The following is a 60,948-nucleotide window of genomic DNA, read 5'->3' as shown; positions in this document are numbered from 1 at the left end:
CATATTAATTAAATTAATATGAATCCCTTGTAACATTCATTCATTTACAACCAAACATGTTCATTATGTTTGATCACATCAAACCATTCCACTAAATAACTTATAAATACCATCCATGCTTATGTCAAGAATTAACATTCGGGCATTCAACATCTGTAAGCACCCCCGCCCGAATATCCCCAACCACCCGGACTACCCCGAACGGGAGCGCTTACGGGAGGAGAAAAAGAATGAACCACAAGATAAAAAATACCCTGACATGCATACACAAAAATAAGGACAGTGGAAGCGAAGCTAAACACATGCATGCACTACGGGTACCCCGCTAACACAGCGGTCACATGATAAATAAATGAACACAAACTCCTGTGCCGACATACACGAGACTCGAGGAAAGACCTGGCACAATACAAAATAATAGAGTAAATCCTACTCAGACATCAAAGTTGATAGGGACTAACGGGACTGCCTGTACACCATACTGACTCTGCCGCTAGAAGCTGACTCCCTTGCCTTTGACTCACGCTGCCACTACCTGGAATGATGGAAAAAAAAAGTGAGTCGAGAGACTCAAGAAGCATAAGAAAAGAAAGGTTGAAGGCTGCATAGAACTAGTAAACTTCCCCCAGAACACCAACCCCCAAGTACACACAAGCCATGAGATGCTACAACACAATAGTATAGCATAATAAAAGCACATACTGGTCCTTGGGGCCCACACAAGACACACGACACCCAAGTCCCATACCAACCTGCCGTTGCCCGGAAAGGCAACAAGTATCTCCAACAAACCTGCGCGCGCTGTCCCGGGCCGGTGCTCCCGTCACTCGTGTGTCCGTGTCGGTACTCTTGATACCCGAGCCATAGGTTCCCTCGGAAAGGTCCTCCCGTCCGAGAACTAATAACTACCAGTAACCATGCAATGCACATAGAAATGCAATGGCGTAATGAGCATCAACGTGATACACTGGCGCCCATACATCCAGGCATCAGGCCATGCTCCGCCTACATAGTAAACCACATGTGATGCATATGCCCGTGCTGGATGCAACCTAACCAAGCTAGAATGTTCGTGTCCAAGCATACTCAATAAATGAATATTCCAACATGCAACCCGTACCCATGTGCATATCAAATCATGAACAGTAAAATAATGAATTTAATCATGCAGTAAATCATATACTGGCAGAGCTAGTCAGTAGTGCCCGGCACCGGTTAACAGCCAGTGACTAGGAGTGTCCACCCGACCGTCCACATCAGGTCCGTACAATAGTCTATCCCAACGTCACCAACAACCGACCCCTGCCCCACTACTTGATAGCTCTAACCGAACCATAAATAAATCTGAGAAAAATCGTAAATAAACCCTCACGTCTAGGAACCTAGTCCCCAAGCTGGGTTTAGCATCATTCCGAAAGGAATGAGGGCGATACAAACCCCCGTAAGCACTCAACAAATAAAACTCTGGAAGTCTCGGATTTAATTTAAATTAAGACAAATGAATAATAACTCAATAAATAAATGCTAGCACCGAATTAGAGTAAGGGAGGAGACAAAATACGAGAAACCACAGAGTCTTTCACGGGAATTAAAGAACACGAGAAAAGGATTAGGAGCTTGCCATTTATTAGCAGATTCCCACCTCCTGGCTCAGCCGCTGGACAAATTAATAAATTTTACTAATGAAACTAAGTTTCGATTTAAAACCCATACGCGTATCTCCGATAACCTAACTAAGTCGGTATAAAATCAAAACTATTATGAGTATATGAGGTCACTAAAATTTAGAAAGTAAAGAGAGCTTGCCTTATTTTGCAGATTTCTGGCCTTAAACGCTCGCGCATTGCAAAATAATATTAACACTAAAATAAACCAAAATACAGCCTAAAAATACGATTTAATCCGTAGAAAATATTTAGTACACGCTAACTAACTTACCTCGCTCTTTGGATCTTCAATTGCAAGGAATAAAATTAATTTTTGAATTTTTTTCTTCTAATTTTCCCTTTCTTCGCCGCTGTCTCGCACCATTTCTCTTCTCCCGAGCTCTCTGTTCTGCTCCCAATTTAACTCAAGTTTAGCTTCAATTTGAAGCATAAATAGTAGCCAAAATTGGCAGAAAAGAGGGCCAATTTGGCCTTAAAATTCGTGCAAAATTAGAGGGGCAGGGAAGCAGCCGTGTGGCAGTCATCAGCACCGCCTTCACCCTCCAAAACGGCACCGTTTTGGTGCCCCCTTTGTTGGAAAATCCCAACGCCGAAAGCAGTCACGTGCCTCTTCCAATTCCCTTTCAATTGACTTTTGTCTCATTCTTCCCAACACAACATTTGACCTTCACAAGCTAGGGACACACGCACACACATGATATATTTTAAATTAATATAATGTGACCTTAGCATAAATCTCCATTAACTTTAAGTTAATAATTATTATTAATATACTATACCATTACATATATACATATCACCATTCACGACAACTTCTCTAATGTTATTAATATTATTTTCTTTATTAATTATAAACACTTAATGGTGATTTAATTCCTATTCAAAAATATAATAGATTTAATATTCTGCCAAACTATTTTATTTTAATCTTTTCCTAAATACTTCCCAATTAAATAATTATTTTCTAAAAATAACATAAATAAACTTTTCCTGAAATCTCCAAACACCCAAATAAATTAATATTTCCTTTTAACCCAAAAATATATAATAATCACCACAATTACAATAATTAATAGTGATTAACCACTACCAAATAATTTAATTAGCTACTCTTAATTCCCTATTTCCTCAAAACAACATAAACATTTATTTTTCCTTAATTCCTCAAATATTTCGTAATGACTTCAAACACCAAATTAATAATCATTATTTATTTCTCAATTTCTGGGATATTACAACACCCCTCGCTTAACATGCACATGTCATTATCTAACGAATAGACAGCACAACCAATAACATTTAGCATGTATCAGCATGTTGTAAGTAGAATAGTAAAAAATGGTTGATCGGTTACATGAAAATGTTGACCAGTTTTGTGCTGTATAAAATTGTCGACCATTTGCTTGAGAATTGTCGACTAGTTATGCTCTTTAAAAGATAAATTGTCGACTGTTTGAATACAAGTCGACAGTCTTGGGCTTTGTAATAAAAACAGTCGACTCTTCTTTGCAAATCAACAAAATTTTAATCATCTTCACACAACCAATTGCTTGAAACTTTGCAAAACTTGACTCATACACACTCGTATATGCATGAAATACCAAGCTAAGGCTTTGATACCACTATCAAAATTATCATATGGTATTGCGAGTGTATTTAAAAATTTTCACGTATTAGATATACACAGTGGAAGCATTATTTTACACTAACCATATGCAACTTGGGTATTAATTCAATACGATATTACTTCCTAAGTAATACAATAAACAACTACCTGAAAACCCGATGTCATGTGGGTGTAGAAACTATTTCTATAATGAGACCGAATCCTTCTTAGACTGTAGAAGGCCTAGTTTGTCCACACGTAGCAAGCCTTCTGGTATCAACTTGTTTCTATCATCCCGTGCTAACCAAAGGGCACTAAGTTACTTGCACCCATCTGTCACTTTTGGACTTTCCAGAATTTTCCAACTCAACAATTGGGCTCTTAACAACTAGTAGCAGAAAAAACAGAAGTAGAGAAGTTATAGAGTAGGCCAAGATGAAGAAGTTAACATCTGCACAACTCCAAAATCTCCTATTTTTTCTTGAGTTTAGCCTCTTACGGAAGCTCCCAACAACCTCCACATGCCATCTAAAGGATAGCCACCAATTTGAGCTAAGGCAACAGAAGCGGTCGACTATTTCATCCAAGCTATTAACTGTTTCCCAACTCTTTGGGAGAATAGTTGACTGGCTCCTCAATCTATTGACCGTTTATAGAAGCAGCCGACAATTTCTATCTGCATGCTTTATGCATATTAAGTTATAATCAGTTCATTAGCATTTAATAAATCACGTCATTAACTTTTATTGACATATGCTAAACCATCATTAACTATTAATGACCCGAGAATATAATAAGTGCATAGTTCTGATACCGGATGCTATACTATATGGTGTATGACTTTCTAGGTTTACTGCCTAATAGCAATTAAAAAACGTCAAACGCTATTAATGCCAGCCAAATACCTCAACCCATCTTGAGAATCTCTCCATATTCTCGAGATGTTCTGAAAGGCCCTGGGTAGCGCCTAATAACGACCCATAACAATATAATAGACAATAAAATCTAACTTTAAGTGAACTTATTATAGTTATCGATAACCGTGTAATACAATGCTTTCATCACCTAACGTCTAGACTGAGTGAGAGTCATTGTATCATAAACTCACAACTTAGTAACTATGTCTTTGATCTTATTAGTGTAACTAGAAAACACTTCAAGAGACACTTTCCTGATTAATCGTACTACCTTGGCCAATAACTTTCCCATCACTTAAATAGTAGACCACATAAGACGTTCACCCCAACTTAATGAGGGTGACAGATCCTATCCATAAGCACCTACTTCCATGCACCAGCAATACGAGACCACATAAATGAACCTCCCATCTCACAATTGAATGGTTTGGTGCAACGGTAAATCCCGCACACAAATATACAAGATAATTGTGTCACTTCAAGCCAAAGAATCAGTTATACAACTGCAACTAGATGACAAGATCATTATCGGCTATATCATGTGATCAGTCATTAGTGTCACATTCAGTGCGTTGTTCTCTAATAACCACCCATGAGTTTACTATTACCATCACATATTTTACGATATGTGACTCACCGTTCTTAACCATTAGTATCTTATACTAATCAAGGTAGTAAATTACGTGTTAGTCTATAATTGATTAATTATAGAGTCCCTTTCTAAATAATCTAAAGACCATGAATATTTAAAAAATCTTGTTATCAAAAAATCTTATCACATATTCTTAATACTTTAAGAATAAGAATCTCACACAAAAAATTCAGAGAGTCATTCATACAACAAACTAGAGAGTAATGAATGATGAAAAACTTGCCTTTAGTAATATATTCAAAGATACATCAAATGTATATTATACACATGCTAGACATCATCTAAATCTAGCATTAGAGCATATCACTAATAACATGTCTTGTTGACGTTGTCTTTTTTTAATAGACACTTCTATTTTCTACGTGTATATCTTACGTGACATAAATAACAACTATATTTTTTAATAGTTGAGATATAGAATATTGACGTTCCATATTTTTTAATTGTTGAAGGAGTGCAACAAACTAGTCATCCTATTTAAATACTACCAACTGCTCATGTCCATGTGGCGTGTCATTTGTATAAATGGATTGATCCATACATGCGCTAATATTCCATCACAATAAGGACTTAAAACAACACTTTTTAATAGTTGAGATACAAAATGTTGATATTTTGTACATTAGAAATTAAACGTCATATTTTTTAATTATTAGGGGAGTGTTGTATGTATTAATTTTTTTATTATTATTTCTGACTTATACCTATCCAATCTTGGAATTTATGCTAGTCGCGAACCCACTAAAATCCAACTCATGACACCATTGTACACTTGAACCAGTTTTTCTTAGGCCCACTGTATTGGGTAGCCTAGGCCTGAATAAAAGGACTCTTAGATACATATAAATAAATTATAGGGATAATTATAAAAACATATCTAAACTTTGTTATAATACAATTTTAATTGAGTTTTTTTTATTAATTTTACAGAAACATACATGCACTGTTTTTAACCAACACAAATCTATTTAAGGTCTAAATTTTATCAAAAAAGTTCTGCAGAAAGAGTCGATATGTTTTCCAAGTGTTAATAAAAGTTTTAATAAAATTGCAAGTCCAAAAAAATAATCATTTAAAGGGTTTTACATATTAAAAAAAATCAATTATGAATGATAATTTTAAATACCTAAAACCTCTTAAATGAATTTTTTTAGACTTGCAATTTCAGGAACACTTTTATCTATTTTTGAAAAGCCTATTGACTACTTTTGCAAAAACTTTTTATAAAAATTTAGACCTTAGATATGCTTCTATTAGATTAAAAATGGTTTTAGGTATGAAACTGTAAAGTTAACAAAAAAATTTAATGAAAAGTATATATTGTAGCAAACATGATGTATATTTTTATAATTATCTCTAAATTATATTATTTCATTTTCAGCCTTATTCCAAGATGATGGCTAAGATGTGGCTTAAGTGAGGCCAACTACTAATTTGGGCTTGATTTATTAGTTAATAGGAGGAACTGTGGGCTAAGGAGAAATGACACGTTATATACGGACTAGCCCAAAGTTTAATTAGACCAGTTGATCGGGCAAGGCTTGGTTACTAATGGCACATCGTAGTAGGGTTTTGTTCATTTCGTCTTACATTGACAATAAAAGGATATCTCCCAACTGTAACCCAATAAATAAATAAAATAATTTGTAATGCAATTTATGCTCTCTACTTATAGAACTCAATCTGCTTACAAATTTGCTGGTCACGAAAATTAAAATTAAAATTTTCACGTTCCCAACATGCATATAAAAATCAATAAGCTGCCCGCATGGGCAGTCCAGTTAGTCAAGAAGGGGGTACAAAGTGCCTTTTGTGGTGAATCTTGGACCAAGACCGAAGATCGAGTCTCGTAAGCGACAATGTGGAGTACATCTCTCCAAAATGAGGAGGGACTTTTTGTGCACGGTGAGCTTGAATCTAGCCACTGCATCCAGTTGGGTCACCATGATTAACTTCTCCCACGTTCTGTCAGGCCGGGTATGAGAAGCTCCCGAGGTGAGCAATTACATCTTTTTGAACCAAAAATCAATAGGCTAAGTTCTTTGGGTAATGGAATCAACCTTGGTGTGGGGTTGCGGACCATTTATTAATCAAACTGATACTGCCCCATTAATAATTCTAGCAGTGGATTAGACCTTCTCTTTAATCATAACCACATAATGAACAAAGTTTAGAGTTTTATGGGAAAAATATTGCAAGAAATTTGGTATTATTAGAATTTAGAATGGTAAACCACAGTAGGGATTTGATATTTTAATTTTATTTGTTTAAGAGAGAGACCTCTAGTGGCTTTACACATGGCTTTTGCAAAAGATAAGGATTGAATAGTAACGTGGAACATATACATAAGCAACGTACGGATAATGTTAAGATTATAAAGAAGTCACTAATAAACAAATCAAAGGTTGCTTTCAAAGAGATTTAATAGACCACCCTCAAGTTTCTCTAGTTAATGTGAATGTGCATATTGAAAGCATGATGTGTGATGTCATTAATTAATTGTCAAATTAGTTATGTGTACACATTGATAACATCCCTTTCTAAGGTTTTAATTTAATAGGCAAGAACTAGCATGGAAGGTGGCTGATGCTTTATTTGGGAGATTTAATAATGGAATATAATAAAGTAAAATAAATAGAACGTAAAATATTTTTTAAATATATTAAACAACAAATGACTATGATACTTTTTAATGAAAAATAGTATTTGTTAGGTTGAAGATAAATTAAAATTTTTAAAATTCAAAAAAATAAAAGTAATTTTTCCATCTATTTTCATTCTATTTTATTATAATTATTATCCCTTTCAAACGAGAAAAACCATCTTTTGTTCACTTTTGTTTTATCCCCTCTCACAATCACTTATATTGTTTCTTTTTCTTATTCACATAAACACTAGAATAAGGATAAACAAGTGCGTGCATAATTGAGGGTGGTGTAATGGGAATTTACAGCATTGGAGGGATGATTAATGGTCACGCTAAAAGAGGCATGAAAAGCTTTGTTTTGTGGACAGTGATTGGTTCCCCAAACCCAGGTGACTCTGTCAGTTTTTCAGTGATTTATTAAATGTTAATTGTTAAATATTAAAAGTTAAAATATTTACTAAAACACCTTAAAATATACTAAACCCCAGTGGTGGGTTCCCCAAATTTTGTCCTTATTTTGAAGGCTTGGACACATTTCCTTCCCAACTTGGGTTGTTGAGCAAAACCCTAGGCGGCTTACGGAACTTGATAACAAGGGTTTCAAACGAGGGGCCAAATTTGGAGGACTGCACTAAAAATAACTTTGATCGTGGTATTTCAGTCAAAGATTTCCTCCCTCCTCATTTATAATTCATGTCTTGCTCTTCATCTAGCAGACATGGTTAGCATACTCAAGCAAGTGTGTAACACTCTAAATTAACAAAATCCAGTGAAATATTTCTATAACTCAATTAAGAACAGTGATTTTGAGTCCCACCACTCTGTCCAACCGAACAAGGAGACTAAGTAAAATATCCAATAGTTTGATATTAAAACTGTTATGTATAAAATAAATAAAAGCAGAGTGAGTGCCGAAAAAATCGAGTCAAGAAAGCGCCCCATGGCCCCCCGAGAGAGCGCCACGTGGCACCCCAAGAGAGCGCCACGTGGCAGCCCCTGGGTGGCCAAAGAAGGCCACACAGGGGGAACCACCCCCGAGTGAGGTCACTCGGGGGTGGCAGGCGCGGCCCCCATGGGCAGCCGCGTGCACTGCCAGGCAGCACGCGGCTGCCTGGTGGGGGCCGCGCCCCTGTGCCAGGGGGGAGCGCCCCCTCCCCCGAGTGGACGTCACTCGGGGGAACAGTACCCCCGAGTGACCCCACTCGGGGGAAGGCAACCGCGCGCACGGCTGCTCGCGCGCGGTTGCCCGCGCAAGGCCGCGCGCGCGGCTGTTCCCGCGCAGCCACGCGCACAAGGCCTCGCGCGCAGCTAGCCGCGCGCGCGGCTGGCAGCATATGGCTGCCCGCGTAAGGCCGCGACCGCGCGCCCGGCTGCCAACACGCGGCCGCCCGTGCACGGCCCCTCACGCTCTTTTTTCCATGCCAACAGATACCCCCGAGTGAGGGTCACCCAGGGATCCACACTCGCCTCCGCGGGCCTCCCATTCTTACTCAACCGCCTCCAAGAAAGTCGGCCTAAGGCTATTCCCGCGAAACCCGGTCAAAGCCCCTCCGAGATTCTTGCCACAAAACTCGGAGTAAGCGACACATGGATGCCCATCTTGTTGCTATAAATAGGAGGTCACTTTCTCTCATTCGGTATGCAATCTCTGGCTCTCGCATTTACTCTCTTACTTTCAAATACTTAATTTCTACGGTGATCTAACTTAAGCATCGGAGGGTCCGCGCGGGGATTTTCGCCCGCGCTCCTAACCGATTCTTTCTCTAATAGGTCATCCATTGCTCGGAAACACCTCCGGAGACTCATCCATCGCTCAGAAACGCCCTACGAGACTCACCCATCGCTGCCACATTACCCCGGGAGACTCATCCATCGCTCAGATAAGCCATACGAGGGTCATCCATCGGTGGTTTCCCATTTTATAAATTTTATTATTGTAATCGTGTAACAACAAAAACCAAACGAGCAAGAGCAACCAAGAAAGAGCAAATTGAATATTTCACCCGGAGTCCCAACTTGGTTGGACTCTGAATCATTATTCCTCAAATAATGGCCTAATGGTACTACTACTTCGGTATCCAATGGTCACTGCAATATAAGGATATATTTACCATAGAATATTATGCAATATATTCATGCGAAATAGTTCCTTCTCACATAAATAGTCACACAACTAATTAACAATTTGAATAGATACTCATATATAATTAGTTTATGTGTAGCAATACATAAATAAAATATGCAAAGTTTCCGTGGCAACCTCTTATAAGCAAGGTGATATTTAACTGCACACAGTAATATATCAAAGCATCTCAATTGTTCAGATATCGCGTTCGATATCCCTCAGTGGTTTCATCTCTTCTGTGGTTTAGTTTTGTTTCCATTTCGAATGCTTATGTAGTAGATTGTCTTATTGTTGGGCAATATTTGTAATACAGTCTTACAATATAGTAATATTCTATAGATTTAACACACACAAAAAAAAAAAAAAAATAGAAAACTTCAACAAAGATGTAGAGAAATCCATTGTCCCCTTCACTGTTACTGTCAATAAGTGCCGAATTAAGTTGATTCAGCACTTGCCTTGCATGATAATGTAAACTGCATACGATAATGACATTTCATTACCAAGTTCATGCATGTTTTTCTTTACTGTCCCAGCATTCATCTGATATACATTATTGGCATATATATTATCCGTGTTGCATTTAGAATGTTAATTTCATTGTTGGTTCATTTCTGTAGGTAATTTTAATTTATGATGTGAGCAAAGCAGTGCTAGTCAAGCAGTTTAAACAAGTAGTTGAACTGCTCATCTCTTTACAGTTTGGTGAGCTAGAATATGGAGGTGTTTTCAATGGAGCTTTTGGCCTATGCACCTTAAAACTGTTTGCCTAACATTAGATTCCAAGTTTAGAGGTACTAGGGGAACTCAGTTGACAAAAATTGAGGTAATTTTTTAGGACATGTTGCCTCAGGAGTAACATACTGACTCTCTTCTCTTGGGAAGAAATAAAAAATTCGTGGAGGAATTCATATGCTTATATGGAAGAAAACTAAGGGGCAAAAAAAAAAAAAAAAGATCTTTTATAAGAAAAAACTTCACCTGAAGTACATGACAATTTCATAAAATCATCGTGTAAGACACAAGTATAACCCCAAACACCAAGGACAAAAAAGTAGCAATTAGAATTTTCTTTTGTCTTTCTTTAGGTGTGAAAATGTTAAAAAAAAATGCAAGAAAATCTTTTCTTAGCATTCAGACTCTCAGAAAACAAATACCCCATAGGTGGTAGTTGTTGTAGCATTCTGGAGGAGAGGTTCACGGTTTTCTATTATATTCACAAAAGAGGTTTGTAGGTTCCACCTTGAGATATATAAATATACATATATGTATATATATTGTATGTGCTAACTCATGAGATAGATATAAAATAATTGTTTAAGGAATCCCCACAAGATCCAAATAACTCCCCATTCTGATAGGTCATGTGTTCATATTTGGAAGACAAAATGAAGGAATAGAAGCTCTGAGAAGAAGAATGGAATAGAAAGTGGCTTTTTTAGATCCAAGGATGCCCAAGATCAATGATATTTATCTCAAGATTATCAGGAGAATCTCTAGACTGAAAATCGTTTTTTTAAATCTATTTATGGGGAAATGGTTTTCTGCCTGGTTAACAAAAAACAATTCAACAAATATTACTATATTAAAGGATATAAAACGACTATATATCAAGAGAAGATTGCTTTGTCAGTTTGTCTTTATTAGAAGAAAATACAAGGAGAAGCATACATGAGGAGAATGGGAAGTGTGAAATCATTTTGATTTGAACGTGTCCATAATGAAATGAGATTGTAGTCTCTTGAGATCATAAATTTGGATTTAAGCAAATCCAAATGGGCTAGTACGGGGAAGTGATCTTCATTTGAAGTCCATAGTTTTGGCTCAAGTTCTTTGTTAGCTGGTTTTAAGAGAGTGCATAGCTTAGCTTCTCATCAAGTTATAAACACACCCTCCATTACAAATACCCAGGAAGAGCGGCTTAGGCTTCGGAGGCAGACCCCTCTTCAGGAGGCATATGATGGCTCCCAACCAAGTGGTGATGCTGTCAGCTACTCTTGTACTCAATATCGAACTACTTCAAAACTTAAGTTGTTCCACTGTAGCATTATCAAATCTTAAGGTTTTCACCAGTGGATCTGGTTTGGTTTCCCGAGAGGCTTCTCTTTAGGTACAAAGCTGTTTCAGTTTTGACCAGTATATGTGATCATTTCAGTTCAAATAATCAATTCAATCTCGCGCCTTGAAGTTTCTCGCTAGATTTTTGTTCCTGGGAGAAATCGAAGAAAAGCATGGATGAGAAGTTTGAGATGGATGATGTCATGTTGCCGGGGTTTAGATTTCATCCCACAGATGAGGAGCTTGTTGGGTTCTACCTGAAGAGGAAGATTCAGCAGCGACCTCTGCCCATTGAGCTGATTAAGCAAGCTGATATCTACAAATATGATCCTTGGGACCTTCCAAGTAAGTGAATCCATCTCTTATCCATGGTTTCTGTAAAGTCTGCGGTCTGAAAAGACAATTTGATTTCTTTCTTGTTCTTCATGATGTTTTCAAATTTGTTTTCCAGTATTTGACGTCTGACTTCATATTCGGGTTGCAGAATGGGAAATTTTTTCTTCTCTTCCTTACATCTATTTTATCCACGGAGAAACATAGTAATTTTCATGTTCATTATTGTATAAGATGACGAATATGCTAAAACCCTAGTTGGGGGATTCAGTATCATGTTCTCAAAGTGCTTGCAAGCAAGCACTACACATTCAAAACATTATATTCACTTCCATCTCCCATACTAAAACTGCTCTATATGATTTTAAAGAATCCTTCTGAAACTGTTATCCATGACTCAGCTACGTCCTAACTCCTACGTTCTGGATAAATGATCATCACTAATACAGTACTTTTCTTCCTCTAAAATTTTCACTAGAGCTGGCATGTACAGGGGAGAAAGAGTGGTACTTTTACTGCCCAAGGGACCGTAAATACAAGAATAGTGCACGGCCAAACCGGGTCACAGGAGCTGGTTTTTGGAAGGCCACTGGAACGGATAGGCCAATATACTCCTCTGATGGCAGCAAGTGCATTGGGCTGAAGAAATCCCTAGTGTTCTACAGGGGCAGAGCTTCCAGAGGAATCAAAACTGATTGGATGATGCACGAATTCCGACTACCTTCTATACCAGAGACAGCATCAACAAAGAAGATTATTGATAAAAACCTTCCACCGAATGTAAGCCTACATAATCCTCTGTTTCTAGTTGTTCTTCGCTTCTGCGTTGGACCTCTACTATCTAGATTACAAATTAAACTACATTTTCCTCCTCCTATCCACAGGATTCATGGGCAATTTGTAGGATCTTCAAGAAAACTAACTCCATGGCACAAAGAAACCTTTCTCATTCTTGGTTATCTCCATTAGTTGAATCTCCAGGCTTAGAAATATTCACCCAAGCTGCACATTCTATTGGTTTCAGTCCTGAGACGATCTCCTGTGCAACAGAAACTGGATCAACTATCCAGCTATGCAACAACAATGACATGCATCAGGTCTCTACTGCTAATTTCTCTTCTCTAGATTTCCTCTCATACAAAACCATGAATCCAACAGTAGGAAAATCATCTCCTTTTCCTATTCCAAGTGGAGATATTCCATCAGGCTTTATGTTTTCTCCTTTTGAAATGTCCGGAGCCTCTCTCAAGAATTCAGTTGATGTTGCTTCCATGCTGTTGAATCTGTCCCCTGCCGTAACTGGGGATATTAGAAACACATCTGGTGGTACTGACTTTGAAGGGCCAGAACAACAGCTCAACAGCTTTTCCATCAGTTCACCACAGTGTATGCAAGGAAGCTTAGGCTCTGGAGAGGATGACATGGGCATGAAGAAAAATCCAAGTGCAATCCATCATAATAATCAAGGTGGAAGCATTCGATCAATTGGATTTCCTTCCAGTTTGCCCTCAAATCTTACTGATGCATGGAAGCCCAACTTACCATGGGATTCACCCCCCTATCCTAGTGAGATGTCTACTACTTATTCCACCAAAACATGTGATGCTTGATTGAATGCCAAGACAGGGTAAGTAGTCTACATCTCACTGTGGATTGAGTATAGTGGCTCATGCCAGAAACATATTTTCCTTGCAGTCTTACTGTACAGGTTTTCTATATTTTAAGCAACAAACACTTCGGTTAAAGTTTTTGCCGCATCTCTTCTGTACTTGGTTCTTCTTGTATTTCTTCATTGGTATTGCTTTTCTGATGTGCGAGCAAGCAAAACAGAGGTGCAGGTTTTCTGAGCACTTGCATCTAATAGTATTTTAAAATCAATAAAATAAGGTACAAGCTACTTGCAGATCGACTGCTACATCATAAAAGCAAGAAGCAAACAAGGATTAACATAAAAGGAACACCCAGAGGAAATAAGGAACTTTGAACACTCACTACCAAACAAATGGTTTGAACGTTATGCAGATTAAAAAATATGCTGTAAGCACAAGAAAGAGTCGATTTGTCCTTTGACAATGGATGTGACCTGGAAAGATGTTTCATGAGTTGGCATTTGTGATATAAATTTTAATTTTTACGTGAACCAGAATTGATGGAAGAGTTGTATTATGTCAGGACTTCCGGGTACTATTATCCAAGTTAGGAACTCTATGATCAGGAACATGTTTATAGAATAACTAATCATAAATTATTTGTCACTCGTATTCTTAACACTTAAAAATGGTATCCACACCTTATTATATTAAAAGATATATATTTAATTTAAATTATATTATAATTTAAATAATTACAAGATTAAATCCATTTATGTCACTAAAATTAATCATGAGTTTATATTTAATAATCTCTTCCTTACTACTACTGAGACCATTCTACGTGGCATGTTATACCTCTCCTATCCGATAAATGCACGACATGTCAAGAACAATCACCAAAACCACCAAAAGGATCAGATTCACAATCATGCTAAACCAACCAGCTACAGTCTGCAGACCCACTTCAACGTTCATGAGTTTTTCAATTAGAGAGTTAAAAGATGGGAAAAAGAATCCATTGCACTGAGAGAATCCTAAAAGGTGGGTCAAACTGCGCAAATGCGTTGAGCCGAAGTCAAAAAAATGCCATGGGAATAATTTAAAAGTGAGAATCTCAATCGAATGCATTTATTGATCACTTTGATTGGATTTGTGTCATGTGGATAACGTAATTGTGAGCGAAGGTGATCAAAATTCAAAGAGGAAAATGGTGGCAGAATGATAATTGTACGATAATGATATATTTTGATTCCCAGAACAACCCTTAGCGTGTGTCAAGATGGCCGAGTTGGTCTAAGGCGCCAGTTTCAGGTACTGGTCCGAAAGGGCATGGGTTCGAATCCCATTCTTGACAAAACCTTTTCTCCTTTTGTCCAATATTCTTATTTTTCTTCTTCTCCCATTTTCTATTTTTTATTGTTCACATAAAATGAAATTAGACGTTTTGATCAATTTTATACAAATAAATTAGAAAAAATTGCTCTCAACCCCTATAATTTAGGGTATCGTTCAAAATGTATATAATTTATCTTTTCTTCTCCAATATTCCATTCCATTCCATTAAATTAAATTTAACCAAACATATAAATAAAAAATAAGAAACAATTTTATTAAATAATTGTATTTAAAAAATATTAGTTAATCGATTTAAAAATATATTAAATATTATTAAAATTTAATATCGTAATATTTATTATTAAATTATAAATAAATAATAAATTTCTATAGTAGTAAAAATGATAGGTGAAGTAAAATAAATAAAATTAAAGTTTATTAATAAATAAATAAAATAAAAGGTCAAATATAAAAGATAATAGAAAATGTGGGTGGAACAAATATAATTTATATGTTATGATCCATTGTTCGGTATGAAACTTATCTCACATCAGAAGTTTAGACTCTTAGGGGGCGTTCGGTATGGGAGAAATTTTAAGATTCTTGGAAATGTTAGGTTGAGAATCTATATTTCTATATTTGGTACAATTTTTTTATAAAAAGAATTCTGAAAAATTGAATTTTCAGGAATGATTTTTAAGCAACTTTCTCACAAAAAGATTTCCATAGGGGGGTTGGGAATCCAATTTTCCCATGGACTTAGAAATGTTTTTAACAAAGAAAAAGACTAAAACACCTCTTACCCTTTTATAACATCGTACAAACATATTATATATATATATTATATATATAATGTGTAAAAAAATGACATTTGTTTAACTTTTTAAAGATGTTGCGAGTCTCAATATTTTATATAATAGAAAGAATTTATTATTTTTAAATAAAAAAATTAAATAAGAGTAATTTTGGAAAAAGAACATGAATTTCCAAGAATGTTGCATTTAAACAAAACATAGGAATGTAAAATTCTCATAGAAGAATACTTAACATTCCTGAGAATATTTAAACCTAACCAAATATACAATTACATAAATCTTGAGAATCAAAGATTTTTAAGAACATTCTCAAGAATCATGAATCCCAAAAATTTAAAAAATTTTCTCGTACCAAACGACCCCTTAGTATGAAGTTTATAACTTCTTGGATACTATCCCCTTGACAATTGATTTTTAAGGGTGAGTTCTATCCAAAAAAAAATAACAATCGTATCAAGACTGGCCCCACGTCTCCCAATTGCAATCGTGTGATGATAAAAGTGACACAAGCATTGCAATGTTCGTCTGGGACTAACTATGACTAGTGCACAATCTACCGTCGTGAACGTCAAACTACAGAGTGTAATAGTATGTTATAGTTTACTAAAAAATATGAGACTTGTCTTACTCTTGGTATGAAATTTATAACCTTTTGAATAATCTCCCTTAACAGTTAATTTTTGAAAGTAAATTCTTTTCAAGATGTGTTAAAAAATAAAAAATAAAATATTTATAATATAATAAAAAAACAAAATAAAGTTAAGAGACAACCTAACACCATTAAGTTTTTTTTTTTTTTTTAATCCAAACACCATTAGGTTTAGGAGGTAGGACATTTCAGAAGATCCGTACTTTAATGTTCAGATATAAGAAAATACACATTTAATATTAATAATAAATAAAAATTAGTTTATATTTAAACTAATTACACTCTAGATTACACAAAAATAAAACGTAAAAATGATATTTTTTAAAAAGTTAAAAAAATAAAAATACGAATTAAACTGTAAATTTTAAAAATATAAGATTATATTTAAATAAACAGTCAAAATTATAAATGTTAGAATAAAATATATTGGAGTGTATGTAAAATTAATTTATAATTTATATGATATAAATAGTATTATATACTGTAAACCCTAAATTGCAAATACACTATACTGAAGGTTTGGAGTAGCTAGAGAGACTTGTTGCCTCGCCGCTCGCCACTCGCCACAACCACCAACCACTGTTGCATCTTCCATATATGTTGTTGCCGCCTCTCTTGTCATCAACGCATCACCTCACCTCTCTTGCCGCTCTGGCTGCCATTGCATCCTCCATCTCACTAGCCTTCGACCACCGCTGCCTCTTGCCCTCCCCGCCAACCCATCTCGCTTCCCTTGCGGCCGCTATCGCCAAATACCGCTTCAGGCGGGTTTTGCCGTTCCAAAACGGAAAACGGGGCCATTTCCACCGTTTCGTGCTTCTTAGATTACACCTGTTGCCTGTCACCTCAGTTTTACTTTACTGGACTGGTAAATCCAATGGTTTCACCAGACAAAAATCCGACTGCAAAACAATGCAAAATTGTAAACATACCATGAAAACAGACAATGATACGGGTATTATCTAGTAAGCAGCAGCAAATCAAGTACTAGTAAAAGTGAACCCACAGATAAAATATCAGGTATGCTGTCAAGGCACGAATGTTCGACACGGATGGCCTCTACAGATCGAAAAATTAAAGTTTACATCCAAATTATGAGGCTTTTAACCATGATCTTTTTCCACATTTCTTCAACATCATCACGAAAAAAAAAAAATCTTCCAAGGCACCACCATCACATGATCATGATCATTTAGCTCTTTGATGCTTGCTTCTCTTTTGCCTTTTGTATCTTCAGGACCTTTTTCACAATCTTTTGCTCTTCAACCAAGAAGGCTCGGATGATCCTACCAACCATAATGGCACAAATTGTTACTGATATATATATATATATATATATATATATATTAACATATTACCAAAACACTTTTGACATTTGACAAAATATAATGTCAAGAATTGAAAATTGATTGGTGCCATAATTGATATTCCGATAACTTACCTCTCCCTGACAGCACCACCGGACAATACCCCTCCGTAGGCACGGTTCACTGTCCTGCGGTTCCTCGATAATCTAGATCTCTTGTATTCAGCTGGTCGCAGATGAGGAATCTGCAAATAAATCAAAAATTGAGTATAATATTCAATAATACTGCTGATTAACAGCTTTAATTTGCCGCTTACTAAAAAATACAGGTGCATTATTGATTTTATTGCTGATTTACAATAGCCAGTAATCTATAAACAAGTTGAAGGTAACATGGTAATTAAGCAGGGAAAACCTTCATATTATGGACACCCGTCGATGACGGAGACCAACTAAAGGTGGGTGTAATATGGAAGGGCTGGTTGGTTTTTGATACATATCCAGGTCATAACAGAGTCAGAAACCAACAGAATTTCAGGTACAACGTGGAGGTACAAATTGGGCTTTTGACAAATCTGAGTATTATCGAAACTTCCTCCTTTTTTATGTTTGGCAAGTTAAATGTGTGATTTTAAGTGATCTACGTCAGCTTTTTCTGAGGTAACGGAACAACAATAATAACACTATCAAGCCTTGATCCCATTAGACGCAGCAGATACATAATTTATGGCTCATCAATTATTTCTATGCATAATGATAAAAAAATAAAGCAGGAAAACAATCATAATACATTATCAATTTTAACCAACAGCTAAATTAGTTTCATATCGGCAATCTCAATTGTTGGTGTCCAAACCAGTCAAGGTTTCGACCTTCTAGGTCAAGCATCCCCTTGGCACTGTGATGCGGAACTGAACCAAAGAAACAAGAGTAATCCCTATTACTAAAAATCAATATCAATATTCAATATTACTCATCAAAATCTGTTCTTCAATACATAACTAAAGAATTATTCACAGATAACTAATAGCTAAAGACCTATTCTACCTAGGATTCCTTGATCTAATCTAATTAAGATTATAAAGATAATCCCAATCTAATTAGGATTCTAGGAAATACAAAAAATTAAAAGAAACTAGGAAACAAATTAAAATAAATAAACTATTAAAACAAATACATTTACACTTAAAATATTGTTTCCCAAAATGTTTGTTTCTTTGATCTTCATCACGCTGCTTCTAAGCATTCATGTATGCATTTAATGCCGCATCACGGTCCATTTGAATACTCCCCTCTATTGCAACTTTAACAGTAGTGTAAAATTATAATATATACAAATTTAAAATTTGTGTTCAGGAATTCTTCAGCTTGGCAAGATGAACTTGAATTCTTGTTATATATGGATAACTGCATCTATGCAAGTAAATTTAACAAGGGAAGTTGCTGAGTTATTTTCTGCTAAAAATGCTTGCTTTAAGGCAGGGCCTATTTAATGTAGGGATCAGTGTTTAAAAAGCACAAAGCAGATCATGCTTACAGTTTTGTGTGTGAACCTCCACAACTTTAGCTGAGGCAAATAAAGCGCACTTAAAGTCGTGCGTTTACATGAGCTTTGAAGTGCAAAAAAAGTGTGCACTTAACATATTATTGTTGTTAAAAAGTGCTAAGCTGATGGTGATATTAACACCACCATCAAGACTTGATCCCATTAGACACAGCAGATACATAATTTACGGCTCATCAATTATTTCTGTGCATAATGATACAAAAATACAGCAGGAAAACAATCATAATACATTATAAATTTTAACCAACAGCTAAATTAGTTTCATGTCAACAATCTCAATTCTTGGTTCCAAACCAGTCAAGGTTTTGACCTTCTAGGTCAAGTATCCCCTTGGCACTGTGATGCTGAACCCGAACCAAAGAAACAGTAGTAATCCGAATTACTCAAAATCAATATCTATATTCAATATTATTAATCAAAATCTGTTCTTTAATACATCACTGAAGGATTATTCAAAGATAACTAATAGCTATAAAGCTATTCTAACTAGGATTCCTTGATCTAATCTAATTATGATTACAAAGATAATCCCAACCTAATTAGGATTCTAGGAAATAAAATAAATTAAAAGTAACTAGGAAACAAATTAAAATAAATAAACTAATAAGCAAATATTAATTTCTACATTTACGCCTAAAATACTGTTTCCCAAAATATTTGTTTCTTTGATCTTTGTCATGCTGCTTCTAAGCATTCATGCATGCTTTTAATGCTGCGTCACAGTCCATTTGAACATATTCTCCTCTATTGCAACTTTAACAGTAGTGTAAAATTATAATATATATAAATTTAAAATTCGTGTTCAGGAATTCTTCAGCTTGGCAAGATGAACTTGAATTCTTGTTATATATGGATAACTGCATCTATGAAAGTAAATTTAACAAGGGAAGTTGCTGAGTAATTTTTTACAAAGATGCTTGCTTTAAGGCAGGGCCTATTAAATGTAGGGAGCAGTGTTTAAAAAGCACAAAGCGCATCCATGCTTACAGCTTTGTGTGTGAACCTCCGCAACTTTAGCTGAGGCAAATAAAGCGCACTTAAGTTGTGCATTTACATGACCTTTGAAGTGCCCAAAAAAAAAAAAAAGGGACTCGCTTGTATTTACCAAACAAAAAATATTGATAGAAACATGTAATTAGGTGTAAACTAGGGAATGTTAATATATTCTTAATTGTTGTAAATTAGGGATCGAGGATTGATTCTTGATTCTTCTAAATTACAGATTGTTGATTGATTTTAGCTTAGGGATTGATTGTTTGAGAATTGTTGTAAATAAGGGTTGATTGATTCAGAAGAGGTGTAAATTAGGGATATTTTTTTTCATCATTCTTTTTTTATGATTGTATAAACTTGTGAACGGGTATAGATATAAATGAAAAATGATACCTTATCATTTGTTAAATCTGTAGCCCTCCATATTATTTAGTTTTTTTTAATGATTTCTTTTTAGTAGTTTATATTGTCTATGCTTATAAAAGTTTATACCCTTTATTTCATTTATGTGCACTTCACTTTGCTTTGCTTTGTACTTTGTGATTAAGCTTCATAGGCCTTCTACACTTAAGTGTGCTTAGTGCTTTTGAAAACACTGGTAGGGAGAAAACTTGTCTACGGTAGTAGTGATTGGTGAATCTTAAATGGCAGGATTATGATCCCTACTTTCATGCAAAACTGACTGAGCAATTAAATACCAATATCCAAGAAAAGTATTGGCAACACTATAAATGTTTTGCACCTCCAACTAAGGAATCATAGTTGTCAAAGGTGCGCCTAGGTGTGAGGCACAGCTCTGTGCGCTTCATCACAGCTGAGGTGCAGATCCATGCTTGAGGTGCATGCATTGTATTTATAAGTGTATTAAAACCCTATTTGTTGTCCATTTGTCATCTTAGATCCTATTTCTTGTTGATTTGATTGTATATTGCTGAGAGGCGAACCTAGCAGTGTAGGCTGCAGGTTTGCCAGATCTCCCACTAGCAGCTGGGATCCTTTGGCAGTGATGTTAACTCGCTGAAGAACTAATCATGTCTGCGTTCTGCTCCATTTTTCATTCTTTCTTCTAATTTCTTTTGCAATATAGAAGAAACTATTTCTTTGCTCTAATTGTTTCTCACTGTGTTCTACTCTACTCCTTTTCTTTCTTCTAATTTCTGTTCCAATTTAGAGAAACCAATTGCTAAGAAACAAATGTCTTCAGTGTGTGGTACAGATTTTTTTTCTCTCTTCTAATTTCTTTTTTCAATTTAAAAGAACCTACTTATTTTTCTATAACTGTTCTTTCTGTGTGTTCCACTGTAATTTTTTATTCTTTCTTTTAATTGCAAAAGAAATTAAAAGTAACTAATTGTTTTTTGCAGTCTGTTCTCCTATAATTTTTTCTTTCCTCTAATCTATTTTGCAGTTAGAAGAAACTAATTGCAAAAGAAACTAAATGTTTTTCTGCAATAATATTAGTTGCTATTATAGGGTTGGTTATTTGTCATTTATGATTTTATGAGTTTACCTCTACCTCCTTATAGGTACACATTGGAAAGAATATTGTATAAGTATTTTATAAACATTTTAAATAAATGTGATGCCTGATGTGTTTGAGGCTCACACTTTGTCTTGCACCTAGGCCCCAGCACTAATTTTCACCTCAGTGTCCCTTGCGCCTTTGACAACTATGGTGCAAATACTCTACCTGAGCCCAGACCAGATCTAGTCTGTTTCCATAGACTCCTGGCCTGGTTAATATTTCTTACCCGATATAGATCCATATAACTAAGAAATTGCTGTGTTACCAAGGCTGCTACCACTCCACCTAAGCAAACCCTTCTTGAACAGTTATCTGCCTTAGCTTGCACTTCTAAATCCGGAACATCAGCTTTCTCTTAGGAGGCATTTGGTACAAGAAAAGTTTTTAGATATTTAGGATTCATGATTCCTAAGAATGCTCTTAGGAATCAAAGATTCCTAGAATTTATACAATTCTATGTTTGGTTAGTTTTAAACATTCTTAGAATGTTGGGTATTCTTTTTTAGAAATCTTCAATTCCTATGTTTGATTTAAATGCAACATTCCTGGGAATCCATGTTTTGTTTCCAAAATTACCCTTATTTGATTTTTTGTTTAAAAATAATAACTTCCTTTTAGTATATAAAATATTGGGACCCACAACCTCTTTAGGAAGCCAAAAAACGTTATTTTTTTACACATTATGTATATGTGTGTGTATGTATATATATAATATATATATGTTTGTATGAATATATATATATATACATAATATATATGTGTGTGTGTATATAATATATACATAATATATATGTTTGTATGTGTGTATATATAATATATATGGCGAAGATAATCGTGAAAGGGTTATGGAATTATACGAGGATAAGGGGTGTTTTAGTCTTTTTATTTGTTAAAAACTTCCCTAGTCCATGGGAATCTAAGATTCCCAACCTCCCGATGGAAATATTTTTGTGAGAAAGTTGATTAAAAATAAATCCTGAAACTGCTATATTCCCAGGAATCTTTTTTTAAAAAGTTGTACCAAATATGGGAGTGTAGATTCCCAACTTAACATTCCCAAGAATCTAAAAACTTCTCCAGTACCAAACGCCTCCTTAAGCCCTAAACCTTGTTGATAAGCCTCCGCCAACACCATCGAGCTAGGCCTTGACAATCGCCCCAAGCTTCGTTAAGTCAAATTGCCACCAAAGGCTGGGTTCTGGTTAGGGTGGATTGGAATGAGACACGGTGGGCTGGGGCAAAGTGTGTGGAGGAAGTGATGAGTAGAAGCAAGTAGGGAGAAGGTGGTCAAAAGGATGCTGTTTTTAGCAGCACTGATCATGCAGTGTGTGGAGGGGCGATTGAAGAGCCTGTGGGCATATGGTTTGGGTTAGGGGATCATAGAGAAAGGATGCCATGAATTGGCAGTAGTAGCTGCAACAGCTGGGTGGTTGTGCATTGGCATGTATGTAAGTTCCTGGTTTGATAGCTTTGGCCGATTGGCTGGTGTAGTTTTTAACCCATAACATACTGGTGCTGGCAGTGACCTGCTGTCAATGGTGGCAGTGGCACAGAGAGCTGCTAACAGAGACAGCAGTGGAATGAGAAAGACAGGATACAACGTGGCAGCTCTAATCTGGAAATCATGTCATTTTTATGTGGTAATCAAGTAAATTAGTCAAAAATCAAGGTTATTTGGGATTATGTCCTTTAATTGGGTATAGTTCGGGTTAGTACACAGCACCACACATACCCAATAATGCAGGTAACATACAAACTTGATTATACCCAATTTACGCGTCTCAAGCCTAGACGTGAGTTTAGATGGACGCCAACTGAATTGGGCCCCTTATCATGCCTGCCCCGGAAATCAAAAGCATGCTAAACTTGAAGAACATATACAGCCAAAGGAACTCTCTCCACAAAGAATAGACCACTTTATCCTTTAATAAAATCACTAATATTGGTGCAAAAATCAGATTCAACATAGTGGAAATGCTCTAGTGGCAATGAGGGTTATCTTTCCTTTACTAGGACAAATATTTAAAATCAGCCCGCGCTCACCACCACAACGCATTATTGATAAAATAAATATGCATGTAGTTACACGCATTCTATGCATATCAGCTGAATCTGGGCGTAGAGTCATTGTACTTCAAGACTACAATAGGATTGGCCAAGGTGATACAGAGATGAAAATTTCGGAAAAAAAAAAAACTAAAAATCATGGCGTGTGAAACAAAAATACTCAGGGATAGAAAGGGAGAGGAGACATTTGGGTTGGGGAGTGGGGAACAGAAGGAAAAATGTTTTCTATGAGAGTGACGAGAGGCATGGACTGAGATTCTCCATTTACGCGTTCTTTCTTCCTAAAATTAGGTATTGGTTTCTTTTGAAGTAAACACAATCAAAGTGAATGCATTGACGGGTAGCACCTAACAAACCTATTTGAAGGGGATACAGAACATCTGAACAAAAAACCAATACCTTCAAAGCAAAATACAGGACTCCCAAAATATCAAGAGAAGCAACAATGCACCCATGATCTAATTGGTGCAAAACTCAATTCTCTTAATTAGTTAAAAGCTCATCTGCGATTAAAAAAAACATACCCCTTGGATTCTCTTCCCAGTAACAGGACATTTGGGTCCGCTGGCTCTCTTCTTGGTGCTCTGATACACCAACCTCCCCCCTAAATTCAAACAGATTCAACTCAAATCAGTACTTAATACCATCACTTCCACAATTTTCATAAGACTCGTACAATTCCCGATTAAAAGTGAAGGAAAACTTAGGGTTACAGAAATACCAGGAGTTTTCACAACCCTGTGCTGGTTTGATTTGGTGGCGTAACTGTGCCGCTTCCGATACGTGAGTCTCTGAACCATCTTCTCTTCTTTCGGCTCTCTCTCTCTCTTCCTCTCTCTCTCACAGATAGAGATTGAAACAAAAGAGTCTGTCCTTTGGTGGTAGAAAGATATAAATATGACTTTCAGGTCTTTGAAACCCTAGATCTAACGGCTGCTCCGAATGCTTTCGACGGATGCGATTAATTAATCGGCCCATCTACCAAAAACTGAACTACCCAAGCCCATTTTAATTCACCAATCCAACCCTCACAGGGGCCGTAAGGCCCATAAAACGCATCCATGTGGAGCCCACTTTTAAAACTCCCAAGACTAGCTTGGCAAGAGCATCATTTGTAAGACAGGTGAGTCCAATTTTCAGGCAAAATGCTATATTTATAAATAATTTTTATAAATTATAAGTAATATTATAAAACTAATAATAATTATATTTAAAATTAATAATAATTCATAATAATTTTATTTAAAATTAACAAATATTAATTTTAGATGGAACTATTATGAATTGTTATTAATTTTGAGTAAAATTATTACAACTTTTATTACGTCACATCAGATTAAAAAGATTATCTGTGAGATTTATTTGTACATATAATATTTCCAAATTCACATCCCTTTTTTTGAAACCTAGTTAACATTTAATAAGTTTAATTTGCTTACAAAGTAGTTTTTCAAATATGATAAAAAGTTTTAATTTTAAAATGTCTTGAGTGAGGTGAATAGCTTGACAAAGTCATTATTTTGCACAAATGATGGAAGAGAGGCAATTCCATCCAAGATGATACCCTTACATTAAGGGTGTATTTGATAATATGAAAAATACATAGAAAATGTCACATCTAAAGAATTGAATTTCATCTTTAGTGTTTGACATTATATTTTTTATGAAATTGAATTCCATGATACAATAATTAAATCATGTTTTTGCCTCTTTTCTATGAAAAATTTCATCTGAAGAAGAGATAGTTTTTGTTTTCTATGTAAGTTAGAAAATATTTTCCTTTTCACCTAAATGCTATCAAATACACCCTAAGATTTGAAAGTTCTAACTTTATAGTGACTGAATGAGAAAATCAATAATATTGTCTTTAAATGATCATTGTATCAATTCTAGCAAAGTTAAAAAGTAACATACTTTTATATTATGGTCACTTGACTGCCCTTAAAACAAAGTAAAAGGGCAATTAATACATCAAATGGACACATATACATATATAAAGCTATTTTCTTCACTTTCCAATACCAGGGGGCTTTTAGGGATATCCGAAAGAGACAAGACCCAAATCCCAGTTGATTTTCCTCTACTAGTTTTGCCCCATTAGCAGCAAGTAATTAATGCGCTTTTTCCTTTTAATATATATGGACGGTGATTTTATCCGAACATGACAAAACAATAGGAGTTGGTAGCCACATTTACTCTCTCCACATGGCCTTCCCTTTAAGCTCAAATTGATTTCACAAGCTTAGACTCACATGTCCTCTATGTGTCAGACCCACATGTCTCAAAATGATAGATTATCTTGGATACAAAAGGTAAAATTTCTCACCTTAAGGGTCCTTACACACTACTCCATATATGTGAGAGGAGTTAATTACAATATACAATAATGCACCAGTTAGGAAGTACACTATATGATGCTTACAAGTATCCACCCTTATAGAAAGGTGAAACTCCTATACTGCAACTGCCATGACTCAAGCCTACATTATTGGATTCGATCTGTTATTTGAGAACCAACCATACTACGTTCGTGGAGGAATCACTATGTCCTCTCTGTGTCAGTCCCACAGGTCTCAAAATCATAGACTATCTTATTAATTAATACATTTGCTTTTCCCAAATAGCCACACATAATGGTTATAATATATTACTATGTATAGAGATTATTAAAAATTTAGAATTCATATAATTGGCCGTCTCATGCACCACGGGGGCATAGCACAGGCCGAGAACTGCAGGTTAGCTTGGCCCTTCCATGCAAGCGGAGGCCCCTTTAACAGCTTGATTAGGCTTTCTTTAAATTTATTTATTTAGTTAAATAAATACATTTATATTTAATTTGAAAACTTATTTATTAAAGAAGTTAAAGCTTGAGCTTTAATATGTCCGGCTCGTTAGAGGCTCACTTATAGGTATGTTTATAAGTTTGTTTAGAGTATATTTAAGAATAATATGTATTTTTTATGATTGAGATTTTTTTTTGCCATACTAGACATTTTATTCAATATTTAAATCTATACTAAAATATATCAATTTTATATCTTCTACATAAATGAGCCTAAAATCAAGTTTATAATATTTTTTTTTAATTTAAAAGGGTTACAAAAGAAAAGCCTCACCATTTACCTCCTTTCAGTTGGATGTCATACTTTTAATTTTTTCAATATTAGGACCAAAATTTCAATTTATTTTAAAATTGTACTACCATTTATTTTTTTTAAAATAGTTTTTTGAAAATATAACAATCTTGAATGTTAGGCTGATGCCAATGAGCAAGCCAAATCACTCGCTAAACCAAAATTTAGCGAGCCAAATGAAAAATCTTTGCGACAACGCTACTCGTCATTGTCAAATTTTGGCGAAATCCAAAACCCTTGCCAAACTTGGCAAGCGGAATCGACCAACCCACCATCGCCATCTCTCTCCCACAATGGCCATCAACACTAGAAAAGGCCTTACTAAAGCCTATGGAAGATGAAATCGATCGGAGAATGCGAGTTGCAAACGTCGACTATTAGATCTAGAGAAGAGAAGTTGCAGACGTGGTGGGAGAGGAAATTAGGGTAACAACCATTAGATTCGGCAGCGACAATGACCAATAGAAGAGATGGTGGCGAGGATGAGGAGAACCAGCGGCGATGACGTCTTATTCGAGGAGGAGTAGATCAAACACTAGGTTTGTGATTTTGGAAATTTTTTTATTTATTTTTATATTGGATCAATGATATTGTGTATTTGACAATTGATTTTGTGTATGTGTGTATATGATTATTTTGTGTATTTTATTATAGCTAAGATGAAATAAATATAGTTAAAGTTTATTAAAAAAGAAATAAAATAAGGAGTCAAATAGAGAGAAGAATAAGAAGTGTGGTTGGAGCATAAGCAGTTTTCGACACAAAATCAGAATAAATAGTGAATTATTTATAATATAATAGGGAGAAAAATAGAGAAATGCATTAGAGTCAGCCTTATATATATTTGTTGGTCCCTTGACACACAATGACCACTCAAAAGAGGGTGAATTGAGTGATTAAAAACTTATCAATCGAATTCTTTCCTTTTAAAAAATTTTTGAGCTTTTTTTATACAAAGAAAATACTTGTTATAAATATATATGTTGTTTAAGAGTGATAGCAATATAAATACACAAACAACAATAATCAACATAAGAATATATAGTGGTTCGATGTCTCCAATACCTACTCCATTCTCTCAAGGTCAACCCGACACTTGAGGTTCCACTAAAACCACACTTAGATTTTCCAACAAGTTCACCTAAGAAACTTTTACACAACATTGAGCTTTTCCCCTTAGCTCACCCCAACAACTATTACAACACAATAATACACCTAGATTACTTGGACTTTAGGATGCCACTCATAATCCACAAATTAATACAAATAAATTCTATGTCCAAATAATCCTGGAATAATATGGAATTAAACACAATGATGTACAAGGCAAAATAAAAATAATACAAGTTACCACAAATGGAGAGAATGTGTTCTCCTTTGCCTTGGACTCCAAATGGATTAAACTTTAAGTTTGAGCTTTGGATTGATTTACTTGAGTTGTTTGAGAGCTTGGGTGTGCTTTAGGAAGATAGGAAATAATAGAGCATTAGCCTTCTCCAGATTTTTTCTCTTGATATTTATAATGGAGCTTTCAAATGATCTGTAACGGTTAGAAAAATTTAACCGTTGGAGTCTAGCAGTCGACTATCCTAATCGACAGTCGACTCCGCGACACCCATGGTCGACTCTCAACGCTGACAATCGACTCTTATTGGCCTACAGTCGACTGGTCAAAACTTGCTCTCGGCTACCTCAACTCTGCATAACACATAGTCGACTATCCCTTACTGGGAGTCGACTCTCAATCCATATTTTCATAAAAATAATGATTTATTGATGATATAATACATGGCATGAATTCATTACAAGATATTTACATTTCTTTAGTTTAAGTAAATGTCCACATTTTTCTTAATTTATATTTTACCTTCTATTTACTTTAATACATAAATATAAATAAGAAAGTATTCCTCATTTGGATTCAATAAAAATATCTAAAAAATTAAAATCCAAAACAATAAGAAAACAAAATTTTGGTTTTAGAGTAAATTCGGGATTTGGCGATTTTACCACTTCCAAAATACATATTTTCTATTTCTTGAAAAATTCATTAAAAATCATTTTAACAATAATGAATATTAGTTATCAAAATACCGGAAGATAGTTTTTCAAAAAGAAAACATTCTCTTATGAGTCCCCTTATAATGCGCTAATATTCCTGTAATATCCTAAAAATTGAGAAATAAATAATGATTATAAATTTTGGTGTTTGAAGTCATTATGAAATATTTGAGGAATTAAGGAAAAATAAATGTTTATGTTGTTTTGAGGAAATAGGAAATTAAGGGTAATTAATTAAATTATTTGGAGATGTATGAGAATGCGACAATTTATTTGTGGGTTTAAGAGAAATATTAATTACTAATTGTTGTGTTTGTGGAGATTATTGACTATCTATGGGTTTAAAAAAAATATTAAATTGTTGTATTAAAAAGAAATTAAGGCAATTAATAATCCTTTTGGGAGTACTTAAGGAAATAGTTAAATAAAATAATTTAGAGGATTTTTTGGAAATTATGGGATGATAGTGAAATAAGAGGAAATTGGAGTTTGGGGGTGCAAAGGAAATTTTCAGAAGTTCTAGGTGCTAGTGTAATGTTGGAAATTAGCTGTAAGTTGCCTTTATAATTAATTGAAAGCGCATATTAAATGAGGGAAGCAACCTGCCCAGCTGGTCGCACGGGCGCATGGGATGGCCGAGGTTGCGGGTTCGAGTCGAGGGAGTCGCACGCGGGAGAAGAAAGGATGACTTTATTCAGCTAAGGGGGGGCTGAAACGACGTCGTTTCGGCCCAATGGAGGTGGCTTCTAGCCCAACGACCACCACGTGGCTCTTCCCCAACCACTCGTTTTGCATCTGTTTTAAAGCCATTTTTGGGCATTTTCGAAGCAGTAAAAATGGAAGAAAAATTTGGGAGAAGATGGGAGCTCGGCCAGCATCGCGCGGGGGAGGAAATTGAAGAAAAGAATGAGGAAAAATCTTGTTTAATCCGCGTTTTAAGTATTCAGGTATGTTAAATAAATTATTAGAATATTATACACATAGAGATATTAATTTTATACGGTTAGATTATGCGGATTACGCAGTTATATTTAATTAATTTGAGTCACAATCTTGTTATTTATTGTAGAACGCTTTACTTTGCATCGGGAGCGCAGAAAATGCCAAAATCAGCCAAATACAGGCAAGCTCCTAACCCTCTCCTCATGATCTTCATTTCCTGCAAGAGTCTTCATTATTTTCCATATTTTAAACCATTTCTTACCGTGACTCGGATCCACGCTTAAATAATAATAATCTGCGTAGTAACCACTTTATGACTTTTATTTTATTAATGAGTTTATTGTTAATGGAGTGTGCTAATCAATGATGTCTTGGAGTCTTTCTTTTCGACCATCACAGAGCTTCGTACCGCTCCGCTTCCCTTGGGAATGATGCTGAACCCATTGAGGTTAGGTTATTAGAAAATGATATGATATTATGAAAATATGTTAAAAGTCTATTATGTATGTTGAGATGGTTTTCTTCGAATGAGAAGAAATGAGAATGGTATCATGATGTTATGTGATTATGTACATGAAGAGTTATGGAGAAATGTTGTGTAATGTTAAGTTTAGAAGATATAAAGTTAATAGTGTCAGTAAATGTGTCTAAGGGTATGGGGCACAAAGTCACTAACTGTCGACCATGGGTCGTAGCAGTTGATGGCTGGATGTATGGGCGCCTGTCATCGGTTGTTACGATAAGCGCTAAACGGCCAGAAGAGCTGGTATTTCAGATTCCCGCCTTGGTTTGTGCATATCATGATGTGTGTGCTACAGGGGGCTGAGTTGTATTCACTTGGGGACATGCTTTGTGTATGATGGGATGTATGAGCATTTGCACGACCCGGTTGGCCTAAGAGCCAATTTTGGTACCCTAGGCAAACATGTGCATTTAGAGCATGCCGCATGTGTGTATTCCTATGTGGGCGTAGGAGGGCCTGATGCTTGGTTTATGGGGGCCTTGTTATCACGTTTATGCTACAGAAGCCATTGCATTTCTTATGTGTTGCATTCCATGGTTCTATTATTACTGTTATTCTGGGCGGGAGTATCGTGCCAGGTGTCGGGAGTACCGACTTGGGTGAGCTTCGGCTCGGTTTAGATATTAGCTCGGGGTTGGCCCGGGGGAAGACCAAAATAGCGGAAGTATATGACGATGTGATGAGTGACAGGAAGAACATATGAGGGTATAATGGGTATCAAGAAGAGCATGTAACGAGTATCAGGAAAAGCTAAACGTTAAATGTCAAGAAAAGCTGACCATGATCAGGAAAAGACGGGTCCTATTGAATGATGAAATGGTAGCCTATTTTAGGCTGCAACATGTTTGTATGTTGGACTTGGGCGCCAGTGTATGTTTTATGTGGGCCCTAAGGACCGTTTATGTGAAGTTTAGTATATGTTTATGCATTTAGAAATAAGGCAGGTATTGGGCATGGCATGACTTGATGTTGCATCGGCATGAATTTCATGGGGTGTTACGGGAAGAGTCTCGTCTGTACTCTCCAGCCTTTCTTTCATAAGCTTGCTGAGTCTCGCGACTCATGTTTACTTTACATCATTCTAGGTAAGAACATCCCAAGACTGCAGGTATGTATGCGCAGAGTTGGGTCCAGATAGTCGAGTCACGATAGCAAGTGCAGAGCTCTCCCGAAACCAGATCCTGGGTGTCATTGTGCTTGTGTTAAGGTTAATGTTTTATGTTTGAGATATATGTGTATTATGTAAGCCAAATGGGCACACAGTGATCAACTATGTAATGACAATTATGAGATGTTTTATATAAAGAAAGATTATGATTTAATAAGGGTTGTATATGAGTTGTAGTCGTGTTATTGTTCGATATCATTTTAGTAATGACCCTCTCACTGATCCTCTTTGTGCACGAGGAGGCTCCGGGAGGCAGGCTGTTACAGTTTGGTATTAGAGCAAGTTTAAGGAATGAGACTCTACACACGTAGGACGGTTGAGTAGAGTTGGGAGTGTGCCCTTAGTTGAGTGGTTAGGATCCCATCCTTATGCATAGGTTGGGAAATAATAAGATTTTGTATGCATAAATATCGGGTAAAGATTAGGGGATGTCTAGCTATTAGGCGCTAGTCTTGGCTAAGAAGTATAAGAACCCTTAGGTTTGGAAGAATGGATTCTTTCTCTAATGATGTCTTAAATGATTTGGTGTGCAGATTGGAGACTAATATGGAAACCGGTGAGCCGAGCCGTAGGGTGCCGGACGTCAGCTTGGGAGCTCTGGATTTGCTGTGGCACCGCTGGGAGCACGAGCTGCTCACTCGCATAGGAGGTGCTTAGCACAAAGATGAAATGGTGATCAGTTACCTATGCCGGGTTAACCAAGTATTCAGATCCATAGTGTATGAGCAGTTTTGGGGTCTCTCTCAGAAACAGGTTCTGTTTACCAAGAAATTTATGAACGACTTTTGGAAGCACGTAGCAGAAATGCTCTTGGAAGATGTAAATCTTTTGTTCCAGTATGGCAAGTTCATTCGGGCTTTGGAGCGGCAGGCAAAGTTTTGGGAGCCTAGCTGGAAGTTTCGGGAAGACCTGACCGGAATTGGACGATTCCCTAAGAACCTACCATCTGTGTTAGCAGCGTGGGAGTTTGAGGATCGGGGTGCGAAATCAGCCCATTCCAGTGTAGGAGACAACGAAGACCTTGATGACCTTGAGAATGAAGCGACATCTCGAGCCAAAGGGGATGAAGGGAGTGCTGCATAGGGAGGCGATGCCTTAGATAGTAAGGAAATATTGTAAAATAAGGAAATATTGTAAAATAGGGGGCTAAGTAAAGGAAATTATGTGTAATATATGTGGTTAGTAAGTGGTAAACGTATGTAAATTATGTATGAGGAATAAAATGTGAGTTTGTGTACGCATGATGAATGTTGCTAAATCAGCTTCCAAATGATATGTGAAGGAATATGAGGGTAGCGTCATTTTAATGAATGGGACTAAGGGTAGAAAGGAAAGTGGGGGTAAGAAGGTACAGTGGGCTGTTGAGTGACTGTAAGGAACAGTCGGCCGGTTGCGAACGGTCATCCGTATCCTTTAGTCTATCGACTATCCTAACTGAGCTTGATTTCTTAAGTTCCTAGTTTTAGTAAGTGATGGGAATTTATGTGACGTTTGAGGGTTGTTGTGATGAAGTTAAGTAGCTATAAAAGGCAGATATCCCCGGTGTTTGAGTACCCTGAACACGAATTTCGAGGACGAAATTCTATTGAGGGGAGAATTGTAAAATTCTGAAAATTGAGAAATAAATAACAATTATAAATTTTGATGTTTGAAGTCATTATGAAATATTTGAGGAATTAAGGAAAAATAAATGTTTATGTTGCTTTGAGGAAATAAGAAATTAAGGGTAATTAATTAAATTATTTGGGGATGTACGAGAATGCGACAATTTATTTGTGGGTTTAAGAGAAATATTAATTACTAATTGTTGTGTTTGTGGAGATTATTGACTATCTATGGGTTTAAAGAAAATATTAAATTGCTGTTTTAAAAAGAAATTAAGGCAATTAATAATCCTTTTGGGAGTACTTAAGGAAATAGTTAAATAAAATAATTTAGAGGATTTTTTGGAAATTATGGGATGATAGTGAAATAAGAGGAAATTGTAGTTTGGGGGTGCAAAGGGAATTTTTAGAAGTTCTGGGCGCTAGTGTAATGTTGGAAATTAGCTGTAAGTTGCCTTTATAATTAATTGAAAGCGCATATTAAATGAGGGAAGCAACCTGCCCAGCTGGTCGCGCGCGCGCATGGGATTGCCGAGGTCGCGAGTTCGAGTTGGGGGAGTCGCAAGCGGGAGAAGAAAGGCTGATTTTATTCAGCCAAGTGGGGCTGAAACGACGTTGTTTTGGCCCAATGGCAGTGGCTTCCAGCGGCTGCCCCAGCGACCGCCACGTGGCTCTTTCCCAGCCACTCGTTTTGCACCTGTTTTAAAGCCCGTTTTGGGCGTTTTCGAAGAAATAAAAAAGGAAGAAAAATTTGGGAGAAGAAGGGAGCTCGGCCAGCATTGCGCGAGGGAGGAAATTGAAGAAAAAAGTGAGGAAAAATCTCGTTTAATCGGCGTTTTAAGTATTTAGGTATGTTAAATAAATTATTAGAATATTATTATACACATAGAGATATTAATTTTATATGGTTAGATTATGCAGATTACGCGGTTATATTTAATTAATTTGAGTCACAATTTTGTTATTTATTGTAGAACGCTTTACTTCGCATCGAGAGCGCAGAAAATGCCAAAATCAGCCAAATACAGGTAAGCTCCTAACCCTCTCCTCATGATCTTCATTTCCTGGAAGAGTCTTCGTTATTTTCCATATTTTAAACCCTTCATTACCGTGACTGGGTTCTACGCTTAAATAATAATAATCCACGTAGTAACCACTTTATGACTTTTATTTTATTAATGAGTTTATTGTTAATGGAGTGTGCTAATCAATGATGTCTTGGAGTCTTTCTTTTCAACCATCACGGAGCTTCGTACCGCTCCGCTTCCCTTGGGAATGATGCCGAACCCACTGAGGTTAGATTCTTAGAAAATGATATGATATTATGGAAATATGTTAAAAGTTTATTATGTATGTTGAGATGGTTTTCTGCGAATGAGAAGAAATGAGAATGGTATCATGATGTTATATGGTTATGTACATGAAGAGTTATGGAGAAATGTTGTGTAATGTTAAGTTTAGAAGATATAAAGTTAATAGTGTCAGTAAGTGTGTCTAAGGGTATGGGGTACAAAGCCACTGATTGTCGACCGTGGGTCGTAGCAGTTGATGGCTGGATGTATGGGCGCCAGTCATCGGTTGTTACGATAAGCGCTAGACGGCCAGAAGAGCTGGTATTTCAGATTCCCGCCTTGGTTTATGCATATCATGATGTGTGTGCTACAGGGGGCTGAGTTGCATTCACTTGGGGACATGCTTTGTGTGTGATGGGATGTGTGAGCATTTGCACGACCCAGTTGTCCTAAGAGAGCATTTGCACGACCCGGTTGTCCTAAGAGACAATTTGGGTACCCTAGGCGAACATGTGTATTTAGAGCATGCCGCATGTGTGTATTCCTATGTGGGCGTAGCAGGGCCTGATGCTTGGTTTATGGGGGCCTTGTTATCACGTTTATGCTACAGAAGCAGTGCATTTCTTATGTGTTGCATTGCATGGTTCTATTGTTACTGTTATTCTGGGCGGGAGTACCGTGCCAAGTGTTGGGAGTACGACTCGGGTGAGTTTCAGCTCGGCTTAGATATTAGTTTGGGGTTGGCCCGAGGGAAGACCAAGATCGCGAAAGTATATGACGATGTGATGAATGACAGGAAGAACATATGAGGGTATGATGGGTATCAAGAAGAACATGTAACGAGTATCAGGAAAAGCTAAACGTTGAATGTCAGGAAAAGTTGACCATGATCAGGAAAAGGCAGGTCCTATTGAATGATGAAATGGTAGCCTATTTTAGGCTGCAACAGGTTTGTATGTTGGACTTGGGCGCCAATGTATGTTTTATGTGGGCCTCAAGAACCGTTTATGTGAAGTTCAGTATATGTTTATGCATTTAGAAATAAGGCAGGTATTGGGCATGGCATGACTTGATATTGCATGGGCATGAATTGCATGGGGTGTTACGGGAAGAGTCTCGTTTGTACCCTCCAGCCTTTCTTTCATGAGCTTGCTGAGTCTCGCGACTCATGTTTACTTTACATCATTCCAGGTAAGAACATTCCGAGACCGCAGGTATGTATGTGCAGAGTTGGGTCCAGATAGTCAAGTCACGATAGCAAGTGCAGAGCTCTCCCGAAACCAGATCCCGGGTGTTATTGTGCTTGTGTTAAGGTTAATGTTTTATATTTGAGATATATGTGTATTATGTAAGCCAAATGGGCACACAATGATCAGCTATGTAATGACAATTATGAGATGTTTTATATAAAGAAAGATTATGATTTAATAAGGGTTGTATATGAGTTGTAGTCGTGTTATTGTTCGATATCATTTTAGTAATGATCCTCTCACGGATTCTTTTTATACATGGGGAGGCTCCGGGAGGCGGGCCGTTACAATTCCTCTTAGAATAAATAGCATTTATTGATTCATTTTGATACACAAAACACTATAATATTTAAAATATGTTATCTACCATAAGATATATCAAAAATTCATTAGGAGATTTAAATATACCAAAAATAATTTTACTAAAATTATGTTTTGTTAAATATTAAAATACACAATATGTTGATTGGAGCAATTTGGCACCAGATTTGGGAAAATTGATTTAATAATTCAAGCCATTTCATTCAACCAATTGATCTTTTCTAAGATCACTTCATTTAATTAAGAATAGTAATAAGTTAGTAATTAACAGTTTCTTTTAATGATAAATTGATTACGGTACATATTTGATGCAAATTGAAAGTTTAGACCTAATAATAAAAAAAATTAAAAGTTGAGCATATAATAATTGAAATATAGTAGATGGAGATTTTTTTTTGGTAACTAATCTAATTTAAAACTAATGAAAAGACTGATATGAATCTCCTTCAATATAAAGAGTTGAGTTTAAACTTGATAAGGTAGCGTTTTCTTTACTGTTTTCAAGTCATTTTTAGTTTTTAATTTTTTTAAAATAATGAAAACGTGTTCTTTTTGCTGTTTTTAAAAATACATTTTTGAAAAAAAAATTATAAAGAAAACTCAAAACAACTAAAGTTGTTTTGAGTGTTTTCATCCAAAACAAATTCTAAACTCAAAACACATTTATTTATTTATTCATATTTTATTATTATAATGAGAAAAAAATATTATAAAATTCATTAACTTTAAAATGTATATATATATTTTTAATAATATATTAACATTAAATATTTTTAATTTACTGAATAATCAAATTTATTGAATAAAATATCATTAAAAATTATTTTTAAAATTTCAAAGAGAACACGTTTTCTAATTTTTTGTTTTGAGAAATAGTTTTTTAAAATGACAAAGGGAACGCGTTTTTAATTTTCTAAAAACAGACTACCAAAACAAAAAACTGAAAATGAATTCAGAACTCAAAATTAAAAATTAAAAAGTAAAGAGAACGCAACCTAAACTTTTAAATAAATAAAGCTTGAGTCCAATAACAATCTAAATAAACAACATGAGCTTTTATGAACTCGATTCAACTCTGTTCGTTTAGAACTCTAGAGAATCGTGGTAAAGTAAAGATGCTAATGAATCAATATACTTTGACTAGTACTTGCTATCAATGTTTTTGTGTGGATCTTGAAACCTAGGAAAGTTTTATGCCATCCAGTGATAACAATACCTGAAAGCACAAAAAATGTAATGTACAACATGTGAAATATACCACATACATGAAGGGTCTCTACATAACAATTATAAGTGTATAATACAATTTTTGTGTATTGAAAGAAATAGTTAGTTTAAGAGGAAGTGAATTAAGTTCATCCTAAATTTAAAAAAAGAAAAAAGAAAAATAATTGTTGAAAGTAAACAAAGTAAAAAATGTAGTACACTGAATGTATAGTGGTTCAGTCTCAACTGCCTACATTTACTACTTTAACTCTTTGTTAAGGATTTTCGAACAACTTACTATTTATCTTTTAGTAGGCTAAGCTAGAACATCTTATACAACTTTTACCAAGAGTAGCTAGAACTTTTACAATGTGTTTTTTTTAATGGTTCAAGCACAAATCTTTACAATTGACACAAGCTAAGAAATGATACAATCAGATCACTCAGAGAAGTTTATACAATATGGCACTCAAACAAGAAATGGCTTCTCACAAAAAAATCATATATTGCAAAATATAACAGTTACAAGGATCACTCTATCTAAGAATAGAAAATAAGGATGTAAGACTTTGAAGGCTTTTGGCTTGAGACTGGTGTTCAAAATGTTTAGATTAGTGTATACTTTGTCTTGAGTCTCCTTTGCCTTTTATAGCTTTTCCCTCTTTAATGTTGTTGGCTTGCTGTACAGTAGCTAAAAGCTCACACTTGAAATTCTACAGAGACATTCTTTCTTTCTTTGCAAAGTAAAGGTTAGTATATGATTTGAACTTCAAATTTCATGCCAAATATATGAGAGAATGATTAGAATGCATTAAATGAAACTAAAATGTCTAAAAAAGTGAAATTTGTGTGCATTTAATGCTCCGTAATAACTAGTTTTTTGATCATTAGTTGAGCAAAATTTGGTATTATTCAAGTAAGATATCTAGTTACTCAAGTAAATTTAAAGGTTAATCAATTAATAATTCAACTATAAAGATTCACTCTCTGTCTTATAATTTTTACTTAACTAAGTATGAAATTACTTGATTATACATAACCTCTAAGTTAACTAACTATTCCAGTATAGGGACATGGCATTTTTCTTCTGAATTATTACTCAAGTAAGATTTATGATTATTTGACTAAGGTATATCATTACTCGATTAACATTTTGACCTAGTTAATTAAGAGTACAAATACAAAGACTTGTCATTTTGGCTCAATTTTTACTCGATTAATGGTTACTCGATTAATATTGTAACATCTTGTATCGAGCGATAGTAAGGACCGGAACAATTTACCCTGATGGGCTTATGCGAACTTCCCAGGGGGTCACTCATCCTTGAGCTTCCCCAGCTCAAGCACGCTTAACCCGTGAGTTCTTTGCCTACATTCGGCCCAAAAGGTATCTAGTTGGTGTTGTTTCATTCCTTACTTATCCTCAATATATACTACAATTCTCTAGGCTCTTAGGATATTACATTCTCCCCCCCTTGAGCACATGACGTCCTTGTCATGTGACCTTACAACTGATCTCAGATCTTCCCCCTTTGCATGGCAGATGTGAGATTCGCCTAAGGTTCCTACATACGCCTCTCTCAGGAACTCAGCATCCTCGCTGAGGTTTGCCCCACCACCGCTCTCAGAGGCTTAGCGGTCGGCTCTAATACCACTTGTAACATCTCATATCGAGCGATAGTAAGGACCGAAATAACTTACCCTGATGGGCTTACGCGAACTTCCCAAGGGGTTACCCATTCTTGAGCTCCCCAACTCAAGCATGCTTAACCCAGGGTTTTTTTTGCTTACATTCAGCCGAAAAGTATTCAGCTAGTGTTGTTTCCTTCCTTATTTATCCTCGATACATATTATCTTTCTCTAGGCTCTTGGGGTATTACATTTAGTATATATCAAGGATAAGTAAGAAAGGAAACAATACCAGCTGGATACCTTTTGGGCTGAATGTAGGCAAATAACTCCTGAGTTAAGCGTGCTTGAGCTGGGGAAGCTTAAGGATGGGTGACCTCCTGGGAAGTTCGTGTAGGCCCATTAGGGTAAGTTGTTCTGGTCCTTCCTATCACTCGATGCAGGATCTTACACGTGGTATCAGAGTTGACCCCTCAGCCTCTGAGCGCGGTGGTGGGGCAAACCTCAGCGAGGACGCTTAGTCCTTAAGGAGGGTGCGTGTAGGCCCATTAGGGTAAGTTGTTCCGGTCCTTCCTATCACTCGATGCAGGATCTTACACGTGGTATCAGAGTTGACCCCTCAGCCTCTGAGTGCGGTGGTGGGGCAAACCTCAGCGAGGACGCTTAGTCCTTAAGCGCGGTGCGTGTAGGCACCTTAAGTGAATCCCACATCGGCCATGCAAAGGGGGGAGATATGGGACCAGTTGTAAGGTCACATGACGAGGATGTCATGTGCTCAAGGGGGGGGGGGAGAATATAATACCCCAAGAGCCCAGAGAATGGTAGTATATATCGAGGATAAGTAAGGAAAGAAACAACACCAGTTAGATACATTTTGGATTGAATGTAGGTAAAGAACTCCCGGGTTAAGCGTGTTTGAGATGGGGAAGCTCAAGGATGGTTGACCCCCTGAAAAGTTCGCGTAAGCCCATCAGGGCAAGTTGTTCTGGTCCTTCCTATCGCTCGATGTGGGATGTTACAAATATATCACTTAATTGATTAACATATTGATTACTCGATTAATGCTACTTCATCACATACTCGAGTAATACAAGAGTATAATCGATTAATTTAAATTTTACTTGATTAAAATTGTGAGTTAGTCGATTAACTTTCTTGTTACTCGACTGAGGCAGTTCTTCCTCGATTAAATCTTTTTGAGTTGAACTTTACTTAATTAAAAGATGTTCATTAAAGTTTTATATTTAATTCTCATCTTCAAAATATTTTCTAAATCAAACTCAATAATCACACTTCACTTTAATATGACATGTAAATATTAATTTCAAATGTTCCACTTTATCTCCCCCTTTTTGTCAATAACAAAAAGGATAAGGGAGGAATAATATACCAATGCACTCTACCTTTTTTGTTATTTTAATTCCTTTGTGTTGCCTAGAGAAATACTCAAGAGGGAGGTGAATTGAATTTTTCAAAAATTAATAATTTTAACTCTTTTAAAAACTTTTAAATTTGTGATCTTAATATGTGGTGATTGTAGTAAGATTGATAACAATAAAATCACACAACCACACAGAACAAGAGAAATTTATAGAGGTTCAGCTCTGAAGAGCCTAATCATCTATCTCAAGACTTAGCTTGAGATTCCACTATGGAGAATCAACACTAGCTTTTAATTGGAATTAGAACTAACATACAATCCCTTGCTTAAGCAAGAACCACTAGCACACTTATAACCAGAGACAATTACAAACAAGTCACCAACAGTTGAGAATTCCACCAATCAACACATTTCCAGCACTTCAAATCTTCTTACTTTTGTTTAAATGCTCTATCAAGTTTATTCTACTTTGAGCCTCGATACTTACCCTATATATATACATTTTCCAAAACATTAACCATTAAAGAAAAGGTTAATATGAAATTTGAAATTCAAAAAATATTTACACTTTCTCAAACAATAAGAAAACATGTCTCACCTTTAATTCAAAATAAATTTACTTTTTGAATGAGAAATCAAGATTTGAAAGTTCAAATATAAGTTTTTGAAACATAAATGATTAAACCAAGAAAACACGTGTAAAAATAATTCTCTTTTAATTCAAAATAAATTTACTTTTTACATGAGTAAGAGAAAATATATCTAAAAATAATTCTTCTTTTATTCAAAATTTGAAAATTCAAATATAAGCTTTTGAGACATAAATGATTAAAATAAGAAAATATGTCTAAAAGTAATTCTTTTTTAATTCAAAATAAATTTACTTTTTGCATGAGTAAGAGAAAAAATGTCTAAAACTAATTCTCTTTAATTCAAAATAAATTTATTTTTTGTATGAGAAAGAGAAAATATGTCTAAAAATAATTATCTTTTAATTGAAAATAAATATACTTTTCGCATAAATAAGAAATGCATCTATCAAGAAATGAAAATTCAAATATAAACTTTTGAAATATAAATGATCAAAACAAGAAAACATATCTAAAGACAATCCATGTTCAATTCAAAATAAATTTACTCTTTGTACCCACTTTTAATTTAAAATAAATTTACTTTTTATATGAGAAAGAAATACATTTATATCATAAAAATATTTTTGTTATAATCAAAATCGTATTTACTTACCCTTGAGCTTAACACTTTGAGGAATAAATCATCAAAATCAAGAGACAAAACTTCCCTTAGTTTATTTTCTACCTTTCTCTATTTTGAAAAATACTCATGTGATGAACATTTTACCTGATTAATTTCTTTTTTTACTCGATTAAATATCAATCCTTTATTGGCATAATAAAACTTTTATTATAATAATATCATATTTTACTCAAGTGGTTTTCATTTTTACTCACGTAACTTCAATGTTACTCGAGTAAGTTTAAGTTTTACTTGAATAACTTAATTTACTCAAATTTCAATGATTCCTAGTTCAATTCTAATTTTTATGAATTGGTTTATCTCTAATGGTGCATATTGTAATAAGTTATGTAAAACCAAAATGATGTTTGATCATTGCTTTAGTTGGCAATACATCTTTAGTAGTTGCTCATGTGAATTGTGTATTTATAATGTTTGATCAAAGTGTGATTAATATAATGATTGGATTACCTTGTTGCGCCACATTTACTCTGCAAACGTGTCTTTGCTTGTCTTACTTAAAAAGGGTAATAAGAGTGAAAAAGAAATGAAAAACCAAGAGAGGGGTGAATTGGGTGTTTTAACACTTTTTGGGTTTGAGGAAATGTTATACAAAAACTATTTGAACCTTTATGGTTTTGAAAACTGATAGTGCAAGTACAAAACTAATAATGAACAATGTATAAAAAACCAAATGTAAATAAAGGTGGAAAAGATTGAATTTGTTGAAATTTGAATTTGAAGGATCACCCAAGAGGGGGGTGAATTGGGTGTTTTGAATAACTTTACAATATTAAAATATTATGCATCAAAACTAATTTGAAATGATACCTTTCATAACATAAAAAGGTTGCAATAGATTGATATAAGTTTATATGCGTTAAAATATTTTTCCTAAAGATTAATCTAAACATATTTCAACCATAAAATATATATGTATAGATGAGAGGTAGCATTTAAAGCTAAGTATAAGAAAACAGTTATGATAACAACAACTAAATTTTAATCTTCAAATCTCATCAACAAATATATGCATTTGAGAAATAAACATGAGATCAAAGAGGTTAGAAAATCTTTTATGCATGCAATGAAAACTAAAGCACTTTTGCTTGATGCTAATTGAGATTAAATCTAATGAGAATACATTGCATAGTAGGTGAAAAACAATACCATAAAAAACATAAGAACCAAACCATAAGAACACAATATTTTTAAGTGGTTCAACCAATAAGCCTAGTCCACTATCTTAGCTCCTCATTAATGATTTTGAAAACATCCACTAAGGAAGTTTAGGGGCTGTTCTTTTCGCATTTCAATTTTCAGTTTTGAGTTTTGAATTCATTTTCAGTTTTGTGTTTTGAATTCATTTTTAGTTTTGTGTTTTGAGTATTTATTTTGAAATTGCTGAAAACACGTTTCTTTTTATTTGTAGCATTTTCCTTATTTTGGAAATTTTGAGCGTGTTTGTGATAAAAACAACCAAAATGAATTTTTGTTGTTTTAAGTTTTCTTTATATTTTTTTTTCCTTATTTTTGTAAATGCATTTTTGAAAATATGAAAGTAAATACATTTTCATTGTTTTGGAAAACTAAAAACTAAAAATGGCCTGAAAAGAACAAAGAGAGCAAGCCATTAGCTTTTAGGGATCAACTATAACCCATATACAATTTTTACAAGCTCAACTGAAACCTTCACTTTTCAAGTGCAAAGTAGAAACCCTAGCTTTTACAGGAACAACTATAATCTCTATTTTTGCAGGCTAAGCAGTAACCTCTGCCTTTTAACAACAAAGAAACACCACAACATACCTTTTAAAGGCTAAGGTTGAACCCTTACATGTGCTTGTTGGAAGATAAAATAGAAATTAAGCTCACAACAAGAATTACTCTCAAAGAATTTGAAATACAACACATGAGGGAATCAACAAGAGAAGTGAGAAGAGTATGAAAAATAAAACACTCCACTCTCTTATTCCTAATTTTTAGTTCAAGAAGATTTACATGAGACTTGACCAGATAGTGGCTTGAAGTGAAGTAGGATGAGCATGAAAGTCTTATCACTCAAGTAACGAACTTTGGCTTGAAAATAAATTTGACTTTGTTGTGTCTAGGTTTAGGTTGGCTCTACATTGCTTGGACTGTAATGACCCATTAGGGGGTCTAGGCATTTTCGAGTATTTTATGTTGGGTTCAAAATTTTTGCTTTAATTAATTGAGGATTGAAAATATTTTTTGTTTTGGAATGAAGTGTAGTGGAAATAAGAATTTGGTATCCATCCAAATGGGATCCAAAAATGTGGGGAAAGTCCAAATAAATTGGGCCATCGAGATGTGTTCAGAATTTTTAATTATATTATGAATGGGCTTGGATGATGAAAATTTATTTAGGTTAGTGAGGCATGGGCTGGGCCCAATTGAGAAGTGAAATTTGAAACTTTTAAAAGAAAATCGTAATAAATTAAATGGGCTAGTATATGTCAATAGTGCCCTTGGTCTTCTTTTTAACCATTGTAAAGGTGAAGGGTAATCAGGTCATTTCGACCAAGTTGTGGGTGCAGACTGTGCATTTCCCTCTTCATGCTTTATTTGCATCGACGACCTTTCTCCTGTGCATACTCTCCTTTCCCATATGAAACTTCTTCTTCCTCTTCCTCTTCTTCTTATTTCTTCTCTTCCCTCCTGGCTGCTTGTATTTTCGTCTAGGATGATAGCAGCTTCAGGAAGGGAGGATTTTTCTACATAGTGAAATCATCAGCCAAGTTCTTCTTTCACACCCTCTTTATTTTTAGTGCAAGCTCATTTATACATTCAGTATTTCACTTCCTTGATTTCCTTCTTTCTTTTTTTACTGTTCTACAAGTTCTTCCTGCATTTCCTTTTCATTTGCAGTGCAAGTTCTCTTGTACACCCTTTTATATCCTTGTACGAGCTAATTGATGCGATTTCTGTATTCATTTTGTCTTACTGTGATGACTGTGAATGTATATATATATATATCTCTGTTTCTGCATATAATTTCTTCTTCTCCGATTACAACATCTTTCTCTTTTGAATCTCCTTACTAAGTATATTAAGGTCCCTTTGATGTTTCGAATGGGGATTGCTTTACTCCATCTTTATTTTCTACGAATGGCATATGTTTGGTTTCAGTTTAGATACAAAGGTTCTGTTCACCTCTGTATCAAGCTATTTGTTGTATGCTTATGTACGAATAAAAAAGCCCGCTCAAATAGCCCTTATAAAAGGCAGACAGATTGTGGGTATACTCCCTGGTCTTGAATAAACCCTCAAAGGTGTATATTATATACGCAATAAACAGCTTGGTATAGATACCCTATGTTTTAAATAACTGACGTATATCTGGCTATTAGCCTTAACTGCGAGCTCTTTGCCGCGAGCTCATGTCTATGCCCTCTGTCCATAAGCTTAATTGCGAGCTCTTTCCCGTAAGTTCATTTTTCAAGCTCTTGGTCGCGAGCTCTTAGCGCGAGTTTGTCCAATGAGATTTTACCCAATCCCTTGATCACGAGCTCGTTTAGCGAACTCTTGTTCACCTCATGACCTCGAGTTCTCTCCGTAAGCCGCAAACTCATGACCCCGAGCTCTTTCTATAAGCCACGAACTCATGACCTCGAGCTTGTCCCGAGCTCTTCCCATAAGCCTTGACCGTAAGCTCTCCCGAGCTCTTTTTGTAAGCCTTTGCCAGCGAGCTCATCCCGAGCTCTTCCCATAAGCCTTTGACTGCGAGCTCTCTGCTCACACCCCATCCATTTACATTCCTTTAATTTAAGTAAATGTGTTTTCATTTTCTTTAATTTATATTTTACCTTTCATTTAATTTAATACATAAATGTAAATAAGAAAGTACCCCCCATTTGGATTCAATAAAAATATCAAAAAAATCAAAATCCATAACAATAAAAAAAAATATATAATTTTGGTTTTAGTACAAACTCAAGAAATTGCGATTTTACCACCCTCGAAATACATCTCTTTTGTTTCTTAAAAAATTCATTAAAAATCATTCTTACCACAATGGATGTTAGTTATCAAAATATCGGGAGTTAGTTTTTCAAAATGAAGACATTTACAAAAATATGTTCTAGTTGGTCCTTTACCTTAGAAAAATTTTAGATTTATTTTAACCAGCAATTTCGTGTGGTGTGGTCATTTTGATTTCATGGGGACTAATCATGAATTTGAGTTATGAGCACGAATGTAAGTAAATGCATATTGTCACTGGTTAAATGAAATCACAACAATCATATGATGGGAAAAATAGTTATAATACTTTTCAACTGGTGAATCGAGATTTAATATTAAATAACATCTCTCAAAAATCATTCACGTGTTATAAATTACATCAAGCATTTCTATGTCATAAATTACATCTTGAATGTGGTAAACGTTATGAAGTAAGATATGTTGAATTTATTTGATAATTAAAAAAATACTCGATATCGGTAAGAGATGTTAAAAGTATGAATATCGCGGAAACAAGAATTTAAATACATGTGGTTGGAAAATGCATACATATATATGTTACATATATATATATGTTTTGCGTACCTATTATTTTGCGCGGAGGGAGAAAGGGTATCCTAGAGCACCTGGCGCAGGACAAGGTGGCCATAGCCCGACAGGTTGGCTCCATATTTATTTGTGAGATTTTATTAAAATTATGCACTTTTGCATGCATTGATTTATGGCTTGAGAGTCGGGGAGATCGATATTGATAATGAGATGATGCACTCTTGCATTTATTGATTGATGGCTTACGAGCCTGTGAAAATTGATAATGACAATGAAATTTTATGCACATTTGCATAGTGATACATGGTGACATGACATATTAAGTTGAATTGATAAATTCATGAATTATGAATCTTGTATGTAATTGTGGAGTCCTTGATTACTCTTCTTGGTGTCATCATATTCTTGAATCCTATATATTGTCCATTGTTTCTCGAACTTGCTGAGCCTTGTGGCTCACTTGATCTTCTTTGCCATTCCAGTTAAATGAAAGATTGTTATTGGAGGCGAGTCTAGTAGGATTGCAGCCCAGGGATAGTGGTGTATGGAGACGCATCCTAACTTCAAAGATCCTAGTTAGTGATTTGGTGAGATTTATAGTGATGAGGATTTTGTTATGTTTATTGGCATTTGAGCCTCTTATTATTTTGTATGGCCATCAAGCCTAGAGTCTTGAGATATTGGAAATGTATCTAAACCTTATTTAAGTTTTTGCTGCTAGAAAAGAAATGAGTTGTTTATTTTAGTTCAGTTTTGTTCTATATCATTTCTGTAATGACATTCTTTCGAGTATCCTATGCTAAGCGGGAATATTCGGAAGCAGGCCTTATATGGACAACACCTTCACAACCACTTGATCTCTTGCAACACTTAACCTTTTATAGAAGTTTTGAGACTTGGGTTTTGTCTTGATACTTGCACATACTTACTACTTACTTTAATTTGACTGATAATAGTCAAATTTGTTAAGAAAGATGTATATATTATAAAGATAAAGCATTTTTCACACTATGCACAAACATTTTTATCATTCTTTTATAAGAGAACATAATTAGACTTCAAAAAATAATGAGATAAGGCTCTAAGTGTCAAAATCTATCATTTCTGACATCTCTCAGAATGACTATATTTTTCAAAATCTGATAGTCAATACTCGACTATCTTATAGACTTACTCGACTAACATAGGATTTTACTCGATTGAATAAATAATGTAATCGATTGTATGAAGGGCTTACTTGAGTATGACCAAGCCCTTAATTGATTAACATAGAAGCCACAGAAACTTGCATTATTCACTTGATTACAAGGCTAAGATTACTTGACTAATAGACATCTTTACTCGAGTATAAACACTTGATGCTCGATTAACCTTAAGACCAGAAACTTAGCTAGCATCCAACCTATGTAATGGCTTGCTCCCAAAGGTACCCGCTAGCATAGGACATTCGGAAGAAGGTCTTCACAAGGATGATATAGAATAAGACATCACACAGATACTCACATTCTAATCCTATTTCTCGCAATGGAATTTCCATAACTTCTTTTACAAAATAAGGTTTAACGATCATGTGTGGCTGAGGGTGATGCCCATGAAGGGCGTGCGTAGATTTGGGGTGTCGGGGAAGCTTAGTCCCCATTACATTGGACCTTTTGAGATTCTAGAGCAGGTTGGCTCTTTGGCCTATAAGTTGGCCTTACCACCATAACTATTTGGCGTACACAACGTCTTTCATGTGTCTATGTTGAGGAAGTACGTGGAAGACCCCCAAGATATCATTGATTATCAAACTATAGAAGTAGGGGAAGATGTTGCATATGAGGAAATGCTTATCAGTATTTTGGAATGGAAAGAAAGGGTGTTACAGAACCGATCAATTCCTTTTGTGAAGGTTCAGTGGCAACGTCATTCTCCAGACGAGGCTACTTGGGAGTGTGAGGATGAGATGAGATGTTTTTTTCCCCAGCTATTCGCATGACTAGGTATGAATTTGGGGACCAAATTCTTTGAAGGGGGGAGAAACTGTAATGACCCAAGTCAGGTCTATGGCGTTAAGGTATAATTCAGTGATGATTTATTTTGATGTATTATATTTGGGTGGGATTAAGATTTTTTTTAAAGGTGGGGAAAATTATTTTTTTTATGTGGTCTAAAATTTGTGTTATTGTGTATTTAATTTTTAGCATTTCATGGGCTTAGTATACATTTTTGGGGTATATGTGGTTTGGGATTAGGCCCATGGTGATAAATAATTTGAAAATAATGGAATTGGTGGTGCAATAAAAAAATGGAAAAGAAAATAAATTAAGATAGTATTTGTTGATAGAGCCCCTGAATATTTTTGTCTATAATATGAGGGGAAGGGCATTTTGGGTAATTGTTGGAGTTGGTGTGCATATCTGTACACACTTCCTTTTTTCTGCCAACCTTTCCTTTATTGGCACTAAGTGCAAATCTTCTATTTCAGTGTCGTATTCTCTCTTTTTCATTCCATTATTCCATTGCTCTTTGTCTTCACCTCCTACGCGTTCTTCTCTTCTTCTCCGTTCTTGCTGTTGTTGCTGCTTTTTTCTACTTCCTTATGCTTTCTGCGGTCAATTGGGATTTTGTTGCAGGTGCTTCATCTTAATCTCCTCATTCTTAAGCAAGTTCTCTTATACAATCTTTATTACAGTTCAAGTTTCCTTGACTTTCCTTTCTTCTCATTTATGCAAGTTCTCCACTCGTCTCTTGATTTCATTTTGTGCAAACATCTCGTTATCCCCTGGTTCGTGCTTACTTTGTGCATCTGTATATATATATATGTAACATTTTTTACTCTATTAAGTCATTCTCTGTTCATGTATCCTTGTATATGTATATATTTTGTATGCAATAAACGTCGATCTATGGGTCTCTTTGTTATCTGGAAAGGGGGTTTATCCATCCCCAATTTTATTTCGTGAATGGCATTCTATTAGGTAGAGGAAGATAATAAGTTTTTGTTTGCTTTGTATATGCGTAAGTTTAGTCTTTAGAGTGATATTTGAATGCCCCTTGAATCATCTAAATGATACTCACAAACATATATAAGCCCCATTCAAATGCCCCTTGACTCATCCAAATGATACTCACATATATACATATGCCCCATTTGAATGCCCCTTGACTCATCCGAATAATACTCACATATATACATATGCCCCATTCGTATGCCCCTTGACTCATCCAAATGATACTCACATACACATACAAGCTTTATTTGAATGCTTCACTATTTCATTCAAATGTTACTCACATGACATTATAGCCATTCGAATGCCTCTTGTCTCATCTGAATGTCACTCACAAACATTTATATATACATTTGAATGCCTCACAAACATTATAGCATATATCCAAATGACTAGTCCATCTTTGACTATATCTCTCGTCCACTCATGCGCATATCTGAATGTCCCTATGTATTATCCGAATATTTATCTCAATCACTTATACCTGTATCCGAATACATAGTAATTTGTTCTAATCACTTCACACACAAATATATAAGTAAAATTCTAATCCGAATGTCTTAGGCCTCATTCAAATAGTCCATTGAAATTTGGTTATACCCTATACGAATACTCCATGTTATACTTGAATGCCATTGAAATTTTTTAAATGATATCTAAATATCCATGCCAAATTTAACGACATTGAATATATGTAAATAAATATAAATAAATATCTGAATACAAAATGATTAAACCATTTGAATAACCCAAATAAATATTAAATAAAATTTTATGAATGCCTGATTATTCCCTCAAGCCCTATTCAACTTTTATTTCTGGCATAACGCAATCAAATGTTATTTCATAAATTCAAAGCCAAGGAATGTGCTCTAGCAAGTCCATATTAAATCACTTAAACCCACTATGGCTATGAATATTAATATGAGATCATGGAATTGATATGGATAATTATCGATAAATTAATGATGCATGGTTGCATGGTGTATTATCACATACATGATGCATACAAGTACATGATGTATATATATATATATTGCGCAATTATTATTTTGCACGGAAGGAAAGGGTACCCTAAAGCATTTGGCACAGGACGAGGTGGCCATAGCCCGGTAGGTTAGCTCCATATTTATTTATGAGATTCCATTTACATGATGCATTTTTCCATGTGTTGATTGATGGCTTGCGAGCCTGCGAGATTTGATATTGACATTGAAATTATATGCACATTTTCATAGTGGTGCATGGTGGCATGATGCATTTAAATTGGAATTGATAAAGTCATAAACTATCAATCTTGTACATAATTGTTGAGTCCTTGATTACTTTCTTTGGTGTCACCATATTCTTAGATCCTATTCATTGTTTATTATTTCTCGAACTTGTTGAGCCTTGTGGCTCACTTGATCTTCTTTGCCATTCTAAGTAAAGGAAAGGTTGTTATTGAGGGCGAATCCAGTGGGACTAAGGTCTAGGGATAGTGGTGTATGGAGATGCGTCCTAATTTGAAAATCCTTAGTAGCATTTTGGTGAGCTTTGTATTGAAATAATTTTTATTGTGTTAATTCACACTAGAGCCTCTTATTTATTTTGTATGGCCTTCGAGCCTAGACTTATAAGGTATTGGAAATGTAACTGAATCTTACTTAAGTTTTTGCTGCTAGTAATGAAATGAATTATTTGATTTAATATGGTCTTGTTCTATATCGTCACTATGATGACCTCCTTTCGAATATCCTATGATAGCGAGAATGTTCGAGAGTGGGCCCTTACAGTGTAAATTGACTAAAGTTGCTTCTCCATTTCGTACCTAGATGCATAGGGGACCATTTGAGAAAATGACCTAAAATCTACTTGAAACTCCTTTTCCACTTGGCTCTTCAATGCCCACTCATACTGTTCAACAAATTGCTTCAACGAAGTCCTCAAATTAACATACCTGTCGAAGAACACATTCATACTCTCGCTCCATTGCATTGTTGACATCCTTGCCCAGAAACTTGTCTTCAAGAAACATGGAACCCAATGACTTTTTTTTTGTATACCATTCGTTCTTGTGCAATGTGTACATATTAATCATTGAAGTCCAACCCTGTTCAAATTCTTCAAGAGTTTGGGATTCATATACTATTTCATGGATTGTTGAATGTATAGAACCCTTATGAACATAGTTCCTAAATTTTTCTAGTAAATTTTTTAGAATATGCCACAAACACCATCTATGCTTAGTGTTGGAAAAACTACTTGAATTTCATTCTGCATTACCCTATAATGGTCGATTATTATGCTAGTGGGAGCTTGACCATGCATGCACTGAAACCATGTCCTAAAGAGCCAAATAAAAGTCTCGGTATCCTCGTTCGACACTAAACCACATCCAAGCAGTGTCGATTGGCCATGATGATTCACACCAATAAAAGGGGTGAACAACATGTCATACTTATTCATGAGATATGTGGTATCAAAGGTAACAACATCGCCAAACTCCTTGTAAGCTTCCCTACACCTATAATCTACCCAAAGCATGTTCTTCAATCCAGCCTCATCATTCGAATCAATATTGAAATAAAAACTAGAGCATTGAATTTGCATTCTCGAGAAGTAGGCCTGTATTGCAATAGCATTTCCTTCCCCGAGTCTTAACTGCCTCACTTTTTCAATGTAGTTTCTACAGTCTTTTTCGATGCAAGTCATCTAGTCATATCCCCTTGCCTCAACAACTGCTAAGTTAAAACTTTTGTACAATGGAATCCTAGTAACATAATTTACTTCAAGCCTGCGTTTCACATGAGCACTAAGTTCCCAATTACATCGATACAGCCTAGACTTTGAAGGACTTATTTGATGATTATGTTCAAGAATGATAGATTTAATCCGCCACACCCCACAAGTCTCTAAAGATGCTGACACCTTATCTTTACACCCTATTTGAATTGTTGGTTGAGGCTTCAAAGAAGTGCTTGCAATGCTACTTCTTTGGCCCTCTCGACTACAATAATATCACATACTTTACAACCCTATCATCACCCTTCTTCGAATTCCCTTTCCTAACTGGAAAGCCTATATCATAAGCATATGATTTGTAAAATTTGAATACTGCATTTTCATTGTTGAACTTCATCCCAACCTTAGGCACAAGAAGACCATCTTCTCCTAACAATTCATTATCCAATGTGTTCACATCATCCCTTATTCTCACAGTATTAGATTCTCCCAAAATTTCATCATCCTCAATTTCAAATATTTCATTTCCTTCATAAACAAACCAATTTTGAAATAAAAAACATCAATTACACATACAAGATAATTACATGTTCATTAAGATGACATTTCTAACCTTTGTTGACCATCTTGAATGCCAGATGTTGCTAGTCGTGTCACCGATGATGGGTTAGTTTCGAAATAGGCAAAGTACAAAATCAAGCGCAAAACCGAAATCAAGTTTCAATTATTATTGATAAAGATTGAAATAGTACTCCACAAGTGATTGAAACTCCAAAACAAATTGCACAGAGAGTGGCTAAGAATTAATTAAATTAATTAAAAAGAAAATAATTTATTAATTAAACCAAATGCACAGAGGGTGGTCATTTGATAGTGTATGTTGTCATGTTGGATTTTATTTAGAGAAATTAATGTTACTGGTGGAGGTGATGAAGAAAATCGAAGAATAGAGCTATTGAAGCACACAACCAGCTTTTCCGTTGCTATAGGTTACAGGACTAGCGAAGACAAGAGCATTCGCGAGAGGCAGATCGACCAAAACGACCGGATTGCATGGTCTAATGGTTGGATCTTCACAAAAATGCTAGCATTTTCTCTAGAAATTGGTTTGGTATATCAGCTAAGGGCGTTTACGAAGACCTAATGGTGGTGGACTTTATAAAGGCGAGGGGCGATGGTGCTGATCCAATGACCAGTCGACTTCCAATTTTGATCTTGGAGTAAATTAGGAATGGTTGATTTCCCCCCTTGTCCCACTTTTTGTATCGCTGGTGGTCGGAAGGAATAAGGGTAGAGCAACAAAGAAGGAGGGTTTGGCCAAGCTTCTCCTGCCTTCTATTTCGTTGAGTAACAAAGAATTAGGAGTTTGGTCGATTTCCCATTTGTCCTACCTTTTGTCTCCCGCTTTCAATTTTGATCTAATTTCTTGTGACAAATTACTCCAATTTATATCCAATATATTGGCAATTTATTGTGATTTAATCGCACATGTAAACCATTCTTTCAAACTCTTCCTGTACAAATAGCTTAACTCGAAAGGGGAAGAGTCTTAGAAATTAGCACCACAGGTTGAGTTGTTTTCCAAGTATTTGGAAAGTGAATAAAGCTAACCACTTCAAATGGACCATTTCCCAATTTGAAAGGATATATATGCAAGCACTTGAAAATGTTGAGCTTCGAGCCATGGACCAACACTAACTACTATTATTTCCAATTAATTAAATTTAATGGCAACTCCCTTACAAAAATGTCATCCCATTATGCTAACACCTAGTACTATTTGAATTTCTATAGACAAATTTGTTAGTTTTATTACTTCATGTAACAATTATGACTCAAAATCCTAATTTATCTGTGATTGAGTTTCCTAATTTGATTGTGAATATGACTTTGAATTTGACTGTAATTATGACGTTGTCAAATTCGATTTTAATTAGGATTTATCTCATATGGAGGAATATCCTAATTAATCATCTTCTGATCAGGATATGATTTCATGTATGCATCTATAGATGATTTTAGGTATATAAATAGGTGCCAGGTCACATGGAATTTTAGTGTGTGACAATATCACTTTTGTACTAGCAATTATTTACTTAGTGATATTTTTGTTCCTTTTGTCCATGGTTTTCTCGATTTGGGTTTTCCACATAAAATTCTTTGTTATTGTGTGGTTGATTGGTTTGATTGTGGTTTGTTAATCTAATTTTGTAATGAAATGGTATCAAAACCGTTGGATCAAACCATCAACCGTTTGCAGATCCAAGTCGTTGGATCTGAAAATTTTTAACATCATCATTATCTTTTTTTTTCAACAAGGGTTTTAGAGCTTCCACCACCGCTACCACCATCACCACCATCGATCGCCCCCGCGATTGCCACTACTGTCGCTGCTATTCGACCTCCACCGCCAGCCAAATCCAACAGATTCAGATTTTTTTTTTTGTGCCCAGATTTGGTATTTTTGATCCATTTTTAGTTGGATTTCTTATTAAAATTATTTGATATCATTCAGGGTTATTTAATGGCTACGTTGAAGTATGATATTCCTCTGTTGGATTAGAATATCAAATTTTCACTATAGCATGTTAAGATACGTGCAATTTTATCATAGATGGATTTAAACGATGCATTTTTGGGCTTTGAAAAAATTTCAAAATCATAAAGTACTAAAGAAAAATAGAGTAAGGATCATAAGGCCTTATCTTAGATACATCTGCATTTATCAAATCAAATTTTGCAGGATGTTTAAAAAAAAAAATCGTTGCCTCTCTATGGTTAAAATTGGAACAATTGTGTATGATGAAGAGCTTAACCAGTAAATTGTATCTTAAGCAAAGACTGTATTCTCATCGAATTGCAGAAGGTACGTCTATTGAAATTCATTTAATAGTTTTTAAAAAAATTGTTTCTAATTTAGAAAGTATGGAGGTTAGGTATAATGATGAAGATTTTGGTCTAATTTTGTTATGTTCCCTACTAGTCTTGTATTCAACTTTTAGAGACACCATATTTTATAGTTGGGATATTCTCACTTTAGATGAAGTCTATGATGCTTTATTCTAAAAAAAAAAAAAAAAATTGATAAGCAGTTGTTGGGGAATTCTGAAAATCAAGGTGAGGCTCTATTGATTGGAGGAAGAACACATGATACAAATTCTAGTAGTAGAGGGAAAAGTAAATCCAAGTATAGAAATAAAGAAAAAACCTATAATCACTGTAAGAAGAAAGGACGCATAAAGAAGGAGTGTTATAAGTTATAGAACAAACTTAAGAGATATTAAGCTGATCAGAAAGGAAAACAACCAGAAACTTTAGGTGAAACTAATGTTGTTGAAGATAATAATAATGATGGGGAACTTATGGTGGTTTCTAATGAGATTATTAAACCTAGTGAAGATTGGATCCTTGACATATCATGCACGTTTCATATGTCTCTTAATAAGGATTGGTTTTCACATATAAAACTATGACTTCTGGTGATGTGTTAATGAGTAATAATTCTTCTGGTAAAATTGTTGGCATTGGAATAGTTAAAATTAAGATGTTTGATAGTATCGTTCAAACTTTAATTGATGTATGACATGTTCTCGATCTCAAAAGAAATCTTATTTCATTGAGTACTCCTGATTTGAATGGATACAAGTTCATTAGTGAAGGTAGAGTTATTAAAGTTAGTAGATGTGCTCTTGTTGTGATGAAAGGTACAAAAATAGTATGATCAATTCTATGTTTTGCAGGGTTCTACTGTTACAAGTGATGCTTCTATTTCTACTTTTTCTTTATCTGATACCAATATCACTTAGTTATGACATATGCGTCTTGGACATATGAATGAAATAGGTATGGATGAATTGAGCAAAAAGGGACTTCTTGAAGGGCAGAGTACTGAAAAACTGGAATTTTGTGAGCACTGTGTCTTTGGTTCTTAAAAGAAGGTTAGATTTAGTAAAAGCATTCACAATACGAAAGGCATACTGGACTATGTCCATTCTAATCTCTGGGGTCTGGCCAGAGTACCCTCTGCAGGTGGGGCCAGATATATGTTAACTTTCATCGATGATTTTTTTAGAAAAGTTTGGGTATTCTTCTTGAAATAGAAGATTGAAGTTTTTGCTACTTTTAAGTAGTGGAAGACTATGATTGAGAAACAAAATGATAGACATATTAAGCGTCTTTGCAGAGATAATGGTTTAGAATTTTGTTTACGTGAATTTATTGATTTCTGCAGGAAATAAGGAATTCTAATGCATTTAACAGTTTCAGGTACACCACAACAAAATGGTGTAGTCGAGCGAATGAACTGAATCTTGATTGAAAATGTACGGCGTGTGTTGTCTAATTCCAGTTTATCTAGGTCTTTTTGGGCTGGGGCTGGTTATATGGCATGTTTTCTGGTTAATTGGTCTCCTTCGTTCTTTGTTGATAAGAAAACTCTAGAAGAGTTATGGTCAGGTACTCTTGCAAATTATTTTAATTTGAAAATTTTGGATGTCCTGCATTTGTTCATATTGATAATGGAAAATTAGAACTAATATCTAAATGGTGTCTCTTCCTTGGTTATAAATCTGGTGTTAAAGGGTATAAGTTATGGGATCCAAAATCATCTAAAGTCGTGATTAACAGAGATGTTATTTTTATGAAATTACTATGATTCATGGTTTGTCTGCAAAAGAATCTAACCTAGGTCACTAGAGTTTTGATATTCAGGTGGAGTTTGAAATCGACAAGACTCAAACATTTGAACCATCGTCATCATCTTAGATTAAGTCAAGCCCTAAGTCAAGTCCGAATGCAAGTGTCATTCTATTAGGTTATTGTATTGTTAAGGATAAACTTAGAAGAAATATCAAACCTCATCAAATGTATGATGAAATTGATCTTATTGCCTATACCTTAAGTGTGGCTGAAGATATTGACTATAGTGAAGAGCCTTTCACTTATTTTGAAGCAATTAGTTGTGTTGAATCTAGAAGATGGATTACTGTAATGCATGAAGAGATGAAATCCTTACATAAAAACGATACTTGAAAATTAACGAAACTACCCCAGGATAAGAAAGCAGTTAAGTGCAAATGGATATTCAAGAGCAAAGAAGGTACACCAAGAGTTAAAAAAGCAAGGTACAAAGCTAGACTTGTAGCGAAAGGGTACAGTTAGGTTCTAGGTGTGGATTTCACAAACATATTTTTCCCAGTTGTGAAACACAATTCCATCTGGGCATCACTTGATATTGTGGCTATTCAAGATTTTCAACTGGAATAGTTGGATGTTAAGACAACGTTCTTACATGGGGAACTTGATAAGGATATCTATATGAAAAAATTAGAGGGTTTTTGAAACAACCCACCTTTCCAAGGCGTGTCACCATGCTAGGATTTTTTTTTAAATATATATTTTCTCTTCCCACAATACCATCTCTTAGTGCCATAAGCATTTTATTTAAAAATCCCTAACATGTACATATTTAACATTCCAAATGATAAGCTAAAGAATGGTAAACTAACCATTTGTGGAAGCAGAATTGAAACCTAAAGAAATATTGTAATTACAAAGGAAGAAGATCCGTACAAAATCATTCAATAACAACAATATTACAATATCTAATAGACAAATCTAACATAAAATAGCTGAAAACATGCCCCCTATCACGATTCTCACAATTTGTCCTAGCACGGGCATAGAACTTATTACATGACTACCAACATAATCACATTTTAGCGATCTCTTTTCCTTTTTCCCTGCTCGTCTCTCTTGGAACATTGAGTATCCTAGGGATAAAATTCAAATTAGAAGATAAAACTTCTAAATGACAGTTTTAAAATAAATTTCATGAATGTATGATGCACGGGCATAAAAATCAATCGACACCCTAGAGTAGCCTTGATAACATTCTAGCCCCAACACGGAAACTAAGGTAGTCATCCCAGCAAACACACACAACACGAGATACCCCTATGGTCATTTCGGCAATCACCCATGGGGAAATGCAGATCAAACTACTAGCGCAACACCCTACCCCATCATGTCCAACATAAATGACACAAATAACGATATGCCATAATATCATGCCCAATGCAATATCACGTTTACCAAGGTGATATAAAATGAATATGCATATTTATGACAAGATGCACATGTGTCAACATAAACTTAGCGAAACCCTTGCAATTTCATGCTCACTTAAGCAAATAATACCACATATAAAATTTCCAGGCAAACCACTCACCTTGATTTAGCTTCTTAGGCTTCCTCGATATGCGTGTTCTGACCTCAAAACTCATGCCTTGGAAAATTTCCTAGTCAAAATTTTTAGAAAATTAGTAAAACTAAATTTCTTTAATTTCTAGAATTTTTCTCTATTTTTTTCCTTTTTTTTTTTCTAATTTTCCTTACCTTCACGCGCTGTCCATGCGCTCGCACCACTCATCTCACGGTTGCCTCTATGCCCCTGATTGCCGGTCATCTTCTCTGCCCTCTCCTTTGCCATCGATGACTAGTTTTTGGCTTGTTTCTTTGATTTTCTTTTTCTTTCTTAGCCTATTCCTTCTTCCGAACATATTGGCATACCCTTTGGCTTGAAAATTTGGTCGACACACCCCCGATTTGGCCATTTATGCTCAACTCCAGTGACTCGTGATTTTCTGACCAAGATTCGTAACACCTTCAAATCAACATGAAAACTCCCAAAATTCTCCAGAAATGATCCTTAACCCTTCAAGAACAATATCCCCTTATCCAAGCTTCTTGATTTTTCCCAAAACACTCGAATTACATGATTTAATTTTGAAGAAACTCTCGGCCCAACCTCGACTATTTATAGTCATTTTCGACCGCTTCTTTGGCCAATCTTGGCCTCACCTTGCCACGATGGCATACCCTAGGCCACGATGGCCTTATCCCTTTCTATGATCAGTGATTCGACCCTGATGGTCGACGGCTGCACTGTGGCTACCGGTTTTGTAGTGTTAACACTACAATTTTACAATCCAGTCCTTCTTCTTTCATCCTCTTGCACTTTGGCCCTTAGCCCTCAAGTCCTCAGGTTTCAAAAAATTATACTTAGTCCCCATGACTTTGAAAAATTACACTTAAGTCCTTAAGGAATTTTCGGGTATTACATCCACCACTCCTTAAAGAAATTTTGTCCTCAAAATTTTCACCTAATTGATCTAATAACTAAGGGAGAACATGATTAGTGGTTAATTTTGTAAAATTTTGTTATAATTATAACTTCCGTTTTGATTTTAAATTGGTTTAATTGAATAGTTATGTGTAATATATATATATAATATAATATATTATAATAAACATGTAAATATAATATATATATATATATTATAACATAATACATATACTCAATGGAGTGCATGCTTGGAGCATCTATATAATATATAAGTATATAATATACCATATAATATATCATATAAATATATACATAACATATAATTTAATAACACTCAATTACTTGTTTGTAAGTATGAAGAAGGTGGGCTTGGAGACTCAAATTGGCTTGAAGAATGAAGAATTAAAACTCATGAAGAATTAAAACCCATGAAGAATTAAGGCCCAACTTGAGCAAGCTCATGGAAGACATCATTTGGAAAAGGGCCAAGCATTTTTTTTTAATCCTAATGAAGACCAAAACCCCAATTGTAGAAATTTATTTATTTATTTTTATTTTTTAAAAAAATTATTTTATGAGTGCTTTATTAGGTGTGTTTTTTAGCTAACATCCATTTAATTATTAGGTGTGTATTATTGCTAAAATCTATTTAACTTTATGAGTGCTTTATTAAGTGTGTATTTTAGCTAAAATTCATTTAACTTTAGGTGTGTATTATAACTAAAATCCATTTAACTTTAAGTGTGTGAGTGTCCATTAGATATAATTATGTCTAGTTGAATAATTGAAATTGTGTGGTTTGTATTGCATCTTGTGGGCTATAAATAGCTCACTTGATTGCATTTGTAAGGGTGATTATTATTCTTGAATAAAAAATTAGTTATTTTCTTAAAATTCTCTCTTTGAGAATTGTTTTTGTTCTCTCTTATTTTCTCTATTGTTTTCTATTGTGATCTTACTTTTTTTCTTTATTCTCTTGAATTCTTATATCATTTATTGTTACTTTATTATCCATCATCTAAATGGTTGGTTAATTTATGCCTTTAAATTTCTGTAATTTTAATTCCTGTCATTTTATTTTTCACCTCCTAAATGGCCGGTTAATTTTTTCTATTTTAATTCATGTCATTTAAATTCTGTTATTTAAATTACGCCATTTAAATTCCAGTCAATTAACTTTTAAATAGAGATGAGTAGCTAAATCTAATCTTGAGTTAAGGCAAGGACAGTGTCAAACGCCAATTATTCCCAAAGAAAGCTGCGCTTTAAATGAGTGACATTAATTTAAATTTTAGTATGGGTGTGTAGTAATTATTGAGAAATCACTAAGTTTGGATTGGAGTGTAAGCCTAACTTAGAGCTTTCATGCTATGAATGAGAGTTATTAGAATTGGAAACGCTATCATACCCAAATCTGGATTATTAATTTAGTTATTTTGTGTATTAATTGCAATTAGATTTATGGTAGTTATTTAAACTAAAATCCCGCATATCATGTATGGGGATTGCTTAAACTAGAACTATCATCATCTCTAATTGCATTTAAAAACAAACTCTCATATCTGAAATTAAATTAATGTTGGTAATCTTTTCTGCTAAAACTTGGGAATCAACGGATTGGTGCTGAAATTGTCTTAACTCAAATGCTATCCAATTTCATATCCTCACATTTAGTGTTTATTTCAACTTTTACCTTGATTTATTTCCTAGTATCTGTTATCTAAAAATCCATAAAAAAAAATATTGTTGCCAATTTATCTAAATACGTGTACGTGTGTGTAACATTCTTTTTCTTTTGTCATGAATAAATCTCTTAGTGGACGATCTGGACTCATCTAGAAAAATATAAATTTAAATTTAAACTACAACTACACTTGTACACTGACGAGTATAAACTTTTAACCAAAATAAAGAAAAAAATATAAAAGTTTTAATGTATTTTTATTGTGT

General features: G+C 35.0%; 3 protein-coding genes and 1 non-coding gene across 6 annotated transcripts; 2 read left to right on the top strand and 2 right to left on the bottom strand.

Annotated features, from left to right (window-relative positions):
• Positions 1–11,269: 11,269 nt before the first annotated feature.
• On the top strand, positions 11,270–13,908 carry LOC127800112 (protein FEZ-like). 3 transcript variants are annotated; one of them, XM_052334545.1, is made up of 4 exons: positions 11,270–11,724; positions 11,803–12,017; positions 12,484–12,785; positions 12,890–13,908. In XM_052334545.1, exons 2-4 carry the CDS (start codon positions 11,846–11,848, stop codon positions 13,613–13,615), a joined length of 1,200 nt encoding a protein of 399 aa, XP_052190505.1. In that variant the 5' UTR covers positions 11,270–11,724; positions 11,803–11,845; the 3' UTR covers positions 13,616–13,908. The 3 variants fall into 3 exon arrangements, with proteins under 3 accessions (XP_052190505.1, XP_052190506.1, XP_052190504.1); XM_052334546.1 differs by having other exon boundaries at positions 11,270–12,017; positions 12,499–12,785; XM_052334544.1 differs by having other exon boundaries at positions 11,270–12,017.
• A 962-nt stretch (positions 13,909–14,870) lies between these two features.
• On the top strand, positions 14,871–14,951 carry TRNAL-CAG (transfer RNA leucine (anticodon CAG)). Its single transcript has one exon. It is a non-coding gene; the product is annotated as a tRNA-Leu (tRNA).
• Positions 14,952–17,381: 2,430 nt separating this feature from the next.
• LOC127800421 (60S ribosomal protein L34) lies at positions 17,382–24,744 on the bottom strand. Its single transcript, XM_052335014.1, has 4 exons — positions 24,576–24,744; positions 24,379–24,458; positions 17,838–17,947; positions 17,382–17,682 (listed from the first exon to the last, which is right to left on the bottom strand). The coding sequence occupies exons 1-4, from the start codon at positions 24,652–24,654 to the stop codon at positions 17,589–17,591; spliced, it is 363 nt and encodes a 120-aa protein (XP_052190974.1). The 5' UTR covers positions 24,655–24,744; the 3' UTR covers positions 17,382–17,588.
• Positions 24,745–50,933: 26,189 nt separating this feature from the next.
• LOC127799813 (protein FAR1-RELATED SEQUENCE 5-like) lies at positions 50,934–51,842 on the bottom strand. The gene is made up of 3 exons (XM_052334032.1): positions 51,365–51,842; positions 51,088–51,275; positions 50,934–51,044 (listed from the first exon to the last, which is right to left on the bottom strand). Exons 1-3 carry the CDS (start codon positions 51,840–51,842, stop codon positions 50,934–50,936), a joined length of 777 nt encoding a protein of 258 aa, XP_052189992.1.
• Between the last annotated feature and the right edge of the window lie 9,106 nt (positions 51,843–60,948).

Source organism: Diospyros lotus, chromosome 4 (genome assembly GCF_014633365.1).
Source record: "Diospyros lotus cultivar Yz01 chromosome 4, ASM1463336v1, whole genome shotgun sequence".
Taxonomy (NCBI): domain Eukaryota; kingdom Viridiplantae; phylum Streptophyta; class Magnoliopsida; order Ericales; family Ebenaceae; genus Diospyros; species Diospyros lotus.
This window is presented reverse-complemented; position numbering and strand designations above follow the sequence as displayed.

What these genes read in the sequence shown, in the direction of transcription:
- LOC127799813 (XM_052334032.1), bottom strand. Translation starts at nt 51,842, where the DNA reads ATGACTTGCATCGAAAAAGACTGTAGAAACTACATTGAAAAAGTGAGG. An exon ending in TCCAACACTAAGCATAGATG is followed by an intron (nt 51,276 to 51,364) that starts GTGTTTGTGGCA and finishes TCCATGAAATAG; the next exon opens with TATATGAATCCCAAACTCTT. An exon ending in ATGAATGTGTTCTTCGACAG is followed by an intron (nt 51,045 to 51,087) that starts GTATGTTAATTT and finishes TTTGTTGAACAG; the next exon opens with TATGAGTGGGCATTGAAGAG.
- LOC127800421 (XM_052335014.1), bottom strand. Translation starts at nt 24,654, where the DNA reads ATGGTTCAGAGACTCACGTATCGGAAGCGGCACAGTTACGCCACCAAA. An exon ending in CAGGGTTGTGAAAACTCCTG is followed by an intron (nt 24,459 to 24,575) that starts GTATTTCTGTAA and finishes GTTTGAATTTAG; the next exon opens with GGGGGAGGTTGGTGTATCAG. An exon ending in GGTGGTGCTGTCAGGGAGAG is followed by an intron (nt 17,683 to 17,837) that starts GTAAGTTATCGG and finishes TATGGTTGGTAG; the next exon opens with GATCATCCGAGCCTTCTTGG.
- LOC127800112 (XM_052334545.1), top strand. Translation starts at nt 11,846, where the DNA reads ATGGATGAGAAGTTTGAGATGGATGATGTCATGTTGCCGGGGTTTAGA. An exon ending in TGATCCTTGGGACCTTCCAA is followed by an intron (nt 12,018 to 12,483) that starts GTAAGTGAATCC and finishes AATTTTCACTAG; the next exon opens with AGCTGGCATGTACAGGGGAG. An exon ending in ATAAAAACCTTCCACCGAAT is followed by an intron (nt 12,786 to 12,889) that starts GTAAGCCTACAT and finishes TCCTATCCACAG; the next exon opens with GATTCATGGGCAATTTGTAG.